General features: G+C 36.8%; 1 protein-coding gene across 4 annotated transcripts; it reads left to right on the top strand.

The window, feature by feature from the left end:
- The first annotated feature begins 25,877 nt into the window (after nt 1-25,877).
- On the top strand, nt 25,878-54,111 carry LOC131158019 (autophagy-related protein 11). 4 transcript variants are annotated; one of them, XM_058112567.1, is made up of 6 exons: nt 25,923-26,515; nt 26,612-27,838; nt 29,801-31,472; nt 45,184-45,401; nt 52,861-53,074; nt 53,470-54,111. In XM_058112567.1, the coding sequence occupies exons 2-6, from the start codon at nt 26,895-26,897 to the stop codon at nt 53,881-53,883; spliced, it is 3,462 nt and encodes a 1,153-aa protein (XP_057968550.1). In that variant the 5' UTR covers nt 25,923-26,515; nt 26,612-26,894; the 3' UTR covers nt 53,884-54,111. The 4 variants fall into 4 exon arrangements, with proteins under 4 accessions (XP_057968551.1, XP_057968548.1, XP_057968550.1 ...); XM_058112566.1 differs by having other exon boundaries at nt 25,949-26,515; nt 45,181-45,401; XM_058112568.1 differs by having other exon boundaries at nt 25,878-27,838.
- The last annotated feature ends 17,978 nt before the right edge of the window (nt 54,112-72,089 follow it).

Below are 72,089 nucleotides of genomic sequence, written 5' to 3'. Positions count from 1 at the left end.
ACTCTAAAAGAGGTTACAGAGATGAATAATCCATTTGATATTCACAAACTCATTTCTTATGCAAATGAAATCCCTATTATGAAACCTCCTAAAGAGGAATCTCCTGAAGAGAAAACTCCTCTTGAAGAGGAATCTCCTAAAGAGGAAACTCCTGAAAAAAAAAACTTCTGAAGAGACATCCCTTAAAAAGGGAGAGGTACCTAAAAATAATAATGAAATCCTAACTCATTACATAAGAGAAATGTGAAATAGAAATGAAGTTGTTGTCAACAACACATTTGTATATGTAGTAGCTACTGACATTACCAGAAGTAATGATAACAGTACCAGAAGTAATAACATTACCAGAAGTAATGATGATCCTGAACCTAAATCTATTAATGAATGTCGATATAGAAATGATTGGGCAAAATGGAATGAGGCTATCACATCAGAATTAAACTCTCTATCAAAAAGATAAGTTTTTGGACCTGTAGTTTAGACACCAGAAAATGTCCAACTCGTTAGATACAAATGGGTATTTGTGCGCAAGCGAAATGAAAATAATGAAATTACTCGATATAAAGTAAGGCTTGTAGCACAAGATTTCTCATAGAAACCTGAAATTGATTATGAGGAGACATATTCTCCCGTAATAGATGGAATCATTTTCAGATTCCTAATTGGGCTAGCAGTCATTGAACGACTAAGCATACGTCATATGTATGTAGTAACAGCATGAATCGTTGGATAGTGAAATTTATTTGAAAAATCCCTGAAGGATTTGATTTGCTTGAAGCAAAATCCAGAAATTTATTTTCCATTAAACTCCAACGTTCCTTATATGGATTAAAGCAATCTGGACGCATGTCGTACAATCGATTGAGTACCTTGAGAAAGAAGGATTCATAAAAGTTCCAATTTGTCCATGCATTTTTATCAGAATCCAGATTTGCTATAATTTATATTTAGGTTGATAATTTAAAATTAGTTGGGACTCTTGAGGAGCTCACTAAAATTGCTAATGGCGGAATTTGAGATGAAAGATTTAGGAAAGACAAAATATTGTATTGGCCTCTAGATTAAACATGTAAATGGCAGAATTCTTGTTCATCAATCTAAATATACCGAAAAGGTATTAAGGCAATTTTATATGGATAAAATTCATCCTTTGGGATCTCCAATGATGGCGTGATTATGTTAAAAAAGGAATTACTTGGTTCTGAAGTACCATATTTATGCCTCATGATGAGGGGGAGAAATTACTTAGTCCTAAAGTACCATATTTAAGTGTTGTCGGCTCTTTGATCTATCTAGACAATTGTACAAGACCCGACATTACATTTTCTGTAAATCTAATAGTAAAATATTACTCTACTCCTACTCGACGACATTGGAATGAAATTAAACACATTCAATGCTATTTGAGAATAAAGCAGAACGATTACAACAATATCCTCAAATCATTCTGAAATACTAGCTATCTATAAAACTAATAGAGAATGCGTGTTGTAGGGACCTGGAAAAATAGAATAATAAAAAATAATAAGGGAAAAAAGAAATTTGGTTTGGCACAAAACCAAACCGTCGTCGGTTTTGGCGAGTCTCAGGAAAACCGTCGACGATTTAGAGTACCTATAGTTTAGTGAGGTCAAACCATCGATGGTTTTAGAAAGCTCAAGAAAACCATTGACGGTTTTGATTTACCGAGGGTCGTAAAAGCTAAAAACATGGTAAAACGGTTTGGTTAAAGACCAAACAGTCGACGGTTTCCCAATCGTTGATGGTTTTACTTGAAGACAACGGTTTATAAATAGAACTTAAGTTCATTTTTTTTAGAAAAGTTTCATCTCTCCTCTCTCTCTCTCTCTCTCTCTCTCTCTCTCTCTCTCTTCAATTTATCTCCCGATTTAAGCCCGAATTGAAGGATAAGCGCTATTTCGGGACCCTAGGGACAAATCTTAGCAATTTAACCAAAGCATATTTGTTGTTTAAGCATCCTAGGCACCACTCTAAGAAAAAGGTAAGGGGAATAGATTATGTTGGTCATTTTTAGAAATTTAACTGCTTAAATTATAGTATTCGATTACAAGAATAGTATATATGATTTTGGGGGTATTCAGGCATATGGAAATGATAGATTTTGAAATTTATTATATGTATGTTTTGGGGAAAAACCTGGTATTTGAATTTGAGTAAACCCTAGGAAAGTTTATACCAATATTTTTAGTAGAATAAAATAGTTTTTCAGGCAGATTATTATTATATAATAAAATATTTACTCAAATTGTGTGGCATGAGTAAGGAAATTATAACAGATTTATTTCAAAATTTTGATATGATAGATTTATACAAAAATTATGAATATGATGAGAACATGATATGACAAGTTTATGCAGAGTTACAAAATGACGGCTTTAAGCCAAGTTATGATATGTTATGCCGGTTTTATACTGAGATAGTTATGATATGACGGTTTTATACTGATTATGATTTGACAAATATGATGTGACAATGAAAACATGATTTACACAGATTTATGAAATAATGAGTATGAAATAAGATGACGTTAACAGTTATATTATAAATTATACTATACGATATCAAAACCCTGATTGACTAATTATGTTCAGAGCACGGTACCGTAGCTAGCTAGTAAGATCCGATAGTGTAACCCCCTGTGTCTGGCCTGAGAAGTGTTGTAGAAATTAGGATGGGTTTAGACCAGGTTGGGTGTATAGATCAGTCAGTGCAACCACACTTCTTAGATAGAGCGTTAGTGTTGGATAGTCGATTGGCCAGTGAAGTGTTGCGAAGAGCAGGATACCCCCTATGTCCGGCCCGTGAAGTGTTGCCAAGAGTAGGATGGGTCTGGAGCAGGCTGGGTGGGCAATAGTACTTACAGATTTTTATGTTTGACTTAACATGGTAGGCTAGCCCTTGCTAAGTCCAACCTACAGGCCACACAACCCGGTCATGTGGGATTATTACATGACGAGATATATGAATGTCAGAGGGAAAGTTTTATGTATGTATAGATACATTAGACAATTTACGTACATAGAGAAATCTATTATAATAAAGTATGTTTATGTAGAAAAGCATATATGTTTCCAAATATATATGTATAAATGAGAACAGATTTACATGATTTGCCCATTAAAGTTAATTATTTAAGGGCTATAAGTTATGCTACACCAAAACGCATGTTGCCACACACTGACAATAATCTATTCTATCTTATTGAGAGGTGTCTCACTCCTATAATCTTTTAACATTTCAGGAAATCCAGGGAACCAAACTTAGAGAGCTCCAGGCAGGATTAGTTACTTGGGTTTGAAGATAGTATTGGTGAGACACTAGTATGTATATGTATATGGATATGGATATGTTTTGTATTACCTTGGGCTATAGTATTATTTGGTTTTGGGGAGACATGTGTATATATGATATGATGGTTCTGGAACTCTGGTATTGTATTCGGGGTTTATGTATATGTTTCCGCTGCATGTTTTATTTGAAATATGGACAGATGTACCTTATACCGATTGCGAGATACCAAGTTACTATAGTATGATATCAAAGACATGTGTTGAGAGGATAGCACTCTAGGACCCACCAGATTCAGGGTGCTATAGTGTTGTATCAGAGCCTAGGTTGTTAAGTTTTGTAGACTTCAATAGATGACAATACTAGAGTATAGGAATGGATCTTGATGAGGGTAGGAAATGGGTAGATTAGGATTTTAGTAAGTCATTGTTGGAGGTTAAGATTGAAATTTAAGGTTTATCTCGTAGCTTGGAGATAGGAATTCCATGGCGGTTTCTATGATTTTCCTGAGACGATGGTTTTAGGAAAATCATGGTAAACTATCCTCGGTTCTTGTTTATGAGTGGTAAGACTGAACCTTAAATTATAAATAAGGACGTTAAGTTGATTGGTTGTATGAGGATATCTTATGGTTTCTTAGTAAGATAAATGTACTAATTGTATTAAGACAGTAGGATTCTAAGATCATTTAGTTCTATTTTCAGGATGGACCCTAGGAGTAGTAAGGTGAATGCTGGTGGTGGTAACGATGCAGGGCCTTCCGGCGTGGGCGACAATGATTTTGATACGGTGTTGCATAGTATCACCCAGTAAGTCATGGCAGAGATAGCGAGAAACTCAGGGGAATAGGGCTACCCACTGGCTCATTAGGGTTGTACCATCGAGTAGTTTACTCGAATGAATCCCCCATCATTCTCAGAAGGAGTCGACCCATTCGTGATAGAGAACTGGGTCTAGGAGATTGAGGAGATATTAGCAGTCCTCCCTTGCACTGAGGGGCGGAAAGTTTTGTTTACTACTTTTAAGATGACGTGGGAAGCTAAACGCTAGTGAAGATTAATGAGACTACTGGAGGAGCAGAGGTCAATACCTGTAGTCCCGACTTGGAGTCGTTTTAAGGAAATTTTTTTTTACCGATACTTTCCCAATACTGCTAGGAATGCTAAAGCGAAGGAATTTCTAAATTTGGCTCAAGGGCAGTTGACAGTTCAGCAGTATGCAGGTAGATTTGTTGAGCTATCTCATTTTTCCTCATATATGATGCCAGATGAAGAGAAAAAGGCTAGAAGATTTGAAAGAGGTCTGAGGCAAGGCATTTATAAGTAGGTAGTGGCTTTCCAAGTTCAGACCTTCTCGGAGTTAGTGGAAAGGCCACGATGATAAAGATGAGCTTATAGAGGGGTATAGGAGTACAGAGTCAAAGAAAGAGGCTCACGCCTCCTGATTTTCAAGAACATACTAGCCAGGGCCCTTGGAGGAGAGACAGAGATAGTGGGGGCTAGATACAGGAGATAGGGAATTGAGGATATTAGGGTGATCAATTTTATCCAACTTGCCCTAGATGCAATAGGAGGCATGTGGGGGAATGCTGGGTTAGGGCAATTATTTGCTATCAGTGCGGTTGGCCCGCCCACATGGCACGAGATTGTCGTGTACCGCTGAGTAATTCTCTCACTTCTAGACAATTTTAGGGAAACAACCAGGCACCCCAAGACAGCCAGTAGAGGAACACTGCTTAGGCACAGGTCTACTCTCTCACACCAGGGGATGCAAAGAATGTAGGAGATGTGGTGACAGGTATCAACCTATACCTGTGGGTTCCAAGGATACATCAGAATACAGTACGGAAGCCTAAGCAACAAGAAACATAAAATCATATAATATCATAAGCCTAACACCATTCATTTCAGTACCAAAGTTACTACATCCATTGTGTTTATATATATACATCCCAAAAAGAATTCTAGAGCCACTTCTCACCAAAACCATCTGGCCCTAACAAAATACTTACCCTTCAAAAAGGGCAGGTCAGCTGAATCTATCCCAGCGGAGCTTCTTCTATCAGGGGCTCCTGAAAATTTCATGTAATTCGGGGTGAGACATCTCTCAGTAAGGGAAATAAACTAATACTAATGTGTGGCAACATGAGTACTTTTGTGTTATACATAGAATCATATACGTAAACATATTCAGTAACTGTATTAATCATTTTTGAGAAAAACGTATTTAATCATAGCATAGCTAAACATACTGGATTTCTACAGGCATAATTCATCTCATATCATAATAATAATACAAAAACAATCCTGGTAGGTTAGCTGGCTATTGTCATGTATTACCCCCACATGACTAGGTTGTGTAGCTCGAAGGCGGGACCTAATAATGGTTGGTCGACCACTATCAAGTCAAAAGTACAGTCTGTAAGTCTGATGGGTTTGTCAGACCTGGTCTGTACATCAAGGGCGCTCACACTTCTTAAAACCACATCAACTATCCGTCCTCACGCTACTCTGTATAGTAGTGTTAACACAATATCATGATGATCATGAACACACAGCAGCGGTACCGTGCAAGCGTTAGCCTAAAACAAGCCAACTAAGTTCTAATAAAATATAGCATATAATCAAACTGTGATACATGGATATTTCATACTATTAATTGTCAAATCAATATCATCACATCAATTTGAATATTTGTATACATCATGAAAATCATCGTCTCATACGCTGGAAAAACATATCCAAAGCTCGGTCCGTACGCCGGCAAAACATAACCATAGCACAGCCCGTACGCTGGCAAATCATATCCATAACTTGGCCCGCACGCTGACAAAACATATATATATATATATATATATATATAATTCTCAGCCTGTACGCCAGTTTATCATTACAAAAATCCATATCATTATCGTATTCTCAGAAAACATTATTTTATCGTAAATTTTACTTATGCCACACAAAATGGGTTTTTTTTTTCATATATTCAAAATATCTCATCAGTTTCAGCAGTATTTTCCAACATAATGCATATTTATATACATACATTTCTCTAAAATCACATGCTACAAAATTATACTTATACTTTCATAAAACTCCTAACTTAGTTTATTCCCTTACCTGATTCCTGAAAATCCCCTAAGAAAAACAGTCTTGCACCTGCAGGGTTCCCCGATCAACACCCTGAAAATGATATTCCTCAGAACTAAATTTCAGTATTCTACGTGTACTACACTTTCTATAGCTGTCAAGAAGTCAAATATTGAGTAGAAATTCTTACCCAGAATCTGGGATGGATTCCAAACTAAACCCACCAACGATCCACTCCGGCATATATGCAGAGAACTTCCCTAGGAGTGTCGTGGTGGCTTCAGATCATTGAACCGGCAAAAGATCAGCCCAAAACCTTAGAGAGAAGTTAGGGAAAACAAAATGAGGAGAGAGAAAGACACTCCTGCAGGTTTTCGGCCATAAAATGAGGGTTAAACCTATTTATATACTGGCTTTCGTCGATGAGCCACGTCACCTCGTCGACGAGGTCATGAAGATAACTCATCAACAAACTTTCTCCTCGTCGACGAAATTCAGAATTACCCAAAACCCTCTCTCAGTATTTTCTCATCGATGAAGAGCACCCTCGTCAACGAGCCCAATACGTCGCGTCATCGACAATTGCAAAGCGTTCATCGACAAAGACCTGTTGTACCCCCTTTTTATTTCCTTTTCTCACTCTTTTATTATTATTTAATTACCATTATTTTTTGGGTCATTACAACACCGGTATTATTTGTTAAAAAGAATGACGAGTCGATGAGAATGTGTACTAACTATCATGAGATAAATAAAGTGACAATTAAGAATAAATACCTGCTTCCTTGCATTGATGATTTATTTGACCATTTTCTGGGAACACAAGTCTATTCTAAGATTGATCTCCAATCAGGGTATCATTAGGTGAAAATTAGATCAGAGGATGTTTCAAAGACTGCTTTTTAAACTAGGTATGGCCACTATGAGTTCTTTGTTATGCCTTTCGGATTTACTAAGGCTCCTGCAGCCTTTATGGATCTAATGAATAGAGTATTCCATAAATATCTGGATCATTTTGTGGTGGTGTTCATAGATGATATTCTGGTTTATTCGAGGAGTCCCGAGGAGAATGAAAATTATTTGAGGCTGGTACTTCAGTTTCTAAGGGAAAAGAAGTTATATACTAAATTTAAAAAATGCGAATTACGACTAAAGAAAGTTGCATTCCTTGGACACATGATATCCAGGGACGAAGTTTCTATAGACCCAAGTAAATTAGAGGCGGTAGTAGAATGGTCAAAACCAAAAAAATGTTTAGGAGATCAGAAGTTTTTTGGGTCTGGCAAGGTACTACCGACAATTTGTGGAAGGATTTTCTAAACTATTGGGTCCTCTGACACGGTTGATGAGGAAGAATATGACGTTTGAATGGACAGATGAATGTAAACAAAGTTTTTAGGAATTAAAGCGACGTCTCATCACCGCCCCAGTTCTGATCATTCCATCAGGAGAGGGTGGATTTGTATATATAGTAATGCGTCCCAGAAAGGGCTTAGCTGTGTTTTGATGCAACAGGGAAAAGTGGTAGCTTATGCTTCTCGAAAACTTAAGGAATACGATAAAAATTATCCTACGTATGATTTGGAGTTGGCTGTAGTGGTGTATGTATTGAAAATTTGGAGACACTATTTGTACGGTGGAAAATGTGAGATCTTTATAGACCATAAGAGTTTAAAGTATTTCTTCACACAATAGGAGTTAAATATGAGGCAGAGGAGTTGAATGGAATTGATTAAGGACTACAATTGTACCATCAGTTACCACTATGGAAAGCTAATATGGTAGCCGATGCCTTGAGCCGAAAGTCAAGAAGTGCCTCAGTATCGGCAGTAGTAGCCCCACACCAAATTAGGATGGATTTAGAAACTCTTGGTGTGGAACTAGTGGAAGGAAATCACCAAGTGTTTATTGCTAATCTGGTACTTCAGCCAACTTTATTGGAAAGAATTAAGATTGCTCAAATGAAAGGTGTAGAGTTGGTAAAGATTAGGGATAAAGTGTAAAGTGGACAGGGAACAAATTTTAAAATCTCATATAATGTAGCTTTGAGGTTTCGTACCAGGTTATTTGTACCTGAGGACGTTGAGATTAAAAAAACTATTCTAGAAGAGGCACACCATTCCCTCTATACAGTACATCCAAGAAGTACTAAAACGTATAGGGATCTGCAGGAATCCTTTTAGTGGAGTAATATGAAAAGAGAAATTGCCTGGTATATAGAGCAGTGCTTGACATGTTAGCAAGTAAAGGCGGAGCATCAGAGACCGGCAAGATCATTGCAATAACTTCATATTCCTAAATGGAAGGGAGAGCATATCTCCATGGACTTCGTCATAAGGTTGCCACCATCATTTCATGGGCAAAACTCCATCTGGGTAGTAGTTGACCGGCTGACAAAGTCTACCCACTTCCTTCCAATTAGGGTTAACTACTCCATGTACAAGTTGGTAGAATTGTATATCCAAAAAATAGTTAAACTTCATGGTGTGCCAATGTTCAACATGTCAGATCGAGACCCACAGTTCACATCTCAGTTCTGGAAGAGCTTACAGAGAGCCTTGGGATCCCAGTTGACTTTTAGTATGACATTTCATCCCTAGACGGATGGAAAATCAGAGAGGACCATTCAGATATTAGAAAATATGTTACGGGCTTGTGTGCTGGACTTTGGGGGCTATTGGATCCAGTATCTGCCATTGGCGGAGTTTGCTTATAATAATAGCTACCAGGATAGTATAAGGATGGCATCGTATGAAACATTATATGGTCGGAGGTGTCGAACTCCACTATATTGGGATGAAGTGGGTGAAAGGTAGATTTTGGGACCATAGATTGTACAGCATACTTATGAGAAAATCAGGCTCACCCAGGAAAGAATTAAAATAGCTCAGAGTCGACAAAAAAGCTATGTAGATACCCAACGTTCGAGATACTGGAAAGAGTTGGTCCAAATGCCTACAGGTTAGCGTTACCCCTAGCACTATCTAGGATCCATGATGTATTCCATGTGTCTATGTTGAAAAAGTACATCCTGGATCCTTCACATGTGATAAGTTACGAATCTTTGGAGCTCAGAGATACTCTGTCTTATGATGAAGTTCCGGTTCAAATCTTATACCATAAAAAAACAGGAATTATGCACCAAAAAGATCCCGCGGGTAAAAGTATTATGGTGTAATCACGCAGTCGAAGAAGCCTCATAGGAACTAGAGGAGGAAATGTGCCAAAAGTACCCATACTTGTTCAATAGGGCCCAGCACTAGATAGATAATGTAATAGTTTAGGTAAGAATTTAATGGTATGTAAGTATGTTTTGAGTAGGTTAATTAGTTGAATGTATTTACTTGTAAATTTATATGTAATGGTTTTATGCTTAAGTGGGTTTCGAGAGAGTTTTTATGTGATTAATTGTAATCTCCCAGAAACATGTGATGTAACTACGGTATTCCTCCACCATAAGTGAGGGTAATTAATAAATTTTGGATGGGACTACTATGTGGGTGACCATCAGCTCTTCCTAGAGTCAGGTAAATAATTCAGTGACTTCTAGATGATGATATAAGTATGTGTTAACAAATTTCAAAGACAAAATTTTTATAAGGAGGGGAGGATGTAGGGACCCAAAAAAATAGAATAATAAAAAATAATAAGGGAATAAGGAAATTTGGTTTGGCACACGTCGATGGTTTGAGGGAGTCTCAGGAAAACCATCGGTGATTTTGAGTGCATATGGTTTAGTGAGGCCAAATTGTCGATGATTTTAGCAAGATCAGGAAAACCATCGACAATTTCGATTTACTGAGGGTTGTAAAAGATAAAAAGGCAGTAAAATGGTTTGGTTACCATCTACAGTTTTGCCCGGACATAGCAGCCTATAAATAGAACCTTTTTTAGAAAAATTTCATCTCTCCTCTCTCTCTCTCTCTCTCTCTCTCTTCAATTTTTCTCCCGATTTAAGCCCGAATCAAAGGATAAACGCTATTTTGGGACCCCAGCAACAAATCTTAATAGTTTAACCGGAGTAGATCTACTGTTTAGGCATCCTAGGCACCACTCCAAGAAAAAGGTAAGGAGAATAAATTATGTTAGTCATTTTCAAAAATTTAACCGCTCAAATAACAGTATTCGATTACAAGAATAGTATATATGATTTTCTGAGTATTCAGGCATATGGAAATGATAGATTTTGAAATTTATTATATGTATGTTTTCAGGGAAAACCTGGTATTTGAATTTGGGTAAACCCTAGGAAAATTTATACCAATTTTCTCAGCAAAATAAAATAATTTTTCAGGAAGATTATTATTATATAATGAAATATTTACTCAAATTGTGTGGCATGATTAAGGAAATTATGATAGATTTATATTAGAATTTTGATATGATAGATTTATACAGAAATTATGGATATGATGAGAACATGACATGACGAATTTATATAGAGTTATGAAATGACGGCTTTAAGTCGAGTTATGATATGTTATGCCGGTTTTATACTGAGGCAGTTATGATATGATGGTTTATACCGATTATGACTTGACAGATATGATGTGACAATGAAAAAATGATTTACACAGATTTATGAAATAATGAGTATGAAATGAGATGACATTAACAATTATATTATAAATTATACTATATGATATCAGAACCCTGATAGACTAATTATGTTCAGAGTACGGTACCGTAGCTTACTAGCAAGATCCGACATTGTAACCCTTTTTGTCCGACCCGAGAAGTGAAATAATGAGTATGAAATGAGATGACGTTAACAGTTATATTATAAATTGTACTATATGATATCACAACCCTGATAGACTAATTATGTTCAGAGCACGGTACCGTAGCTAGCTAGCAAGATCCGACAGTGTAACCCTTTGTGTCCGACCCGAGAAGTGTTGTAGAAAGCATAATGTGTTCAGACCAGGTTGGGTGTATAGATCAATCAGTGCAACCACACTTCTCAGATAGAGTGTTTGTGTTAGATAGTCGATTGACCCGTGAAGTGTTTCGGAGAGCAGGATACCCCCCTATATCCAGCCCGTGAAGTGTTGTGGAGAGCAGAATGGGTCTGGACCAGGCTGGGTGGGCAATTGTACTTACAAATTTTTATGTTTGATTTAGTGTGGTAGGCCAGCCATTGCTAAGTCCAGCCCACAAGCCGCACAACCCAGTCATTTGGGGTTATTAGATAACGAGATATATGAATGTCCTAGGGAAAGTTTTATGTATGTATAGATATATTAGACGATTTACGTACAAAGAGAAATCTATTATGATAAAGTATGTTTATGTAGAAAATCATGTATGTTTCCAAATATATATATGTAAATATGAGAACATATTTACTTGATTTACTAGTTAAAGTTAACTATTTAAAGGTTATAAGTTATGCTACACCAAAATTCATGTTGCCACACATTGACAATAATCTATTTCGTCTTACTGAGAGGTGTCTCACTCCTATAATATTTTTAACATTTCAAGAAATCCAGGGATTCGAGCCTGGAGAGCTCCAGGCAAGATTAGTTAGTTGGGTTTGAAGATAGTATTGGTGAGACACTAGTATGTATAAGTATATGGAAATGTTTTGTATTACCTTGGGTTGTAGTATTATTTGGTTTTGAGGAGACATGTGTATATATGATATGATGGTTCTAGAACTCTGGTATTGTATTCGGGATTTATGTATATGTTTCCGCTGCATGTTTTATTTGAGATATGAACAGATGTACACAATACCCATTGCAGATACCGGGTTACAACAGTATGGTATCAGAGACATGTGTTGTAACGCCCCGAACCCGCCAAGTGGGGCCAGAGGTGTTATATGTTCCATTCACCTATATTTTTTACATACATATCATCTAAACAGCGGAATTAATAATACATTTTCCATTAAAAACTAGAGTAATATACTATACAACCAAAAAGGGCATATATATTCCCTCATATTACATAACCAAAACTATAAAACATAACCAAAATACATCTAAGTTTCTACAGCAACTCATGCTAAGCTATATTATCAACCCTGCTCTTGAGCTTCCTTAGTTCGACCACTAGAAGGTCCTGAAAAAGATGAGTTATATATTGGAAGAGTTATATATTGGGGCGAGACACTTCTCAGTAAGGATGGAATAAATTAACGTCAGTGTGTGGCCAATGAGTTTAGTGTATACAAAATATAACCATTTGTTAATGAACAACAATTGTAAAATCATTTATAGACCATACTCACACATACATCATTATTATAAGCGAGAGTTCCCAAGGATTGGGGAGATTGCATGCCCATACATGCAACGCCCCTTTGCTCTGATACCCTATGTAACCTTGCCTATTTAGTTTGGGCATGACTACAATTGATACCTATCATGACACTCACCTTACTCAGCAAGCTCTCGGGCAGAGAGTTTATCTCGCCCTAACCATATGTAATACCACAGTATAAAATACATTTAATACTTCACTATAAATAACTTTCACATGCATACTATAACTCATACCTATATAAATACTATAAACAGTAAGCTGTTAATACTTTTGCAACCATAAGTTGTGTACTGTAAATACTTTGCAACTATACTCTGGTTTCATATGCTCTATTTTCATATACTCCATTCAACTACTGTTAAATCTACAAATATGAATATAAGAACTCACTCCCAAATGGATAAACGATACGCTTCCCCCCATGACGGGTTGTGTGGCCCGTAGGTTGGACTTAGCCCTGGCCGGCTTGCCACCATGCTAAGTAACCTATACTGTATGTCTGCCAGTACGAATGGTCTTCCCATGCTGGTCTAGACTCCAGGGGGAACTCTACACTTCACTGACCCAATCGACTATTTAGTACCAACACTCTCCTCGACATATGTGGTTGCACTAACTCTTCATTACTATAACTACGGTACCAAGCGATCTATGGTCCATCGGAGTTCTTAAACCATACTTTGCAATTTGATAAAACTACTATGGTCTATATGCTACCATAATTATTTACTATACATGCATTCTTTTCAACAATTCCAAAAATTAATATATATATATATATATATATATATATATATATATATATATATATATCAACACACTTCCAATATTTCCATCAAATGGTACAAATCATATTTTCACGATAATACCACAAATATACTCAGATTCAATTATGCAGTAAAATATAATTAAACCTCATGCCACACAATTTATTAAATAATTATAATTATATAAACTATTAGAAAATAGGAAATTTTATACCCAATAATTGTTTTACCAAAAATACCGGTTTAATTATCTCCACAATTTATTTAACTTGAAATATATATATATATATATATATATATATTTAAAGAAAAAACAAAGATAACCAACCCTACTCACTTTAATCCTTTGCCAAAACATGTTTAACAATTCAAACTAATAATTTCAACCGGTCAAATCATTCAGAAAATCTACTACAATAATCAAATACTTTAATTCAATCGGTTCAACTTTATAATAACAATTATTATAGAATCCCTAAGCTTACAAACACCCATTTAATTAACTCATAATAATAATAATAATAATAATAATAATAATAATAATAATAATAATAATAATAATCCAAATCCAATTTCCATGTACCAAAATATTCAGAAAAGTATGTGTATAATTCCTGTAATTTCATATTACAATTTAATCGATTAAATTATAAAAACTTTTGACATAATTTATTCTCTTACCTCACCCCAAGAGTGGTGCATACGATACTCCTACAACAAATCCACTCCGGTTAAAATGTCGGTGGCGGAGATAGGAATCCAGTGGTATGTTATGTTCTCCAATCGATGCACATATCGCCGAAAAATTGAGGAGAGAGAAAGTGAGTTGAGGAGAGAGAGAGAGAGAGAGAGAGAGAGAGAGAGGCTAAAGAGGGTGAACTCATTGGGATTGAGATTGAATCTCAATCTCAATTCTTATCCTTATATATATAATATATTATAATATTATAATATTATATTATATTAATTAAATAATTATTATTATTTAATTTAATTAATTAATTAAATTTTTTTTAGATCACTACATTCTCCCCTCCTTAAAAGAATTTCGTTCTCAAAATTTACTAATCAATCCTTTTACATAACTCTAAAATTACCTAATCATCCTCATACCACAAATTCCAGTATACTCCACAACTATAAATAAATACATTAATTTAGAACCAAAAATAACCATTATTTGCCTCATAACATAAATATATTACCTACTCCTGAGCCACGAGCAATATCCGCGTTAGTTGGGATTATAATATACACACGCGTCGGGCTGCCTCGGGGTGCCTAATTGTTCCCCCAGTACTGACCAGAAGCAAGTGTGTTGATCGGCGGTGTGCGACAGTATCGTGTGATGTGATCTAGCCTACCGCACCGATAACAGATCGCACTCCCAACCCAAAAGTCACCTCGATGCCTTCTGTTACATCTATGGCATAGAGGGTGCGACGAATTATCCTGATAGCCTTGATCCATTATCTCCTACCTCTGGCCCATGTTGTCCCTACCTATCTTCCATGAACCTTGACTGGCTTTGGCGGGGAAACTTGAAGGCATGGGCCTCTTCTTCTTCTCTGACAGCTCTACACGTCTCTGCAGGCTCAACTCTGCAACAGTGACTTTATCCACTAGTTTCGAGAAGTTCTGTACCTGCAAGACTGCCACCTGCTCATAGATCCTCTATTTCAGACCCCTTTCAAACTTCCTCGCCTTTTGGTATTCATCTGGGACCATGAACGGGGCGAAGCGTGACAACTCCACGAACCTAGCAGCATACTGTTGAACGGCGAGGTGCCTTTGAGTCCAGTTAAAAAATTCCTCCACCTTCGCATCCCTGGTGGTGGAGGGGAAGTACTGGTTGTAGAAGACCTCCTTGAAATGACTCCATGTCATAATTGTCGGAACCGCACGCTACTTTTCCAGCAGCTTCACCGCTAGCCACCACCGCTCGGCCTCACCTGTCAACTTAAAGGTGGTGTAAAGACCCTTCTGCTCCTCAGTACAACTCAGCACTGTCAGTATCTTCTCCATCTCCTACACCCAATTTTCAGCCATAATTGGGTCGACGCCACCTGCAAAAGCAGAGGGTTTCAGGCAGATGAATTGCTCGATCGAATTGCCCTAGTTTACAGGTGTGCAATTCTATCCCTCGAGGTCCTGCCTAATCTCTTCCTTGACCTGCTGAGCTAAACCTCGCAGTAATCTGGAGGTTTCAATCTCATCTCTACTAAAAGCCCCTAAATCACTTTTCCCTCCAGCGTCCACGTCCTTACCTCTAGGATCTATCCTAAAGATAGAATGGAGGCCAGTTTAGAATTTCCATATCTTAACATAATTGATACAATTATAAAGCAAAGAAATCAGTGTAACATTTAAATCCTCAATTTAAACATCAAACACCCAACTTGACCTCAACCATCAAATCACAACACCTAAATTACCAAATTTATCTTTCAAAGGCTTATCCCTATAAATCAACCAACCTAACCTTGGAGTTTGAATTTCAATTTCCAATATCTCCACTTGGAAACATCACCGTCGATGGATTTACCATGGTTTTTTGAACCTGTCGACTGATTCAAAAAAACACAGAAGTCCGTGAAGGGATTTTTGCCTCCAGGCTACAAAACAAAACTCAAAATTCCTATTAATATCCTAATCTACCCATTCCCATCCTCATCCTAGCTTGAACCTAAACTCTAATTTTAACCGCCCTAGAGTCTGCAGAACCTAACAACCTAAAGCTCTGATACCATTTGTAACACCCCGAACCGGCCAGGTGGGTCGGGGTGTTATATGTTCCATTCACTTGTCTCTGATACCATAAATATCATCAAAGCAACGGAATTAATAATACATTCTCCATTATACCAGAGTACTATACTATACAACCAAAAAGAGCATATCTATTCCACTATATTACATAACCAGAACTATAAAACATAACCAAAATACATCTGAGTTTCTACAGCAACTCACACTAAGCTATATTATCAACCCTGCTCTGGAGCTTCCTAAGATCGACCACCAGAAGGTCCTGAAAAAGATGAATTGTGTATTTGGGTGAGACACTTCTCAGTAAGGATGGAATAAATTAACATCAGTGTGTGGCCAATAAGTTTAGTGTATACAAAATATAACCATTTGTTAATCAACAATAATTATAAAACCATTTATAAACCATACTCACACATACATTATTATTACAAGCGAGAGTTTCTGAGGATTGGGGAGATTACATGCCCATACATGTATTGCCCCTTTGCTCTAATACCTTATGTAACCTTGCCTATTTAGTTTGGGTGTGTCTACAACTGATACTGTAACGACCTGCTTATCTAATCATATAATAAAACATATTTAATAATAAGGTCAACCCGAACCTGTGGGTAACGGGGACACATCTGACAGATACTTATCAGGGCACTTGCCTTACTCAGTAAGCCCTCGGGCGGAGAGTTTACCTCGCCCCAACCACATGTAATACCACAGTATAAAATATATTTAATACTTTACTATAAATAATTTTCACATACATATTATAACTCGCACCTATATAAATACTATAAACAGTAATGTAACGATCTAGAAAATTTTAACTATTAAAATAATAAGGAAGATAATAAATGGAATAGGGAAAAAATAAAAGAAAGGGGGAAAATAAATTTAAAAGAATTAAGCAGGGACTCGTCAACAACGTTGATTTTCTCGTCGATGAGCTATCTTCTAGGTTTCGTTGACGAGCTTATACGTCTCGTCGATGAGGAATTACCGAGAGGGGGTAATTCAGACCTATTGGTTCATCGATGAGCTCTTCACCTTCATCGACGAACAGTCTTCTTCGGTTCGTCGATGACGCCACGTGTCTCGTCGACAAGGCCACGTGGCCAACCACCTATAAATATGCAAAAATAAAATTTTAAGTAAGGAATTTGTTCCTCTTCTGTTTCTCTCTCTAAAAAACGGCCCTCCCACCTTCTCTCTAAGATTTTGGCTTTGTTTCTCCCTGGTTCGACAATCAGAAGCTACCACGTTGATCCTGAGGAGATTCTCTACTACTTAGGCAGAGCAGAATTTTGATTTGGAGTACTTAGGAATCACTCCAAAACCAGGGTAAGTAGGGTATTTTTAAGTTCCATTAATAATATGGAGTGTAAAGGGCCTAGGGAATAATAAAATAACATTTTATTGAAGTTTGGGTTGATAAACTCAGGTTTTTGAATTAGAGTTTGGGTGAGTGCAGTAGGTGACGTGTCGAGGTTTCCGCAGGCGTAATCTAGGAAAACCAGGTAAGGGGAATTAATTATAGTAGGGTTTTTATTAGAGTTTAAACTGGTTATTCTGGGAATATAATATATATATTTAGGTATGATTTATTGAACCGTTGAACATTTGGGAAAACATTGACCGTTGACACACACACACACACACACACACACACACACACACACATATATATAGGAAAGAAATTGTGTAGCAAGAATACAACTTTTACAATTTAATTAGTTGTTGTGAGTACAGGATGATGATTTATATTGTTGGATTGTGAACAATGGTTAGTTGTGGATTCTGGCATGTTGTGAATACTAACTAGTAATGAATATTGATTTATGGTGAATATTGTTACTTGAGATTGCCGCGTGATGAAAAACGTGATATATGTGTATGGATTTTGTGGGGTTATTCGTGTGTATCACAATATAATGTTGGAAGGCCTGAGGAGTTCGTTATATTGCCTAGATATAATCACGATATACATTTGTAGGCCTGAGGAGTTCATATATCATCATTATATATTGGGGTAGAGCATTGGTAGACCTTAGGAGGTTGTTCTACTAATATATTACGGGTAGGTCATGGGGATTTGTACTGGTGTTTAGTGTTTGTCCTGTGTAGATCAGACCTGTGTGGACCATGAGTAATATGAAGATATTAGTCATGTGTGGACCATGTGTTGATGTTTGTCCTGTTTGGACCAATCCTGTGTGGCCCATGTGTTGATGTTTGTCCCATGTGGACCATATGTTGATTTTTGTCTTATGTGGACCATGTGTTGATGTTTGTCCTATGTGGACCAGTCCTGTGTGGACCATGTGTTGATGTTTGTTTTGTGTGGACCAGTCCTATATGGATCATGTGTTGATGTTTATCCTGTGTCTATCAGTCCCGTGTGGACAGTATTGTTTATGTGGAATGCGATCTAATAAGATGAATGATATAATAATTTAATCATATGTATATATATATGGCAAGGTAAAACTTTCTACCAAAAGCTTGCTGAGAAAGGCGAGTGCTCTGGTATTTTCAGTATGATGCCAGAGCAGAGGAAAGCTACTTGTATGGGCGAGTAACCTTCCCTATTCTTGGAGACTTGTCTATATACATAGCTCGAGGGCTTACTGAGTAAGGTGAGTGCCCTGATACTGGTATTAGAGCAGAGGGAAGCTACATGTATGGGCGGGTAATCTTCCCTATTCTCAGGTATTATCATTAAAAAAACAATTATGAATGTGAGTATGAAATCAGACGTCAATACTTATGCATATTATATGTGATCTTGGAATCAGAGATCAATGTTTATATTAATGTAGTGTTTTCTTAGCAACAGTTAGTGGTGAATGATAAAAGAATATATATTTTGTAATATTTAAACACTCTGCCACACACTGCTATGATTTATTCTTCCTTACTGAGATGTGTCTCACCCTAGTGGATGATCATATTTTTAGGTCCATCAGGAGATTAGGCTTAGGGCTCTGGGGCTCTGGAAGGATAGCAGTTTTGGTAATTTTGGGAGAGTTTGTGTAAACAACTTATGAATAGTTTATGTTAAAATACTGGTATGTAATATAAACAAATGGTGGTAGTTGTTTATGGGGTATATATATAAATAGATAAACTCTGGTATTTAAATTGAGGTTATATGTTTTAATTCCGCTACATGAGTCTAATGTATGGTAACAGAAATAGGTGTTTGGTTCACGTGACCTCCGGGCCCCACTTGGCAGGTTCAGGGTGTTACAGGTAAGCTGTTAATACTTTTACAACCATAAGTTGTATACTATAAATACTTTACAACTATATTTTGTTTTCAAATGCTTTGTTTTCATATACTCTATTCAACTCTCTTTAAATCTACAAATATGAATATAAGAACTCACTTCCGAATGGATAAATGACATGCTTCCCCCTACAACGGGTTGTGTGGCCTGTAGGCTCGACTTAGCCCTGGTCGGCCTGCCACTAGGCTAAGTCAACTATAATGTATGTCTGCTAGTACGAATAACCTTCCCATGTTGGTCTAGACTCCAAGGGGAACTCTACACTTCACTAGCCCAATCGACTATTCAATACCAACACTCTCCTCGAGACGTGTGGTTGCACTAACTCTTCATTACTGTAGCTACGGTACCGAGTGATCTATGATCCATCGGAATTCTTAAACCATACTTTACAATTTGATAAAACTACCCATGGTATATATGCTACCATAATTATTTATTATACATGCATTCTTTTCAACCATTCTAGAAATTAATATATATATATATCAACACATTTTCAGTTTTTCCATCAAATGGTCTAAATCAAATTTCCACGATAATACCAAAAAAATACTTAGAGATTCAATTATACAATAAAATATAATTAAACCTCTTGCCACACAATTTATTCAATAATTATAATTATATAAACTACTAGAAAATAGGAAATTTTATACCCAATATCTGTTTTACCAAAAATACCAGTTTAATTATCTCTACCATTTATTTAACTCGAAATATATATTTAAGGGAAAAACGGAGATAACCAACCCTAATCACTTTAATCCTTTACCAAAACATGTTTAACAATTCAAACTAATAATTTCAACCAGCCAAATCATTCAGAAAATCTACTACAATAATCCAAAAATAAAATACTTTAATTTAATCGGTTCAACTTTAAAATAACAATTATTATAAAATCCTTAAGCTCACAAACACCCATTTAATTAACTCATAATAATAATAATCCAAAATCCAATTTCCATATACCAAAATATTCAGAAAAACATGTATATAATTCCTGTAATTTCATATTACAATTTAATCGGTTAAATTATAAAAATTCATGACATAATTTATTCCCCTTACCTCACTCCAGGAGTGGTGCCTACAACGCTCCTATGACAAATCCACTCCGGTTAAAATGTCGGTGGCGGAGATAAGAATTCAATGGTATTTTTCGTTCTCCAATTGGCGCACGTATTGCCGAAAATTGAGGAGAGAGGAAGTGAGTTGAGGGGAGAGAGAGAGAGAGAGAGAGAGAGAGAGAGAGAGAGAGAGAGAGAGAGAGACGGCTCGAGAGAGTGAACTCGCTGAGATTGAGATTGAATCTCAATCTCAATTCTTATCCTTATATATATATATATATAATATTATACTATTATATTAATATATTAATATATTAAATTAAATTAATTAATTAATAATTATTGTTAGCTTTGGTGAATTTCCACGAGGGGGGTGAATTGGGTATTTAAAAAATTCTTCCTAGGTTCAATTAATCTGACAACAGTAATACTCAACCTAGGGTCTGTCGATATACACATAAACCCAAATGCGCAGATAAATGTAAGATACAAAAACTAAGTCATATGCAACATTCACATTATAACATACACGTGCAGGAATATAAATTATAGAAATATAAATAGTGCACACACGATATGTTATCGGGGTTCGGCCAATTATGCCTACGTCCCTGCCTCTAGCTTGCAAGCCCGAGGATTCCACTAATGCTCACTTAATGGGTGGAGCAGCACTGGTTACAACCAGGTCAATTCATGGGGCTGACCTCAACCTACAACTACACCTTACCAAGATGGTGCACCTAACTCTCCTAACCGGATTTTAGCTAATCTGGGACTATTCAACAAGGCTAGTCTCCCTCTTCATACCCACGCCTAGAATACAACGAATATAAAACTTTTTATACAAATAAATGCTTCTTAACTAAGCAGACATGTACCAGTAATAATCAGAACACACAAAGTATGTAAGTATAATAAGCTCAATGGTGTTTATGTAATAACTTGCTTAATAAATTGACTTTTTTTTTATACTATGATAATCTACATACTTTGATACCATACTGGGATAAACCCAACCATGAACCTAAGCAGCGAGAAGCATAAATCACATAGACATAACCATATGAAAATATATACACAATACAAAAATCCAATACCACACAATACCAATACCAGAGTACTAACATGATTCCCAAAATATATACATATCACTGTTCCCCAAAATACCCTTTACTAGTTAGGGTATACAAAATCATTCCCAAAAAGGTACTCACTTTTTGACAGGGCACTACAGAAACCCCTCTATCTGCGAGCTTGGTCTCCTCGCCTACCTGGATCACCTGAAAAATAATTTAACACTAGGATGAGCCAACGCTCAGTAAGACGAAATATGCTATTACTAGTGTGTGGCAAATGAGCTACTATATCATGAAAATCTATTTTCAAATAAGCATGTATAACTGAATATATACTAAAGTATAAGTAATAAAATCCACCACCCTTGTCCTTATTACTTAACATGACAGTATTGGAGTTTATTATTCAAAATACTTCTAATATAAGTAAATATGTTCCCTGTTTCTGCAAATCTATACATACGTAATAGTAACTGAAAATGTTCCCTGTGGCTATCTGTGTGTCATGACTTACCCCCTCATGACAAGGTTGTGCGGCCCGTAGGTGGGATTTACCGTAGCTGGCCAACCATGAATAAATCACTCTACTCCATTAGTCGATTTGCCTACCTCAACCCATATCTGGATGGGGAGCCTAACCTCTTCAAGGACCTAGGTGATCGACCTTACCACGTATTATCTAAATAGGTGGTTGTACTTATAAAGTAACATAATATCTGTAACAACGGTACCGTGCTTGGTAGCTGCAAGTCCAACAGGGTCTGATATCATATAATATATTTCTATATATATATATATATATATATATCTATCTGATTTACCATGATTCTGAAATACTGAATTAACCATAATGCTGCATAACTGCACTGTAATTCATATGTCGCAATACTGAGAACTATATAATCATAACACTAAAACTGCATAATCATAATACTGAAACTGCATAATCATAATACTGATATTCGTGTAATCATGGTACTGAGAATCATAAAATCATGGTACTGAAATATCGTAAAATTAGAATATTGAAATATCGTAAAACATATATTCGTACTATATTCATATTCAAAAGCCACACGATACTGTAATACATAATTTTCATCATTAAATAAACTGTATAATATTTTAAAAACACCTAGCATAGCTTATTTCCCTTACCTAACTATTAGAAAACTCCTATAGAATACTAGCCTTACACCCGCAGGGCCTCTTACAAAACACCCTGAAAACAGGATTCGCCAGAACTAAATATCAGTATTTCATCGCCTACACCATTTCTTATAACTACCATAAGGTCAAAATAGGCTAAAAGGCCTTACCCTAAATTTGGGATGAAATCCAATTTCGATTCCCCAACGATCCGCTCCAGCAGACTTGCAGAGCACTTCGCCAGGAGCGTCGTGATAGCTTCAGATCTTCGATCCGGAGACCAACAAGGCCAGAAATGAAGATAGAAGGGAGAGAGTGGCATAAGGAGAGAGAGAGAGAGAGAGAGAGGAGCCAGAAATTCTGATAAAAATTCAAACTTTTCCTACTTATAGGATCAGATTCGTCTACGAGACACGTCACCTCGTCGACGAGTCTTTCAGTAAATTTGTCAACGAAGCCCTGTATTCGTCGATGAAATTCAGAGCAGCCTGATCTGTCTCTTGGTATTTTCTCGTCGACGAAACCCTATGTTCGTCGACGAATTTCCTTCTAAGCTCGTCAATGAACCCCTGTATTCGTTGACGAGTCCTGACAATTTCCTAAAATTAAAATTATCCCCAAAATGCAGCGTTCGTCGATGAGGTCTACGACCTCCTTCTGTTTCTATTTCTATTTCTCTCCCTCTTATTATTTAAATAATTTTATTCTTCGAGTCACTACAGTTTATGTGCAATCAACACTCAGGATAATGTATAATCACAAATATGCATAAGAGTGTTCACACAAGCTAATCTTTGAAAGCAAAGTATACCAAATCTCAATATCACATTAGTATTTCAAAGATGCTAGCAATAATATTCAAACAAACTCAAAAGTATTTTCTCAAATATAACAAGCATAAGAGTTGTTTGAAATCAAGCTTGTAAAATATTTTGCACACAAAAAATATAAGCCTAATGAATCTTGCAATCCAAATGTAAAGACCTACTAAGCTGTAGGAATTTTTCCCAACCCAAGATTTATTGATAAAATCAAAGGGAAAAATTCTTTGCTCAAACAAGCACAAAGCAAGTGAGGGTTTCTAGAAATTTAGAATGATGAATAAAACACTCACAATGTAATATTTCTCAAAGGAATGAAGGTATTTGAGTGTTATGAACTTAGTAAAAGAGAATAGGATTAGGAAATTTTTAGAGGATTTCTCATTAATCAATTTGCTAATTTATTTCTAATCCTTGCAAATGAAGTTGTATATATAGGCATTGGCAAAATTATAGCCGTTGGGGACATATAGGGCATTCTTAAATTTGTTTTAAAATGATTTAGCAAAAATAACCCTGTTTAACTGACTTAACCGTGGTAAAAATATAAAACAACCTAAGAGTTTTGGGTGGCTGAACCACGATTCGGTCACCCGAACAGAGACAATGAAAAAAGTCAGTTTTTGAAGTTCGGTCGCCTGAGCATGGGTTTGGTTTGGCGAACCAAGGCGATTCCCACACTATCTGAGATTCGGGTGCCCAGTCCTGAGTTCGGTCTATCGAAACCATGTGTTCGGTAGCCCGAGGTAATTTTGAAAGTGAAATTCGGGCTGCCGAGTTGGTGGGAAAAGTTAAAAACAAGGTTCGATCGCCTATATGACCAATAAGGTCAACAATTATTATTGAATTAATTTAATTAATTAAATTTTTTTTTGGGGATCACTGCATGTGTAGACAGGATAGCACTCCGAGCCCCATCGTGTTCAGGGCGCTACACGTGTGGCTCGAATCAATGATTTCTTATATCCAAGTAAATTGTAGTTTTCAATCAATTAATGATATTCCAACAGTTTTATATGATGACAATGCTGCATGTATAGTTCAACTGAGAGGAGGATACATAAAGGGTGATAAAACAAAACATATCTCTCCAAAATTCTTCTATACACATGAACTCTAGAAGAATGGTGACATAAATGTTCAGCAAATCCAATCAAGTGATAATCTAGTATATTTGTTCACCAAAACTTTGCCTACTACAACATTCAAGAAATTGGTTCATCTTATCGGAATGAGACATCTTAAAAATCCTAACAAAAGGAGTTAATATATGTGTGACATCCAAGGGGGAGTGTTATGAAATATAAGTGAATGTCCCCTATGTCCCTATGAACCTGCCCCATATATATACACTAATTCATATCCCTTTGAACCTGCCCTATATGTCTGTACTAATTCATATTTCTATGAACCTATCCTATATGTCTACACTAATTCATATCCCTATGAACCTACTCCTTTATCTTCCACCCCTTACACTATAAAAGGGCACCCTCCCTTTCTCATTTGGGATATACATTTGATGCTTCCATGTAAGTAAACATATAGTAACAATAAGAGAAGTGGAGAGATAAAGTGAAGAGAAGTGATATTTTGTATAAGGTCGGTTTCATATCATATTGTAATTCTATCCAAAATAGTGAAACTTTTATCCAATCCGCTAGTGAAGTAGGAACATCTAAATCACGTAAAATTTCTATCTCATCTTCATTTATTTTTCAGCTCATCTCTATTTATTTTATTGTTAATTCTCGCATCATTTCATAACAATTTTTAGTTTAAAATTTTAGAAATTATTTAGACCTTCCATCATCTTCTTATTACCCCTTTTATATATATATATATATATATATATATATATATAATACTTTTTAAATATAAAAAATTTAATAAATTTAGAGGGACAGAGACTACTTGCTTGCTAAATAACTAGCATCGATTATTCTTACAGTTGCTGCTAATAACTACTAGCATTAATTATCCTTCTGAAACTCGAAATCATCAAAATCTAAATTTATTTATTTTTTTATGTTGAAATAATGAAAATATATTTTTTCGTACAAGTCAAATTTAGTTTTATTTCGATAAATAATTTTCAGAAGCACCGACAAAGTTATTTGCATACAGGGCCAAATTTGGTTAAAAATTAATTCATGTAAATTAGTCACGATGTTTGCGTTATGCCCGGATTGTCCCTTTCCAAGCGTGCAAAAAATGCAAAAAGAAAGATGACAAACAGTCATGTTGCTTCCAAAATTCATGCCTCAAAAAATAATATTTTAAATTTCATATGGCACTGTGAAACTGTTAATTTTTCTATTCTTCAGGCTTTTTTCAGAGCTTCTTGTGCAGAGGAGAGGAAGAAAGAGCTGTTTTCTGCTTTCTTCCCGCAGAAGGTTCTCGGTGACCGTAAGTGAAGCAGAAGAGAAAAAAATAAACAATTGGGGACGAAGAACAAGCAACGTAGAGTACAATAATAAAATGGAAGGGTTTCGTGGAACACTTCCTCTTAGCAAATTCTAGTAGATCTCTCCCTCTTTACGTAATCGCGCCTGATTTTCTTGGCCTGCAGTTCAAGACTTTCTCTTCAAATCTTTTCTCAGAATCTCCTCGGTTTTGATTTGGCAGTTTTCGGGAGATTTCGCTCTTCTTTAGAAAAATTGTTTTCGGGGTTTCTGTTGGTGGGGTTTTCGTTACTCGAGTCATTTTTTCCCGCAAGGGTTAGGGCTGATCGGCTAAGAATTGTTACTTGTTTGACGAAATAATTTGGGGCGTATGTCGGGAGTTGTGCCCCTTGTGTAGAGTTTGATGGGGTGGAAGTGATAGGGTTATTCTTATTTTTGTTTTATTTCTTTCGGTTGTTCTGTTCGTAATCGGGCTGTTTTTGAAGATTGCACTGGTGCGTCGTTGATAACTAGGATTTTTTCGAGTCCTTTGGTTTAGAATTGGTTTTCTTTTGAAGAAATTTTTAGTGGGTCTGTTCGGAATTGTGCAGTTTTTGCAGATTTCGATGGTGGGTGGGAGATGATCGGGGTTTTGCCAAGGGATAAGGTCTGCAGTCTGGAAAAAAACAATTTTAAAATCCAAGTGAGTGTGTTTCTGGCGTTTGATTTGCGCGTCTCTGCGGGCGTCTCAACTGTGGCAGCGAGCTTCATCTGACGGTTCTAAAGATTTGGGTTCAAAATTCTGTTCTCTACGCAGTGTCGGCTTGGTGATTTGATATTGTAATTTGTGTGTGTGTGTGTGTGTGGTGGAAGTCTCTTGCTTTGGGGGATAAGATGAGTTCTAGTGTTACTGGAGATTTGGTTCATGGAAGCAAGCTTCTGGTTCATTCTGCCGAGAATGGACACTCGTTTGAGATCGATTGCGATGAATCCACGCCTGTTGAAGCAGTCCAACGATTCATAGAATCGGTCTCATGTATTCACCCCAATGACCAGCTTCTTCTATGCATGGATATGAAGCTTGACTCGCAGAGTACCCTTTCAGAGTATAAACTCCCATCAAATGATCGAGAAGTGTTTTTGTTTAACAAAGTGAGGCTGCAAACTAATTCACCACCTCCTGCGCCAGAAGATGTTGACATTGTTGAAATAGCGGATCCTCCATTGCCTTCCTCCTCTCACAATCCTCATCCTTTAGATGATGCGACAGACCCTGCTCTAAAAGCTTTGCCCTCTTATGAGCGGCAATTCAGGTACCATTACCATCGTGGGCATGCTATTTACAGTCGAACCCAAGCAAAGTTTGAGAATTGTCAGAGGCTCTTGAGGGAGGCAAAGGTGCAAGAGAGGGCAGCGGAGGTTGGAAGAGCCAACTTGGAACAGTACTATAAGATTGTGAACCAAAACTATATGGATTTCATGAGGCGTTATTTTCAACAGCACCGGTACCATGCTGACTTGCTGGCCAACTTTGGGAGGGATATGGAGAGATTGAAATCTTGCAAGCTTCACCCCTCTTTACAGACTGCTACCCGCAAGTGCTTACTGGATTTTGTGAAGGAAGAGAACTTGCGGAAGTGGTTGGAGAGTTGTAGCAGTTCCCACAAACAGTTTGACAGTAAGATTTCACAATTTAAGCAGATGTTTAGTGATGTGAAGCGCAAAGTTGAAGATCTGTTGTCTAGCAAAGCTTCTTTGCCTGTTAGGAATATAGAATTGATGATCAAGGAACACATGCGGCATATTGATGAACAAAAGAGTATAATGCAGTCTTTAAGGTTGTTTTTTTTTTTTTTTTTTTTTTTCCCTAGTTCCTGTTTTTTTTTTTTTTTGGGTCACTAAGTGTTGTTATCTTTCTAATTTCTTTTCTCCATTTGGTTTTTGTTATCAGTTGATTGTTTTGAAGCTTAGTTGTAACGCTGCATTAGAGTCATGCCATCATGAAGAATTCTCAAATTTTCTGTAATTGATGCACAAAATACCGATCATCTATTAATTTAATTTTGTCTTAAGGCTGCACAATGGTATCCAGCATTTTTCAATTTAAGATTAATTGAATCTCCTATTTGTGAATTAACTTATATATGTCAGTTTGCTACACAATTTTATTTTTGTTGATCTGCTATCACTAGTTTATTTCTATTACTTATATTGTTGTTATGCCTAAGGCCTTGGCCTTGAGTCTGAAATCTGTATGAAGTTCCAATGCTTTTCAAGGATATATTAGGTTATTTCATTTGATGGGCTTGTAATATTTCTGCCCTCTGATTTATGTCCTGGGTGTTGACTTTTTCAGATACTTCACCATGGATAAGCCTTTAATTTAAGCAGATGTGGGTAAGAGGGGGTTCGTCTATATGAGTGCTGTAACGAGCTTTTCAGGGCCATAGACCTGATCCATTTAGTTGTTATGTGCTGGTGTTGGGAATTATTTCTTGAAAGTAGGCATCTTTACAGTATGTTGAGCAGGGAGTAGATATCCTTCAGAATTGTTTCAGGACAGCATCATTGAATGCATCTTGTTCATGCTTGAATCCTTTTAAGCAGCAATATCTTATGAAACAATAACCTAACTAGTATACACAAACTTGTCTCTAAACTGCATTTAATATAGGCAGAATGCATGCAAATAAAAGCATAAAAGGCCACCTCCACACCCCTGTTCCTTACCCAAAAAAAAAAAAAAAAAAAAAAGGTCAGACACCCACACCCCCCCCCCCCCACACGCACACAACTGTAAAGAATGCCAACTATGACCAAAATTCAAAGTATTCAGATATGAACAAAATGCATTTAATGATGCTGTACTGAAACACTTCTGAAGTATGTTTACTCTCAGCTCAACTTATTGAAGGATGTAACGAGCGCATAACAACTACATGGATCAAGTTTACGGCCTTCACACCCCCCCACCACAAAAAAAACACACACGCACTAAACTCGAAAAAATGCCAATTATGACCCTTATCCAGAAGCTTTGAAGTTCAGAATTTAAAAATCTTGTTATTTAGAGTGGGTTGTTAACCTTTTAATATTATAGGAAGAGAAATCTTTAGATCATCACTTGATTTGGTTTCACATCCCTTTTTCAACTTTACAAGATGATGTTTAAATGTGATCCCTTTCTCTTCATGGGAAAAAATTGCCTCACATTTCTGAAGTCTCACCCCTCACATTAGTGTTAAGGGCAGAGAGAAATTTTGTGTTTATAAAAGAAGAGAGTTGTAATAGCAGTAATAACAGTGAGTTCTATCTTTCTTTTTTATTGAGTACCTTAGCTTTTAAGATGGCAACATCTTATCATATATTTTTATGTTTGGCTTTGTTCTGGTATTTTGATCTCATTTCCATTATGTTCGTTGTATTGCTTGACCATATATTTCATTTTGGTAACATTCTGTGCCTGTGCGTGTTCGTGTAGATCTCATTCATGAGATACTGGAATTTGGTCTTTCTGCTTGAAGTTAAACCAACTCTGAAAATATAGTATTTTTGTTTTGTCTTTTAAAAGAGGCCGTGGAACATGCAAAGGTTTATGATTATATTTTGGCACGTACTGTTTCTTTTCATCATTTTCGGCCAATTTGGGTACAAATTGACAAAATCAGTGATATCATTTGTGTCATATTTAGTAACTTCTATGTTTCAGAATCATATTTTACGCTATTTCAATATTTTTCCCTGATATGATTAATCTCTGTTTAATGGAGAATGTGATGAAAATTTGTGCATTAATGCAGCAAAGATGTGAGTACAGTGAAGAAGCTCGTGGATGATTGTTTGACCTCCCAGTTGTCCTCCTCACTCCGTCCTCATGATGCGGTCTCTGCCTTGGGTCCTATGTATGATGTCCATGACAAGAATCACCTCCCTAAGATGCAGGCATTCGATCGTTCAATTTCCAAGCTGCTAGATTTTTGCAAGGATAAAAAGAATGAAATGAACATGTTTCTGCACCATTACATGCAAAACATAGCATACATGTCTTATGTGATCAAAGATGCTAAGTTACAGTTTCATGTGTTCAAGGAGGCAATTCGGCGTCAGGATGATCTGTTTGTAAACTTGAAGTTGACCCGTGGGATTGGTCCTGCATACAGAGCCTGCCTTGCAGAAGTAGTGAGACGGAAGGCTACTATGAAGCTTTACATGGGCATGGCTGGACAGCTGGCTGAAAAGCTTGCAACAAAGCGGGAGTTAGAAGTGAGGAGACGGGAGGAGTTTTTGAAGACACACGGTGAATACATACCTCGGGATATATTAGCATCCATGGGATTGTATGATACTCCTAACCAATGTGATGTCAATATAGTGCCTTTTGATGCCAATTTACTTGATATTGACATTCCAGATCTTGACCGTTTTGCTCCCGAGTACCTGGCAGGTTTGCCTTCTAAGAGTGAGAGACATGGAACTTCAGGATCATTTTCCATGTCTAATGACAGTTCTCATTCGGCTGAAGTTGAAGAAAATCCTGTGGACACTCAGAAATATGACTCTGAGGAGCCTCTTGACTGCTGTGAATTGGTAGAGATTGCTGGAACAAGTAAAGTTGAAGTTGAGAATGCAAAACTGAAAGCTGAACTTGCTTCAGCAATTGCGCTGATTTGTTCCTTTGGTGCTGATGTTGAATATGAGTCCATAGATGATAGTAGATTAGATGCCTTAATGAAAAATGCTGGAGAGAAGACAGCTGAAGCCTTGCGTCTTAAAGATGAGTATGAAAAACATCTCCAATCTCTGCTTAGTGCAAAGCAACTGCAGTGTGTGTCTTATGAGAAACGCATTCAAGAACTGGAACAGAGACTGTCTGATCAGTATTTGCAAGGGCAGAAGCTTTCTGGCAATGAAGGTGAAACTTTAGGTTTGAAGGTTGATGACTGCAAATCTGAAATATCAGGTGATGGAGAAGCTCGCATGCCTTATATATCTACTACTGAACCCATGGATGAAGTTTCTTATGCCTCTTGTTCTTTAGATGGAAAGCTAGCTCTTTTCCCGAAACAATTGGGTAAAGCCCGAGAAGGGGTGGATGAGAGCATGTTGGATTCATCTGGAGTGTTAAATCCACAGTTTGATTCATTAGTGCCAGAACAACAACATGGAGAACTGAAAGTTGTTAACAGTGAAAAGATTGATGAGATGGTGGGACAGGTAGGCATGATAGCCACTAACAGTTTCACAGCTGAAAGCATGTCTGAGCCTCTCAACAACTTACCTTGTGACAAGGCAGTTGAACCTGATTCTGATGACAAAATTAGTGCTGATCATGTGTTGGAATTGCAAACTGTCCTTGAAGAAAAGTCAAACCAATTGAGTGAAGCTGAAACTAATCTTAAAGCTGCTATGGAGGAGGTTGCCATGCTTGGGAGGGAATTAGAAATCAGGAGGAAGCTCCTACATGAATCTCAGGTATCGGCTGATGAAACACAATATTAATCTCTTGTTTTTTACTTGAAATAATTGCAATGAGGATTAATTTATAGTGCTCCGCCGAGCTCTTAATTTTATTATTATCATAGTTATTGTTATCACTGTCTTTGTTATTGTTGTAATTGTTTTCGGGGAATTCACTAATTGTTGCTACAGTTTTCTGGAAATCAAATTAAAATATTAAATCCGTTTAATCTGTTTGATACAGAAGTTTGGTTCTGTTTGTATCTTACCATAATTATTATATTGGTTTTATTTGTCTCACTGCTTTATATGATTGCTCTTCTGTGTGCGTATGTTACTGATTTTTGGATATTTTTCCACCAAGCGATGATGACTTTCAAGATTATGTCATGCTCGCCCTTGCTTTGAAGCCAAAAGAAGTTATAGTTGATACTTGCTATGTTGAAATGTCTTTTTCTTTAGAGCTGAAGTTAGTTGCAAGAAAGATGGCTTATCCCCCTTTATGGTTTGTACTTTGTCATTCTTCCCAATTCTATATCAAAGTAGAGCTCAAAACCACTTGGCATACAGTTCAGAAACCTCAATTGTGTCACATCAGTTCCACAGAGAACTAGTGCATCATTATTAGTCAGTATGAGACGCAGTGCCTTCACTTCAAAGCCAGCTAGAGTATCTGTAATTGAAAATGATCATTGCCAGAAAATCTCCTTGCTTATGACCCTCAAGTTTTTCCGATAGCCACAGGGCAGCCATTCAGTGGTATAGAAATGACATAATCAAGATGCAAGTGTAATCCATATCTTCCATTTACTGCAAAGGTCAATCACGCTTGTGTATTCATAGGGTTATCATAGCTCCTACCAGCATTTAGGCTGTAGACAGGTGGGGGGGAGGGGGGGAATGTGGCCAAGCACAGTTTCTTAAAAAACCAAATATGTAAATTCCCTAAAATTGCTGAAAATAAATTGTAAAAGACAATCATAGGTTACTAGTCTTGAGATCTAACACAAACCAATAGAAAGCCCTAAATACTCTTTTCCTGAACAAAATTAATTGAAATTAAAAAAAAATGAAATAATATAAAAGAAATTAAAGTGAGCTACTAGAATTAAATTCGAATAGAAATAACTTAAGTTTCCTAGACTTCTTAAAAAACGTTTTAGATGAATCATGCAAATGGTGTTGGTTTGGCACCGTATGGGTTTTGTGTTTCACATCTATCTTCTTAATGAAAAAATTTGTGCTCAAATTTGGTCTGGTAGGCCAGCTGGAAGAATCTTTGCTTGATGCTTGGGTTTGGATTAAGCAAAAACAAGTGGTGATCGATAAGGATGTGATTTGGCTGTTGGGACTTGGGACTTGATAAGATATTTCTGCTTCTTGTGCAAAACTATTGTCAATAATAAGGGACATCATGTAGATACTGCCACACCTTTTGCTTATTAAAGTCTCAAACTTCCAACTTGTTCACATTGAAAATCATAGAAAATGCCAACCCATACATAGAAATGGAGGAGTTTTTGGCAATTCATTTTGTTGGTTTTGGTAGGAAAAGGGAAGGTAAAAAGTTATGGAGTTGTGCCTTCTTTGCAGTATTTTGGGCCCGAGGATGGAACAAAATGCGAGTATTTTCTCAGGAAAGAAGCTGTCATTTAGGAGAAGATTTTCTATTTGGCTTCTCTTTGGTGTGTGGGCAATGGGAAATTCAAGAGGGTGTGTTTTTTGGATATTCGATGTGATTGGCATTCCTTGTTGACTTGTTAGGGTATGCTGATTACACTGGGTTGTTTTTCGTGCTTTTTGGTTTTCCCTTTTTATTTTTTCTGGTGTAACACAGACGATGGAAAGGAGATGTCTTATTCTCCTGTTTGTACATTCTTAATTTATCAATGAAATTTTTTTGCTATCAAAAAGAAAAAAAAAATGGTACCAAGCAAGTGTAAGAATTTCTCACCCTGGTTGGATGAGTAGGTATGGAGTCTACAGACTTGAATTGGCTAAGAACCCTGATAGTGGGCTATCCAAGGGTATATATTAACCCTATTAGAAGTTAGATATAGGGAAGAACTATAATCTTCTTGAATATGTGTAGCATCATTGGATCCTACAAAAGTAATTATTACCCTGTTGGCAGAAAAAGTTACACTGGTAGGCTGTGGTTGCATCCTAGCATAATGAGTTTATTCACTGGGTACTCCCTTCCTCGAGGGCAAGTGAGTTATCAAGATGCTCAACAAGACGATCTCTCTTTTGCCCCTCAGGTTTCTTCATAGTACTAGTAAAGGTGCAATGAGGCAACCCTTGGGAAGATTCTTACCCTTGATAACCTGCAGAAAAGAATGCTGCCTTGTTAATTGGTGCTTCTTCTGCTTGGATAACACTGAATATATTGATCACATTCCTCTTGCACTGTGCCTGGACCAGGAACTTTTGAAACTTGGATATTTCTCTGATTAGACAGCGGCAGGTTACATGGCTTACGCCAGAACAATGGAAGGTGAGTGATGTGCCTGGAAAGGTATCTGCTCTAGCAAGGAAAGGAGGAAAACCTTGTTCCATATTCCATGGCTATTTTTGGGTTTGTGTGGAGGGAAAGAAGTAAGAGAGCTTTCATAGGATCCCCTACGCCCTTACATGTTAAAGACTGTTGGATTGCAACTGTAACTAGCTGGCATAGTGGGTTGTTTTTTTACTGAACTTGTAATTCTTGATTTCTTTGACACCCTGCAGTGTGGGTAATTTCCTGTGTGTTTGTACCTGTGAGGCACCCCCTAATGAAATTTCTTTACTGGTAGGGAAAAAAAATAGTGAAGGTGCAACGAGGGTAGCTGGTAGCAACATTTTCCTTCACATAGTAAAAGTATGATGAGGACAGCAGGACTGAACATCTGTGCCACCACATCCATGCCATATGTATGGATCACCTAGAAATTTTTAGAAGCAAGATAGATGTCCTTTTAACGTGCATTATGCCGTTATTTGTGAGGTGAGAAGGGTCTAGTCTAGTTGTTGCCTGTTGCTCCCATTCCTTATTTTGAGGGAAAATGAAGGAAACAATGTTATTCATGTACTTGAATGGCCACACTTGCCTTTGGTGGATGGCATAGAGGGAAAAAAGTTAAGAGTTTCTAGCATATTAGGTGAAACTTTTGATTTATCATGCTCCAACGCGACCACCATGTACCTTCATCATCCAACTGTTCACCAATGCAGTGATATTACATTTGTAGGATACAATTATCTTGCACTTTTTCTTGTAGATCCTGGTTCATCTTTGAACATGATTTTTAATAGGACTATTTTTAATCTTGGATTGGTTTTTTGAGCTTGTACCTATCATTCAAATAAAGGTGATAAAATTCTTACACTTGCTTGAGTTCCATTTCTTATGTATGTGGTTGAGTTCTCTATGATTTTGCTATGCGAGTTAAGTCAAGGGTCTGTGTAATTACTTTGGGGAAGTTGTAGCATTTTCTACATGATGTCTTCTATTATCCATAGTTCAATTCCATGATAGTTGTGCACAATAAGCAGCAATACCTCATCAAGTCCCAAAAAATTGAATGACCTGCTCATTTACAGCACTGAATTCTTTAGTCTAGACCTAGTTTTGAGTGAAAGATTCTATGAACTGGCCTCCTAGCCAAATTTGAGGACAACTTCTTTCCAAGCAGGGAAGATTGATGCGGATGCAAAAATCATGCACTGGCATACCAACTTGTTGAAATTTAAAGAAGTTTAAACAATCTTAAGTTAATAATTTAATTTTTGAAGGCCATTTGATTTACTTGCACTGCTTTTTTTTTTTCTAGCAAATTTGTTTAGGAAAGAATTTATAGGTTTTACTATTTGGTTTTCTCTTGGGTCTCTAGGTATGCATCCTATTAATTTCAAGCATGTTTATTTGGAAATTAATGAATTTGGTTTTTTTGAAATTGTGTTTGGCCGTATTGATCCTGCACCAGATCTTCCTCATGAAATTTACCACAAGTGCCTTTCAAAATTGTGAGAAGATTCTGTGGTTATCCTATTCAGACTTGAGGCCCTCTTTTTACATGCATTCTAGTAACCTCTTTTACGACCATTTTGTATCAGTATGTCAACTCTAATCCTTCCAGAGTAGGCCTTTTTAGCCATCAATTTGGAATTCAAACCCTTTTTAGAACATCATATTTGCTTTAATTTCTTGCTCGTTTTGTTTCTAGCTCTGCATTTATCTCAGCTTTGTGAGCTAATTAGTTCTTCTAGTGGGCAAATTGACACTTTTTGCTTAAAAACTTTTTATTTTACTTTCTTTTTTCCTTTGCTCCCCCCCGCCCCCCCCAACCCAAAACACACACACACACAAGTCATTCTTGATAAGCCATTTGAAGAAAGTGGGTAGAAGATTATAATGAGGATGAATGATACAAAAGCTATTTATTTTTAATTTTTATTAATTTTCGCAAGAGATGCGTTAATTAACAATTCCATATGAATGCTATTTTTTTTAAGAATATTTATTTTGATAGTATTAGTAATTTAATATTTCTTTCTATATTTTTCAACTTCAACCTTCTTTTCTTTCTAGTTTCCATCGTGTTCAAGTTGTTAGTATGTTATTTATTTAATCATAATTTTTTTTTGATTATATACTATAATTTTAAAGTTTAGGTTATAGTTGTACATACAACTTTTTGGTCTAAAACTCTAAATTTATTAGATTTTATTACTTTCACTAATAAAAGAACAGAACTTGTTTAATTTATTGTATTATTTGTATGTGTTATGTGCTTAATAGATTAATAGAGTGTATAATGTATTTTTTAAAATTAATTTATCAAACATATATTTTTTAAATTAATTTGTCAAAGATATGATTAATGAAACAGCAAAAAAAAAAAAATTTTTTTTTGTCAATATCAGTTTAAAAAAAATGTAAATTTTACTGTCATTATGAAACAATGTTAGTATGTTGAACTAAAGGATCCAAAATGCATTAAAACTCTTTTTAATAAGGGTTGGAGTTTAGAACATGCAAATAGACCAATATACATAAGATTGCATGTGCTTGCACAAAATTCACGGCCATTACGCTCACTTCCTATTATGCAACATCGGCCACTCCTCCTTCCCACTACGTCCATTTCCATTATTCTATGCTACCTACTGGCACTCTGTAAAAGCTTCATTATACCTCTTTAGCTCGTCCCTTACAGTGTGAGATTTTTTTTCCTAAAAGCATGTTATTGTTTCTCCATCAATTTAGAAAACGTGGCTTCTTTTAATGAATTATTTTGAAGTGAAAAGAGCTCCTTCCCCTTTGCAAACTCCAGAGTACAATGGGAATGTTGCCAAAAAGAAGTTTGGGTTGTTGGTGTTGTTCATGTGTGGAGGATATGCATGAATTTTCCTTGAAAATATTTGCATATTTTTCAATAATTTTTTGCCTGAGTACAGTAGTCGAAGGCGCACCGAGGCGCAAAGGGTGCCTGGAGTGTAGGCATGAGGCGCGAGGCGAAGGCGCACGCCTCATGGAGGTGAGGAGCACATTTAGGAAAATTGTCTGTAAAATATCCTACATAATGGATTCTTGATTGTAAACACATTAGGATGAATATTTGAATTTTAAAATATCAAAATGTTCAATATTAGGGCATAAAAATAAATACTATAGCACAAATTTTCAATATATGTGATGTTCATGCCATAAGTTCCACAAAATAGAAGCAGCAGGGAAGTTAAAAAAAAAACGAAAAAAGAAGGCAAACGCAGCTGCAGTGCTAGCACCAACTGATGCAGGAAATTCCAGATTGCAGAAGCAGAAATGCTGAGAAAAAAAAAAAAAATGCTTCCAGGGGAAAAAAAAAAACAGCTTATTTTCCAAATAAAATTGCAAAATAAAAAGGAATAAAAGAAGAACATTAATGAGGTGGCACAGAGCAGCTGTGCAGTTCAGAAGAAGAAGAAAACTGAGCAGCAGCAGAGCAGAAATTTCTGGAAAAGAAACTGAAATTTCAAAAAAAAAAAAAAGACAACAAAAGAAAAAAAAATAAAAAAGGGGGTTCACAGCTTTGACTGAGAGCAGCATAGCAGGCCAGAGGAAGATGAAGAAAATAAGAAAGAAGTCTCAGAGCAGTATGTCAGGAAAAGAAGTGGCAGCAATTCCATAAAAACGGCAAAAGAGAAAGGAAAAAGAAAGAAAACAAATGGTTGGGATTAAAAGAGAAGGAAAAAAAAAGTATAATCTGAACAATTGTGAGGTGCGCCTCGCCTCATTTGCCTCAGTGCACCTTGCACCAGAGGCAAGCCTTTAATTACTATGAGGGAGACCTAGACTTTCAATCTTACAAATAAAATATATATATATTTTAAGATAATTTTATTCCATTATTATTTAAAAAAAAAAAAAAAAATTTCAGATTCACATTCAAGTGGAATTGTATTTTGGGTTGTCATCTAGTGAAGTCCTAGTTCTAATTGGTCACTAAGTTACTTAGTCCTCTTAGGGTGAAATATTCACTTATTTTTTTTATTTTTTATTTTTTTTCTTTTATACTTATATATTTTTTTAGTTTTTGGTCCTATTAGGATTCCTAAATCAATTGGGACTTCTAATTAATGTGTTAGGATTTCCAAATCAATTGAGATTTTCTATTTAATGTCATGTTTACTAAAAAGATGAAACATGGGAAAGCTATGGAACCATATAACATCCAAATTAAAGTTTGGAAATGCTTAGGTGATAACAGAATTATATGGTTAACTAATTTATTTAATACAATTGTAAAAACTAAGAAAATGCCAGATGAATGGAGGAAAAACATTTTAATACCTATATACAAAAATAAAGGAGATATTCAAAATTGTAATAACTATCGTGGAATTAAACTTATGACTCATATGATGAAAGTTTGGGAAAGGGTAGTTGAACAAAGATTAAGGTTAGAAACGAAGGTCTTAGAAAATCAATTTGGTTTTATGCCTGGGAGATCACCACAAAAGCTACTTATTTTTTAAGAAGATTAATGGAAAAGTTTAGGGAAAAGAAGAGGGACTTGCCTATGATATTTATTGACCTTGAGAAAGCATATGATAGGATAACTAGGGAAGTTCTTTGGTGGGTTTTAGAAAAAAAAGGGTGTATGTAGTAGATATACCGATGTCATTAAGGATATGTACGATGGAGTAATGACTAGTGTAAGGATTATAGATGGAGAAACTATAGAATTTCCAATCACTATAGGTGTACATCAAGGATCTGCTTTAAGTCCTTATCTTTTTACTTTAGTGATGGACCAATTGACTAAGAGTATTCAAAAGGAGGTTCCATAGTGTATGTTGTTTGTAGATGATATTGCATTAATTAACGAAATTAGGGATGGAGTAGAGGTTGAGTTAGAGAATTATGGAGAGAAGTTTTGGAATCTAGAGGCTTTAGGATAAATAGAAATAAGACAGAATATATGAAATACAATTTTAGTAATGATAGGAAGAATATTGGAGACAAAGTTAAACTTGATGATGAAGAAATAAATAGCACTTGTAGATTTCGATACCTTGGATCTATTATGCAAGCTGAAGGAGAAATTGAAGATGATGTAATGCATAGAGTTAAAGCAGGTTGGGTAAAATAGAGTAGTGCTTCAAGTGTGCTCTGTGATCGTAGAATACCCTTAAAATTGAAAGGGAAGTTTTACAGGATAGCTATAAGACCAACTATGCTATATGGATCAGAATGTTGGGCGACGAAGAAACATAATATCCAAAAAGTAAAAGTTGCCAAGATGAGAATGCTTAGATGGATGAGTGGTATAACATTGAAAGATAAATTAAGGAATGAACATATTCGTGGTAAGTTAAGTGTAACTCCTATAGAATATAAGATAAGGGAGGGACGACTCAGATGGTATGGACACTTGCAATGTAGGCCACATAGTGCACCTGTGAGGAAGAGTGACTTAGTTACTGTGGGGGGGTAGTAGAAGGGGTAGGGGTAGACCTAAAATAATTTGGGAGGAGATAGTGAGTAAGGATTTAATATCCTTGAATCTATCAATAGAAATGGTCCATGATCGCATAAATTGGCGGAAAATGATTCATATAGCCGACCCCACCTAGTGGGACTAAGGCTTGGTTTTGTTGTTGTTGTTGTTGTTTCTCAAATCAATTGGGATTTTTAATTAATGTGTTATGATTCCCAAATAAATTAGGATTCTATTTAATGTTGGGATTTTTATTTAATGTGTTAGGATTCCCAAATCAATTAGGATTGAGTCCATTAAGGACTTGGATTGGGATATACATTCCTAATAGGAGTAGGGTTCCTAACATATATGTATCCCTATGGGGTTTTTTCATTCAAGCAATAACATAATTCATAGCCTTTGGTTAATTTGGAGGTAGATCCCCTCAAAGTGATCAACCCTATTTTCTCTTTCTATTTTCCTTTCTTTCAGTTTCCCCAATATCTCTATGATAAAACCATAGGGTCTTATCATTTGGTATCAGAGCGGGCGTTCTTGTGGATGCTGTTAACCCATCGACAAAAGCAAGATCTTGGAATTCTTGATCTTTGCTCATATGCAATGACCTTAGAAATTTCAGCAATAGAAAATTCAGCAATCCTAGATGGAAGCTAGGTTAAAGGCTGAACTTGGCAATATATTTAAGCTTCAATTTAATGAGATACGGGCATCACTTTCTACTCATTACATTTTCCCATAAAGAGAGTGATGCTGCTTCTATGTTAGCTAATTGTAGGGAGCAACTGTACATGCACGAAGGAGGTTACCAAGGAGAGCGTGATCTTGGTCCTTATATGAAGGTGGAATTTCCTTTGTGGAACAAGGATGATCCCATTGTTTGGGTTTCTAGGGCTAAAAATTACTTTTCACTTTCACCGTACTTGTGAAACATCTAACATTGAGATTGCTGCTATTTGCCTAGATGGCGATGCTATTCAATGGTATTGGTTTTAAGCTCATTATGAAATGCCTTCATGGGCAGAATTTGTTTCTAGATTACTTGTCCGATTTGAGGGATATGAGAATATTGATGAGGAGCTTGCCAAAATATGCCAAACTAGCATTGTCTTGGAGTATCATACTCGATTTGAGCGGCTATCAAACAAGACTAAATATTGGAATGAATGCCAACTTATGGGTACTTTTATTGAAGGTCTCCTACCTTACATTCGGCGTAAGGTCAAAGTGCGTTGGCTACGGACTATGACCGCTACAATTTCCTTTGCACGGTTAGAAGAAGAAAATTTGGGAGAAGAACAATGTCACTTCAGCAAGATCCTTAGCAACTAGAATGTTAGCTGCAGTATCAGGCCATCTGCTCTTGCAATCCTCTTGGCATATGATTGACTTAGGAGGAACCTTAAAGAGCAAACGACGAAGGGTTTGTGCTGGCATTGTGATGAGAAGTGGCATAGAGTGTACCATTGCAAAAAGGGACAATTTGCTGGCATTGTGATGAGAAGTGGCATAGAGTGTACCATTGCAAAAAGGGACAATTTTTGATGATTGCATTAGTGGAGGAGCTAGAAGAGGTTGAGGGTGATTCCCTCATTCAGATTAGGAAGGTAAGGAATCTGATGATAATGATGAATATATCACTTTTTTAGTTCATGCTTTAGTTGGGTATGTTAATCCTCAAACCATGAAAATTAGCGGCTTCCTAAAATGGCAACCTGTTACTATCTTAATCGATACAGATGGAAGGACCTTGACATGTCAGAGCAAGTGTTTGAAGGTTAAGCTTAATTATGCAAAATCATGGCTTGTATGTTGATTTCTTTTAGCTGCCATTAGAAGACTATGAAGTGGTTTTGGGTATTAAATGGTCTAGGAATTTAGGTGATACAGTTTGGAATTTTTCTCAATTGGTTATGAAGTTCACATGAATGGCAAAAGAGTGAGAGAGTGACTCTTAAAGGCAAACATTGTGGTAATATCACTACAATTTCTAGTCATTGTATGGAGAAGCTCCTTAAAAAGGAGTGGCATGGCTGCCTGGTACAATTTTGAGCACTAGAGGAGTTGCAACATCTATTTGACAAGGATGAAGGGCTAGAATCTCTTATTTTTAGAATTTTTTGACCTATTTGTAGAGGACAAGGATTGCCACGTTAGCAAACACATGATCACCGCATTCCTCTATTGTTAGGTAGTGCCCCCACTAACACATCCTTATCACTATCCTTATTTTTAGAATGTAGAAATAGAAAAAACAATGGTGAAAGAAATGTTAGATGGTGACATAATTCAACCAAGTGTTAGTCCATATTCTTCTCCTATCTTATTGGTGAAGAAGGATGAGTTTTGGTGGATGTATGTTGATTATCAAGCACTGAACAAGAACACTGTGAAGGATAAATATCATATCCTTATTGTAGATGAATTGTTAGATGTGTTGGGAGGTGTTTAGCAGTTCACCAAACTTGACTTGTGATCAAGCTATCACTAGATTTGGGTACCCTAGGATGACATTTTAGAAGACTGCGTTTAGAACTTACGATGGAGACCATATTTAATTGGCCAGCATTTGCAAATCCGAACTGATCACAAGAGCCTAAAGTATATTTTGGAGTAACGAATTTCTTCCATAAAACAATAGAAGTGGGTCACTAAGTTGGGCTTTGACCATGAGATTATTTACAAGAAAGGGACCAAGAATGTGGTGGTAGATGCACTCCCACAACTTCCTGAACAAGTTGAACTTTTAGCTATTTCTGACCTGCATGCAATACTCTTGAACAAATCATGAAGGAATGGTGGCAAAATTTGGAGGCTAGAAGTATTATCCAGAAGCTACAAGAAGAGCCAACTTCAATCCCTGCTTAATTTTGGGGCTCTTTAAACTTATTGTACAAAGGGAGGATTTTGTTAGTGCCTAATTCAGCTGACAAAAAAACCATACTGCAAGAATTACACGCATCACCGGTCCAGGTCGCTTTAGTTTTCTTAGAACCTGCAATTGCATTTCTCAAGAATTTTACTTGAAGGGAATGAAATGTGAAATCAAAAAGTTTGTGGCAGAATGTGATGGCTGTCAATGATAGAAAGTTGAAACCATGGTGAGTCCAAGCCTTCTACAACCTCTTTATATTCTAGAAGAAGATTGGATTGATATCGTGATGGATTTCGTTGAGGGACTACTGTCTTCTCATAGTAAATCGACTAGTTTTGTTGTTGTGGACTGTCTCACAAAATATGCTTATTTTTGTGCCATAACTCATCGTATATTACTATAAGTGTTGCTCATACTTTTGTTGAGAATATGTTAAGTTACATGGAATTCCTCAGTATATTGTCAGTGAACGTGACAAAGTCTTTACCAGCAACTTTTGGAAGAAGCTTTTTGGTTTACAAGGAAAATAATTGAATATGAGCATCGAATATCATCCACAATCATATGGGCAAACTGAAGTTGTTAATAGGTGCTCGGAGACTTATCTTCGTTGCTTTGTTAGTGACAAACCAAAAGATTGGGTGCAATGGCTCCCATGGGCCGAATGGTGGTACAATACCACTTATCATTACTCCATCAAGTTGACTCCATTTGAGGTTGTTTATGGTCGAGCTCCTCCTGTTCTTGCTAGGTATTCAACTAGATCATCCATAATTGATCAAGTTGACAAGGAGTTACATGATCGAGACAAAGTTCTTCAGCTCCTCAAGGAAAATCATGTTGCAGTTCAATCTCGTATGAAACAACAAGCTAATAAGCACCATGGTGAAAGGGAATTCTCAATGGACGATTGGGTATTTCTCATGTTACAGCTTTATAGACAGGTATCTGTGATTTTTCCTCCTCCAATGAAGTTATATCCTTGGTTCTATAGGCCTTATAAGATCCTAGAAGGCTGGAACATATAGGCCTTGTTGTTTATCATCTTGACTTACCAATAGGTTCTAAGGTACATCCACTTTTTCGTGTCTCTTGCCTCCAAAAGAAGTTAGGGAATGAAATTACTTGCAGTGCCACCTGCCTAATGTTGCACCTATTGGTGAGGTTCAAGTGCAGCCACAAGCAATTTTGGATCGTTGAGTGGCCAAATGTAGAAGTTGAGACATCACAGAAGTTTTAGGTCATTGGTCTCACTTACCATTTGAAGATGCAATTTGGGAAACTTATGAATCCTTGGAGGAGAGATTCCCAGAGTTTATTGCTACCTAGCCTTGAGGACAAGGAATGTTAGAGTTCCTAAATCAATTTGAGATTTCTAATTGATGTGTTAGGATTCCCAAATCAATTGGGATTTCTAATTGATGTGTTCGGATTCCCAAATCAATTGGCATTTTCTATATAATGTTATGATTCCCAAATCAATTGGGATTTCTATTTAATGCGTTATGATTTCCAAATCAATTGGGATTCTATTTAATTCTTGGATTCTATTTAGTGTTGGTACTTTTATTTAACGTATTAGGATTCCTAGGTCAATTAGGATTGAGTCCATTAAGGACTTGGATTAGGATATTTTACATTCCTAATAGGAGTAGGTTCCCTACCCTATATATATGTATCCCTACGGGGCTTTTTCATTCTAGCAATAACATAATTCACAGCCTTTGGCTAATTTGGTGGTAGATACCCTTGTGATCAACCCTATTTTCTCTTTCTATTTTCCTTTCAATAAATTTCCATAATATCTCGATGATAAAGCCCTAGGGTCTTATCAGGTCCATTGGAGGGCCATTGAGACTGGGCTATTGATTTCTTCTTCATAGTTATGGCTGGCGTCTAATTTCTTCTGGTTGCACAAGAAATTTCATTTTCAGTTTGAACAGTTATGACAACATAACAACATTTAACTGGTTGTGGTTGTAGGTGTGTCAGTGATCATATTAACAATGGGTGAACTTGAATGGGCCGCAGCACTTGTTGTAGAGTTGGGCACTGCTTCTGAGGCAGAAGTGTTGCATCATTTCCACTTTGCAACCTGACACTAGTTGCCTGAGTAGGTTGGTGGGGCCAAAGCACCTGTAAACATGTGGTTCTATTGGCTGGGGGACACAGTGCTGGAGCTGGTCAACATTCTGTCTCATCTCCTTCAGGATAGGGATGGTTTGGTTGCTAGAAAATAGGGAACCATTCCAGTTTGATGGATGTCATGACCATGAGTTAAGGCTATGTTTCTTATATTGGATTTCTTGAGGTAGAGTAAATATTTTTACTATCCCAAGTGAATGTCTCACTGATGGTACCTAATTAACTTTGACAAGTCCAACACGTTGATGCAGTTAGCTTTTCAGGCCGGCTAGTGCTGTTGTCCCAGGTGTCCAGAGGTTTCCTGTTGGCCCAAGTGAATGTCTCATTGATAGTGCCAAATTTACTTTGATAAGTCCAACACAGTTATCTTTTAAGGCCTGCAAGTGCTGTTGGCCCAAGTGTCAAGAGCTTTCCTGTTGGCCCTGAGCCTCCAGCTGAGCTCAACTGATTTCCAAGGACTTCTATATAAATCCTGAGGCCCATTGTACAAGCCATCAAGCGATGAACTCAATCCGTACTTGACAACTGCTATTTGTGCTTGCTTCCTCAAATGATACTGCTCTCTTCCCTGGTCTCTTGTTTGTGAGACCATCTCACTTAAAATGCAATTTTATTACAATTGATCAATCCAGTGGCTATAATTGTAGGATTGAAGTGTGCTTGCAACAGATAATAGCATTTTCTAATTATCTTATCACAATATCAAAACTTGTGTTTCTAATGTTCTTTGTATTTAAAGCAGATGAATTGTGCTCACTTAGAGAACTGTCTGCATGAAGCAAGAGAGGAGGCCCAAACCCATCTTTGTGCAGCTGATAGGAGGGCGTCAGAATATAGTGCACTGCGAGCCTCTGCTGTGAAAATGCGTGGCCTTTTTGAAAGACTGCGGAGCTGTGTTACTTCGGCTGGGGTGGCTGTGCTTGCTGATTCTCTGCGTGCTATGGCTCAATCTTTAGCTAAGTAAGTTGTTGAAATACATAGTCATCTTAAGTTCTTAATGTCTTTGCTCCGTGGTATATCTATCTGTTGATAAATTACCCCATGTGCCCTTCCTTTTTCATGCTGCTATAAGTTGTGTAACGTGTAAAGAAGTTTTTATTGATTTTTTCCCCCTCTTCTTCTGAGAGTATTGATGCTTATTTGATGGTTGTATGCAAAAATAAATATTAGCTTGTTCAATTTTCTTTTTCAAAAATTCATAGTAATAATTATTTATAAAATAATTATCTTAAAAAATGTAAAATTAGTTAAGTCCATAATCTTATTCTCACATGGAAAAATCAATTTATCTGTTTAATGATTTTCATTTTTGTTCAGGTTTTTGTTTGGCTAATCAGTTCTTTTAATTTGTTACTAGTGGAACTCTACCTATATTTGTTGGTAGTGATTTTTAGATTTCCCTCTCTTCCCAGAGAGAGTGGGGCTCTTGCACTCTGTCTAATTCACTCCAAAGTTTCTATGGTCAGTCTGATTCAAGAAATACCAAGTAGTTGTAATGCTGAGATATTGTTTGACTTGAACTCTTTTGAAGTAAAATTATTGTAACCTGGGTTCGTGGATTTCTAATCTTTTAGGGTTTTCTGACCTAGTAAACTGGATATCTGATCATGCTGATACTGCCTTGAATTGGTATCTTTCTTCACTATTAAGGAGAGTTGTTTGAAAATTATAAACAAGCAATTTAGACAATAAATGTTGTCAATAAGTAAATAATTGAGGGATTGGATTTCTTCATTTTCTTCTTCTTCTTCTTCTTCTCTCACCCGCACCCCCCCCCCCCCCCACCCCGCCCTCCGCCCTTTTTCTACTTGGAAAACATAAGAGAGAAGTTGGCATCCCCATCAATTTTGTGTGTGTTTCCTCACATGTAGGCTACACACAAGGTTGTAGGTTTGGAGACTCAAACCTAAGCCCTTCTGACAGTGTTTGGCTGCTTATTACCCTGCTGCAAGCTACAGTGGTTGAGGGGTTGGATTCTGGCTTCTGATGCAACCAACTTAAGGATTTTATATGGTGAGAATTGAGAAGTAATGATGAATGCCTGCTCTTTGAGGATTTAACCTTTTTGCACTTGAAAAATGCGTGTGAGTGATCAGATGATTTGATTTTTTTTTGGCACATTGTTCTTCTCAATGTAGGCAGATGCATTGATGAGTAACATCTACTGGGTTGAAGTACAAGACCAATTAGAGGTGCCATATCTCCCACAGGACTTTAATTATTGTAGCCAAACTTGAAGAAGAATTTCTCTAAGGGATGAAACCTCCTGTCCAAGCCATCACATCACTTGCCACATAATATCCACCGAAACCCTCATACTCTAGGTCTTGCTTGTGTTCTTTTTGTTGTCCTTGGCATTTTGGGTTTCCATAGAGCTTTTAAAGCCAATGGAATTAAAGACAATGGAAAATCTTCAGTGTTGATTTGGTTGGTAATACTGGTAAAAAGAAGCCAAATTTGCTTATTTGATTTTGGGGAACAAAACTCCATTCATTGTTTTGAAGAGGGAGATTACAAATGGTTAGTGCAGCAATCACATTTATTGTGGTCAGCGACCTGGGTGAGAATTCGAATGGCATCAGGCTAGTTTGTACTTTTGGGGCTGCTGGAGAGCAAAATGGGGATATTCTTTCTGTAGAGAAGTTTGATTATTCAAGTGAATGTTTTCCTGTTTGAGTACCAGACAATGTGGATGCATTTGGATAGTGTCATACCAGCTTTTGCAGAACTCAGGTTACATTTGGTTCATGGAATACCTATGCCTAGGGATTGGATGAATATTTTAGAAGGATGTAATAATTTCGAAAGAAATCACTCATGCAAAATTTTATGTTATTCCATCCAACATGGAATAGGAAAGGAATAGGCATTCCCGTAGTGAAATTTGGGAGCAGCTATTCCTTTTCTATTCCTCGTCATGGATTCTTAGAAATTTTTACATTGTTATTTTCTTTATGATAATAAATTCTTTTTGTTTTATTTTTATGTGGGCTATAAAATTATTTTACCATATGCATTCTATTCCTAAGAATAGACATTCTGTGAACCAAACGTAACATTAGTATTCGGTGATTTGAAGAAGGGCTCTATTATGGAAATGCCATTACAATTTTGCTAAGTAGGCAAGGGGACAGGGGTTGCCAGATGGCAATGTTTAGAGTGTCATGAAGTTTGGAAGGATAGAGCTTTGCAATGGGATTCATTAAGCTTGACTTTGAAAAAGCATGACTAGATTTGTTTGAGGTTCCTTGATAGGGTGGAGATGGAAGGGTTTGGATAGGTGGAGAAAGTGGCTTAGGGGATGCCTTTTCTCAATTACTTTTGCAATTATGGTCAAAGACCAGCCTAAATTCGGGTTTAGTGCTTGTAGAGCTGTTCATTAAGGTGACCCGTTATCTCCTGTTCTTTTTATCATTGTTGTGATGTTTTGAGTAGAATGCTTGGTTGTCGGGAAGAGAGGCGCAGTGGAGGCCTTAGGGAGGGTTTTCAAGATGTTTCTTATTTACAGTTTGTTCATGATATGGTTTCGTTTCTATTTGATTGCGCAGGTTATTTTTATAATGTGCTTACTTTGTTGCAACTGTTCCATAAAGTCTCAAGGCTTAAAATTAATCTGTGCTAGAGTGGGCTTGTGCGTGTTAACTCGGTCTAGGGACCGGTATCCTAGTTTGCTGATAGGGTAGGGGTGTGTTGTGCATGGTTGGCCTATTTCTCATTAGATGTTTTGTTACAAGGAATCCTAAAACCATTTCTTATTGGCATATAGTTGTAGAAAAGGTGGCTAGGAGATTGAATGCTTTAAGGGTTTATTCTCTTCTCTTGTTTTGTTTTTCCCATGCTTTGTTTAGGGGGAGGGGGGGGGGGGGTGTAAATTGCTGCATTACTTTTATTCAAGCTTCTATATCTTCTGTCTCATATTGCTTAGAAGTTAGAGAAGCTAATAAGATATTTCTTGTGATTTGGGGCGGAGGAGACTGCAAGGGATCATTTGGTTATTGGGATAGTGTCATGGATGTGATGCCAAGGTTGGTGCTAATGCCACCCATGCGAAAGTTGATTTCTTAATTTATTTCTCTTGAAGTTTGAGGGCTTTGGTTATAGGAAGAAATATTGGGTGGCACTCAATTAGTCTGGTGTATTTGGTTGGAATGGATGCTACAATATTTCCTGGAAGATACATGTCTTGTGACTTGGTTTGGAGCTGGAGCAGGGTTCTCTTTTTCTCGTTTCCTTATGGTGCTTGGTGTCACGCTCCCACATCAGGCATGTACTAGGGAGATGATGAGGAATGTCAAGAGGTCATGCATAAGCAACAGTAAGGTATTTGGAAATGTTCGTGTTTACCAAATGTGTAGGCATAATTTAGGATATTTGGATTTCATTTCACAATTTTCAGAATTTAGAGATTTTCTGTTATGTTTTTTTGAATTAGGAATTGGTGACTTTTTCCCAAATTATGTATCCTTATTTGTTGATTTTTTATTATTTTATAGACTATTTCCTTGTGGGATTTGATTCTATTTCCTAGAGATTGTTCCTTCTCTTATTATTAGGAGAAAGCCTACATAAAGGTTTGATGTTTAATTGTGAGAGACAGATCTGACTATTGAGCATTAAGCCCTAATTAAGTCTTGTTTTTTATTTTCTTACTCTTTATTTCGTGCATTTATTTTCTGTTACCTTCTTTTAATACTCTCACTTCATCATTTTATTGCTGTTTTCTGCTTTCAGTCAGTCCCATATCAATTTGGTATCGTTGAAACCATCATCAAACTACCATACACCACTGCTAGCCCAGCCATTGGACAACCATCAGTACAGTCTTACCAGCCGTAGTCTACTATCCCATCAATCATGGGCATGACCACGGTACCATTGTTGTTGAAGCCTTGCCTGCAATAGTCACATCACTGCAAGCTTCCTGCTGCACATCTCAAACATCCCAAAGACAAACCCATTGCTGTTCCATCCTCAGTTTGTGAGTGCGATTGAATGTGAAAACTTCTCAAATCCCTAATCCACAACCTCAGTTTGATCCTCAATGTTGTTGTCACCCCACCATCACTCTTGCATCGCTACTGTCATCAACCATACCTAATCCTCGCCAACAACCATGGTGATCAGGGACCAATTTGAGCCCATTCAGCAAGATGTGTTTGAATTGAAGATCTGGAGAGATCCATGCCCTTGTGGAACAGAGAAATATGGATAATACAATACGACAAGGAAATCATAGATATGAAGTAATGACCCAACTAAATATGTAGATAAAAGAGGCTGTAGTTACAATCAAACGCAAACTACTCCGACACTTATTGAGCTAAGCAATCAACCTAATATTTTTAAAGCTCAGAATATGGTTGACCAAAAAGAGTTCATTGTTGAAAAGAGGTATATGGAGGTGCTTATTGAGCTCGTGTCAAAACCAGAGCTATAAGCAGTACTATTAGCAGCAGGATCTGAGGGTGTAAAGAATGTTCCAAAATTGACATATAAGCTCAAAGAATTGACAAAGGAACTTGATGAGGTGAAAACTGTAGAGTTTAAGCCGTCCATGAAGTGAAAGACCATTCAGTTCCAAGGCTGAAGAGAGTGAGATTGTATATCAATATATTTAGAACTATCATTCCCGATGAGTTTGTTTTCAGTGACTTTGTCCACTTGCATTCATACTTATATTTGAAACTTGAGGATTATATGATTCATTTCCAAGTCAAGAGGTCACATATGAACACAATGAAGGCATTTGGAGATGTTGGTGTTTACCATTTGTGTACCTATCATTTAGGATGTTTGGATTTAGTTATGTAATTTTTAACATTTGGAGATTTGCTATTATGTTTCATTAATTAAGGATTTGCTATATTCCCTAAAATATTTTCCTTATTTAGAGATTTAATACCATTCCCTAAAGATTATGGCATTTGATATTATTGCCTAGAATTATTTCCTAGATATTGTTCACTTGTTTAGTATTAGGAGAAAGCTTATATAGAGGCTTGTTTTGCAATCAAGAGAGTAAGATCTGCATATTGAGAATTAAGCCCTTAACTGGGTCTTGCTTTGATTTTCCCTTTCGCTTTATTTTTGTTTTATATTTTCTGTTACCTTTTTTGATTTTCTTGTAATTTTGTTTCATTTTCTAGCTGATTCTATGCTGCCAATCGGTCCTGCATCAATTAATAATGGGAAACATCAAGAGATACGAGCAAGATTAATGCATTTGGTCTCTGTGTTACCATATGTGTAGGCATAATTTAGGACACTATGGATTTAATTTTGTTATTTTTCAGCATTGAAGAATTTGCGATTATGTTTCATTAATTAGGGATTTGCTATTATTTCCCAAATTATGTTCCTTATCAAGGATTTGCTATTATTTTCTAGAGGTTGTTTCCTTATGGAATTTGATATTATTTCCTAGAGATTTTTTGCTTATTTTTTTATTAGGAGAAAACCTACATAAAGGCTTGATGTGCAATTGCAAGAGGCAGATCTGAATATTGAGATATAAGCCCTAAAGTAGGTCTTGATTTGATTTTCCCTTTCTCACTTTCTCCTTATTCTTCCCAATTATTTTCTCTTAACTTCATTTTGTTTTCGTAATTTTTTTTTTAAATCATTTTCTAGCTGATTCTCTGCTTCCAATTAGTCATGCATCTGGAGATGTAGGCCATATGAGGATGGAGTAGGCTTCAACCTTGTGATGCGCCTCTTATGGGGCAAAACCATGAGATCTAATGGGCCAAAGCGGGCAATTCCTCACTAATATTGGGCCAAGACCTGCATTTGCTATCAATGCCACACTGGGATAATGCCATGTGGGTGGATCCTATGCTGAAATGTGGGTTCTACATAGAGGAATGGGCCACTTAGACAAGGGTGTCATCATATGAGGGAGCCTGTCATGATCCGTATTGGTGTGCATACTGGGAGATCTTGTCCCTGTATGTATGGAATAGGCTTTAACCTGCTTAGGCACCTTTTCAGGCAAAAATTTAAGGCCTAATGAGCCAAAGCGGACAATACCTCACAAGCTAAGACCATCACGTTCAGCTTTTGTGTGTGTGTGTGTGTGTTCATTTATTTACTTATTTATTTTTTCTAGGGGCAGTTAGTTGATATACAAAGAGATTGGAGGGCCTTGCAAAAAGGAAGTGTTTTTCCTCTTTTTTTTTTTTTCTCAGGAGAATGTCTTGTCCTCTAAGTACTGTATTACCTTCTTGTTCTTGGTAATATTTCTTTTATTCTTGTAGCCAAATAGAACCCAAAAGACCCTAGCTCCCATTGCTATTTATTTATTTATTTTTTCTAGGGGCAGTTGTTGATATACAAAGAGATTGGAGGGCCTTGTAAATAGGAAGTGTTTTTCCTTTTTTTTTTCTCTAGGAGAATGTCCTGTCCTAAGTACTGTATTTCCTTCTTGTTCTTGGTAATATTTCTTTTATTCTTGTAGCCAAACAGAACCCAAAAGACCCTAGCTCCCATTGCTCGTCTCTGATTTTCCAAGGTGTTGACCCACTTGCATGGGATCTGAGGCATGCAATTGTCTAGCTAGGCAAAGTGATATCTTGTCACTTGTCAATTTCTTCAACCTACCATTTACTTGTCCCGCTGCAGGGTACTGGCTGAGCATTATTTTTATTTTTTAAAATTTATTATTATTATTATTATAAAAGAAGTGGAAGTGGCTGGCAGCTAACTGTTACAAAACCATAAATAATACCGTCCTGGTTCTGGCATTCATTACTAGTATTATGACTAAAAGTTTGGGAGCTGTTGTGCTTGCTGCTTTTGAAGCTTGATATTAATAATAGTGTAATAATGGAAAATGAATTCATAGTCCCTTGCTTTCACTCCTTTGTTTTCCCCCCTCTGCAAAAATTAGACTTTTCTTTTTCCTAGTGGGTGGAGGGGGTGGTTTCTCATATCTCGTATAAAGTATTTTGACAAATATACGGTATAATAATCAAAATGGTGAATGTGACATCCAACATAATTGATGCCTTATTTTCCAATATTTAATTATCCAGTGAAGCAGGAGCGTAACTTTACCCTTCCAGGATTTTATGCTGTCTTTTGGAAAGATCCTTCTTATTTCATTTTATTTTGTTATTTGAGGTGTGTATGCATGTGTCCCATGTCTTGTGGATTTCATGATAAACATATATTTTAGAATATACGTGAAGTATGGCAGTCAAAAGCATAAACTCTTGAGCCAATATAACCAGGAGCTTAACTAGTGTTGTCAAAGATGGAAAACACTTGCAAGGAAAGTTTAAGGCGATAAAAGAAAAAGTTTTGTATATATATTGATATTCTGATGCATGGTATTTTGCTCATGTCATACAGTCTTTTGTCATATTAATGATCAAAAAGATGATATATGATTTCATTGCTTCCTTTTGTAATGTCTCAGTTCCTCCAGTGACAATGAAGACGATGGTATGGCTGAGTTCCGAACATGCATCCAGGTCCTTGCAGATAAAGTTGGTTTCTTGTCAAAGCATCGCACAGAGCTGCTTGACAGGTTTTCAAAGGCTGAAGCTGCAAATAAGCTGCTTATGAAGGAGTTGGAAGAGAAAAAAGAGATGGTCAAAACTTTATACACAAAGCACCAACTTGAGAAGCAGGTAATTTCTTGAAATGTTGACGGCCCTTTTACTGTGCTTACATGGAGTCTGGTGGTGGACTAAAGGTTGGCTGGAACACCTTTAAATTAGCTTGAGTGCACAAGTATCTATTTCAAGGGGAGAATTGCTTGTTTTTCAGCAGATGAACTGTGGATTCTGAGGACTTTCTTTTTCAGCCAGTTTTTAGTTTGCTTGCAACTGCACATTCATGCATATGCAAACTCATCTACCGAGTAAAATTAAACAAAACACAGAAAAACAACCTCCCTGTTAAAAATAATAGTCACCTATGTCAAGCTTATATTTCTTAAGGAGTCTAAGCTCTTGTTTGACAGCTGATTCTATGGTTGACTATTCCCAAGCTGTATACTAACAATTAAATGATCTTGGAACAGGCAAGCAAGGAAAAGATATCTTTTCGTCGATTTGAAGTCCATGAAATTGCTGCATTTGTCCTTAATCGAGCTGGATATTATGAGGCAATCAACCGTAACTGCTCAAACTATTACCTCTCCACAGAATCTGTGGCCTTGTTTACAGACCATCTCCCAGATCGGCCTAACCATATTATTGGGCAGATAGTGCACATTGAACGGCAAAGCGTGAAGCCGCCACCAAATGCAATTCGGCTTGAGCATAATCGGGGAGATCGATTAGATCCCTTAACCTCTGATGCTGTTACCAATCGATTGAGCATGAACACAGGACCTACTTCTAACCCATATGGTCTGCCTATTGGCTGTGAATACTTTGTAGTGACAGTTGCCATGTTACCTGATACCTCCATTCACTCACCACCTCCTTCCTGATCCTGATTCAGGCTAATGGACATGATGGAAGAAACTAAGTGTACATTTGTAATATAACCTTCTTGGTGGGAGTTGAATGTTGATTTCTTTTATGTACAGCTAATGATCAGTACAGTTAACCTGCCCTCTCCTCCCCTTCCCTCCCCTCCCATCTGCTCTGTATATTGCTATCCTAATATGTAAAAACTGTGAATATTTATCCAGCATCACCTCCTATTGATATCGTAACCTTGTTTGTTGGGGGTCCTTGAGCGCAAATCAGCAGGTGCTTCAGCAGGTTGGAAGAACAAAGGGGTAGAGCTTATTCTTTCCTGTTTTCCAGAGAGGTGACCTTACCTGCTAATTAATACTTGGATTTGTTTTGTTTTGAACAAGAGAGCTCCTGTTACACTTGGTCTATATTCAGTTGCAAAAGCTGGTTGATAATTCTGTTCAGCTCTGATTGCTAAATGGTGGCTGCAGCCGAGGGTTGGTGACACTGAACTTTGCATCCCAGGGTTATTCTTAGGTGTTCATGGGGATCCGCCGATTCGGTTGCCAGTAGTATATCATCCTCTCACCTTTTTGCAAAACTAAAACAATGTAGATATTTTTCAGAGTTATGTTTACTTTTCAAATACAAATTTCCTATATTCATAACGTCACAAAGATCAAATATTTTCCTATATTTTTCAGATATTTTGAATTTATGTAAATATGAAAGAAACTATATACATAACCGACATAAAGTAAAATCAAATATCCAAACTCAATGCTCCTATATGCAAAGCGGGCATTTCATTATTTGGAGAAGTATTTTAAGTGTACTTTATAATCATAGAGCACTCTTAAAATTAAAATAAAAGTTTTATAAGACGGCTATAAGAATAGCTGTGCTATATGGATCAGAATGTTGGACAATGAAGAAACAGAATATCCAAAAAGTAAAGGTTGTCGAGATCAAAATGTTTAAATGGATGAGTGGTATAACACTGAAAGATAAATTAAGAAATGATGAACATATTAACGGTAAGTTAGGTGTAGTTCTTATTGAAGATAAGATAAGGAAGGAACGAGGAAGGAACGACTTAGATGGTATGGACACTTACAACGTATATCACATAGTGCCTCAGTGAGGAAGAGTGAGTTAGTAATTGTAGGTGGGTTTAAAATAACTTGAAAGGAGATATTGACTAAGGATTTTAATAGCCCTGAATTTATCAAAAGAAATAGTTCATGATCGCATAAATTAGCGGAAAAAGGATTCATATAACCGATTCCACCTAATGGGACTTAAAGCTTAGTTTTTTTTGTTGTTGTTGTTGTCATATAAATATCATGGCGTTTTAAATATACATTACTCCTACCTCATTATCTAGTAGTTATCACATCAATGTGCAAATTAATTTTTTTAATAAAGGCAAAACAATCAAATTCCTTTTTGTTCAACAAATTGTGTTTTTTCATAGTCAAATGGGCTTTACACTTCTGCTATAATTATAAAAATATAATTTAGTCATCAAGTTTTATAATTCAACTCTAAAATTCTATAATGCAAAAAGAGAGAAAAAGTCAACACTAACATTTGCACAACAAAAGTTTTTGAATGGCTTTGCACACCGTTAAAAAGAAATTGAATTAATGAGAAAGGATTAAAAAAGAAGAAGATTAATAATAAATTTATTCATAGGCATATGCATGAACAATCCAAAGTATAAAGTAGCACTAGGAGATTATAATTTTTTGTTGTATTGTGGCTAAATTATACTCCCAAATGAAATTCCAACATTCTGCTTATTGTGACTAATCACATTGTGGCTATATGTGCGCGTGTAAGTGGATATATACCTATATGTCTGTATGAATACACACACATGTAGGGTGTATAAAGGAGACATCAATAATGAATTTATTCATAGGTATTTGTATGAAAAATAAATCTAATAGTAGTCTTTTAAACATTTTTATTGACACATTCCTAATTGTGAACTAAAAGAAAATATAAAAAAAACATTATCATACTACAAAATTTTGTTTTTTTTGATTGATTATATCACCCCTAATCAAACACCCACAACTTTGTGTACATAACTTGGACCAAAATTCTAATATGGTACTTATAGTGACTCATTGCATTAAATGTGTATAGAGGCTTGTGCACACACACCCTATATATGTGATACGTATTTGTGCATGTCATGCACCTATGGATTGTACATGTATATGCAGTCGTAGACATTCTATTTTTTTCGGGACCTAATTTAACAAAATTGTACAAATATAGCGGAGAATACAAAGAAAGAAAATACAAAACAAAAGGTTTGGAATACAGTAGAAATACACAACAATATCGAGAAATACAGTGATACAAAAAGAAATAAAAATACATAGAGAATATGCAGGAATATTTAGCTATCCTACTGGCACCTGCACACACGCGCAAAGAGGAAGAGGTTAGGGAAAAATCAGCAATAAAAGAGAGGAGATTTCTTTCTTAAAATTAATTGAAATACAATAAAATTGAATGATTTACAATAAAGAAGGATGATTTGTTCCCTATTTTGGTTGATCTGCTTGAAACCCACATGGAAAGAAATCAGTACCTAGGATGGAAATTTTTTGTAAAAAGGCAAGCACACACATGGAAAGGTAGGTAATAAGGAAAGAGGAAATTGGAATGGGTTGATCTACAACCTAAATGGTTTGATTTGGTTTTTAATGCTGGCCAATGCCCTAACCCTGTAAATAGAGTTGAAAAACCCCAAAAATAGAGATATAAAAAAAATTAGTGAATTGATTTCCAAAAAAAAAATAACAATTAATTAAAATTTTAATTAATTAACTAATTAATTAATCGGATTCAAAAGAAAAAGAAAAAAAATTAATTAAAATTTATTTTTATATTTTTTAATAAAATATATTATTATTAATATTAATTAAATATATATTTATTATTATTATTATTATTATTATTATTATTATTATTATTACATTCTGAAACTGGAAGCTTCAGGATTACTTTTTTTTCTTCTTCTCCTTCTTCTTCTTCTTCTTCTTCTTCTTCTTTACTTTTCTTTTCTTTTCTTTTTGTTGCAATGCAGCTCCCTTTGCAATCTCTCTCTCTCTCTCCTCACGTTCTCTCTCCCTCTCTCCTCGATTTAGTAACAGATTTTCGCCCGATCGAAAATCTGAAGATACCACTGGACTCCATTCGCCGCTGCCGTCATTTCTACCGAAGTGGATTGGTGGTAGGAGCGGCGTAAGTATATTCCCTGAGGTAAGCCATTTCCCCTTTTTCTTTAATTTCTTACAAAATATAAGCCCAATTGACGAACGGACACCACCACGAGAATCTAGGGATGATTCTCTACAAGTCTAGTGAGACGAAATTCTCGTGGGGGTGTCGGGCCAAAACCCCAAATTTGGGGTGCGGCGATTATTAAGGAGCTTATTTTTAATTAATTAGTATTAATTTAGAAATGCTAAAATATTAAGCATCTAGGACTGAAGTAGGATTTCTGGAATTTAGGGCCTGGGTGAGCACCGCGGGTCTAATTTTGGGACCCGCAGGAAAAACTTGGAAAATTAAGTGGGGATGTTAAATAATAGTTTAAATATTAATTTGAGGTATATGGAGCCTAACGAAGGCTAGATGAGTATTATTTTGGAGAAATAAATTAATTAATCTGGGAAAAATGTAAATTGCAGGAATTAAATTTCGGGCGCCAAGGGCGTGAAATTTTGGGTCCTAAGGAATTTCTCAGTAGTCAGGTAAGAAAATAAACTAAAGCAGTAATTTTCCATACAAATTATTATTGATTATGAGTAAATTTATTTTCAGAAAAGCATATGTTATATTGTGTATTACAAATGAAATGTACGATTAGGAAAATACTGCTATGATGATTAAAATGTATATGTATGTATGAGATGCAAGTAATTCACGATTTTAGAATATGAAGTATGACTTTTCACAGCATATGTGTGGCATGAATATTATTTTGTGTGAAATATATTATGATGTGAAAGATTTTACGAACAAAGCATGATTTTAGGTATTATGAAAATATGAGTTATGTTGTGATGGTTGGCGATTATGTGATAAATGATATATTTTCAATATATATATACCTGAAACAATTTTGGCGCGAGGCCATATATTTATGTTATCGGCACGAGACCGTATTTATGTTATTAATACGAGGCCATGTATTTATGTTATCGGCACGAGGCCGTATTTATGTTATTGGCGCGAGGCCATGTATTTATGTTATCGGCACGAGGCCGTATTTATGTTATCGACACGAGGCCGTATTTATGTTATTGGTGCGAGGCCATGTATTTATGTTTTCGGTACGAGGCCGTAATTACTATATTTCGACACGAGGCCATAATGATGTTATATATATGATAATGTATTATATGTTTTCACAATCAGGATGTTATTTTAGTTCAGACCAGGAGTTCGGTACCATAGCTATGGGTTAATTTTGGCACGAGGCCTTATTAGTGCTATCGTCCCACGAGGGGATGGGAGATGGATAGTTGATGTGGCTTTTAGTAGAGTGTGGACGTCCACCTGGCAGTCCGGACCAAGGTGTGGCAGGCTCATCGTACTTACAGACATATTTGATTCGGCAGTGGTCAGCTAGCCATTGTTGGGTCCCGCCTTCGGGCTGCACAACCTGTCATGGGGGGTAATACATGACACCAGCTAGCTATTCATCCTGTGTTTGTTTTCAGTACTACAGTTATAACAAATGATTTTATGTATGATATGAATGATTAACAGATGTGAAAATATATGTTTACCCAGTACGATATGATGATGTTTATAGAATTATGAAATATACTATATACGTATAAATGCATTAAATATTCATGTTGCCACACAGTTGTATTTAGTTTATTTTCCCTTACTGAGAAGTGTCTCACCCCCGAACATTAACTGATTTTCAGGAAATCCAGTGAGACCGGCGGGCTAGAGCCGCTGTTAAGTGATTGGAGCTTCCCTACTAGAAGGGTAAGCATTGAACTAGGATCGAGAGTTTTTGTTATTTAATCCTAGTGTTATTTTGACTTTTGGAGGTTGTATATCATAACAGTATTTTGATGTTATAGAAAGCTCTGGTATTATGTTTTATGATTGGATGTTTGAGATTTTATGTTTATTGTTGCTAAGTTTTTCGCTGTGTTTGACAAGTGTCCCCGCTACCCACTGGTTCGGGTTGACCATTTTTATTTATTATGTGGCATTTTATGTTAAGAAATTGAGGAACGTTACATAGAGACTTCCACAAGAAGGGTAAACACACAATAGAAGGGAGAACAATTGAGAGGCCATACACACAGACATTCGGCGTCTCTCGAAGAGATACACATATATTGGGAGAGTATAATGAGGAACATTAGGGAATTCTGATTTTGAGAGAAACAGGCTAAGTCCTTCCGGAGCAAACCAAGGGTTTAGATTGTTGAAGAACTGAAGAAAGAAGGACCTATTGACAGAATTCAAGAAGGTCTGAAAAGATTTTCGGGGCAATAGTCCAAGGAGTAGAGAAGAAGAGACTAAAAAGGAGCAACCCAAGGACTAACACTGGATAAGAAGGCCGGAGGGGTGGAAGACCTGAGGTTAGTTTTCATTTCATGCTTGTAGGTTATTTTGCTTTTATTTTCAAAGTTACAGTAATGCACAAGTGTAGAGACCCGAAAAATAAAAAGGAAAATTCAAAAGAAATAAAAGCAGGGTTCGTCGACGAACACCCTGGTTTCGTTGATGAACACCCATAAATGGTTTGTAGACGAGCTTCAGTGTCTCGTCGAAGAAGTGATACTGAGAGGGGTAATTCAGACCCTTTTGGTTCATTGACGAGCTCATCACCTTTATCGACGAACTCTCTTCTTCGGTTTGTCGACGAGTCGACGTGTCTCATCGATGAAGCCACGTGGCCATCCATCTATATAAGTGTAAAAATCACATTTTCAGTGAGGAAAATACTTCTCTCTTTATTATTTTCTCTCTCTACCTATGGTTTCTCTCACTTCTCTTTAAAATTTTGGCCCCAGTTCGATAATCAGAAGTTACCACGATGATGCTGGGAAGATTTTCTACAACTTAGTCGGAGCAGAATTTTGGTTTGAAAAGTTTAGGCACTATCCAAAAATTAGGGTAAGTAGGTTATTTTAGGGTTTATACTGATGGGAATATACTAATGTTTGAGTTGATTAAACTAGGGTGTTGTAATTTTAGGGTTTGTATTTCCAAACACCAAAAGCATGGGTTGAAGATCCCAGCGGGTGTTTTCTAAAAAACTCAGGTAATATTGATAAATAAATAGTAGTTTAGAATTTTATGCATAAAGAAATATGTGAGCTTTGGGAAAAGCCGAATATAGTTATTATCTGAGTTTGGATTGATTGAAGTTGGGAATATATATATTATTTTAGGATTTCGTGTTTGATACACTGTAGGCATGAGGATAGAGTTGGAGTCAGACCTTCTAGTTAGTGAGATAAGGGAAATATGCTATGCTTGAAACGACCTGCCTATTTTGCCAATTTTTTTCCCCATAATATCCAATATAACAATCCTGACAAATCATAATCAACTTGGACCCATGGGTACCAAGGATATGCCTGGAATATAACACAGATACCTAAGCAACAAGAAACTTAAAATCATATACATAACAAATTATCCAACCAACCCAATACCAGAGTTCTACTACAACTGTCATATACATACACGTATCCCAAAATACCCAAAAGTGGCCTAGGGTCACCACCCAAAAATTTGTCAGACCCTAGCAAAATGACTTACCCTTTAGATAGTGTAGAATAGATGAATCCTAACGCTACGGAACTCTATCTGTTCTTCTATCTGGGGCTCTTGAAATGTTTATATAGCTGGGGTGAGACACCTTTCAGTAAGGGAAATAAACAAGTATTAGTGTGTGGTAACATGAGTATTTTCGTGTTATACATATAATAGTACAAAAATCATACTTGATAAAACTATCTGGATTACATCTAGGAAAAACACATCTTATCGTAACATGGTATAACATACTAAATTTTCATACATATAAATCATCTTATAAAACTGTACATGGAAAATATTCTAGATGGATAACTGGCTAGTGTCATGTCTTACCCCCACATGACTGGGTTGTGCAACCCAAAAGCAGGACCTAGGAATAACTAGCCGACCATGCTAAATCAACATAGGTCTGTAAGTACGATGGGTCTGCTCCTCCTGGTCTGGACACCAGAGGGACGCCTACACTACAATAAACCACATTGACTGCCGATGTCCAACTACCCCTTACGTCAAATGGTAGCACTAATATAAACATGATCGTGATCATAGAGTTATGGTACCATGCTTCGTGAAAGCCTAAACCAAGCGAACTAGGTTTTGATAACATATAATATATTTCCAAATAATGATACATTACTATTTCATAATAATTATCTGTCATGTTAATATCTTCATAAAACTTTGCATAACATATCATATAAAATTCAAGGCCCTTACACCGATATAGCATATCATAAAACTTTCGGCCCTTACGCCGATATTTCATATAAAACCTCAGCCCTTACGTCGACATATCATAAAAAATCCTTGGCCCTTACGTCGACATATCATATAAATTCTTTAGTTTGAAAAATCCCTGTGTCATTTAATATTTTTCTGAAAGCAGCAATAACATACTTATTTTGTAAACATAATATTTTATCATCATAATTTTCATGGTAAATATTACTCATGCCACACAAAAGAGGTAAAAATCAGAATATAAAATCTGTTCTAAAATCATATTTTTGATATTATATATGAAATCTATATTTCTAATCAACAACATTATTTTCAACATAATTCTACAATATACATATTTATCTGATATTAAATGCTGTAAAATAGTAAATACATTTTCATGAAATCCTGACTTAGTTTATCCCCTTACTTGACTTCTGGAAAGCCCCTAAAATGACTAGTCCTACACCCGCAAGGCTCCCCGTTCAACACCCTGAAAGCAACATTGCCTTAAAAAAAACTTTAGTATTTCTTCAAGTGCTACCTATTCTATAGTTGTAGGAAAGCCAAGTACTCAACATAAAGCCTTACCCTAAACTTGGGATGGAGTACAAATTAGTCCCACCAACGATCTACTCCAACATACTTGAAAGGAACTTTCCCAGGAGTAGCGTGGCGACTTCGGATTGTCTATCGGGCGAAGAACGGACCCAAAATCCTAGAGAGAAGGAAGAGGGGACAAACAAGAGAGAGAGAGAGAGAGAGAGAGAGAGAGAGAGAGAGAGAGAGAGAGAGAGAATTTGATTAGGTTGAAAAATCTGCGCTAAATCCGAGTTTAGGGCTATTTATACACCTGCCTTCGTCGATGAGCCACGTCACTTCATCAACGAGGACATAGAGGGTGTTTTTCGACAAATTTCTACACCTCGTCGACAAAATTCAGAACTTAAAATAGCCTTTCAGTAACTTCTTGTCAACGAGACACGTGTCCCCGTTGACGATCCCATCAAGTGTGTTCGTCGACGAACATGCTGCGCTGGTCGATGTGACCCTTGTTGAATACCAAATACAATTTCTTTCTCTCTCCTTTCCCTTATTATTAAATTACTATAATTCTTCGAGCCTTTACATTCTCCCTTCCTTAAAAAAATTTTGTCCTCAAAATTTACTATCCATATGATTCACAACCCCCTAAAGACAAACAATTTACTTATTTTATTACGTACCCTCACTTGTGGTGAAGGAATATTGTGGTCACATTCAGAGTTCTAGGAGATTACATATATAAATAAAATTCTCCCAAAAATAAAAATACTAACTAACTAAACTACTACATATATTGACTAACCTGCAAAAGAAACATTTCATAACCATTTACACTTTTCTAATTATAACTGAACCCCGCTGAATAAATGTGGATATTTCTGCCTTATCTATTCCTCGAGTTCCTAAGAAGCTTCTTCTATTGCATGATTTCTCTATAGGACTTTCACTAGAGGAATCTTCTTATTATGTATCTCCTATTCTTTTCTGTCCAAAATCTGTACTGGTACCTCCTCATAAACTAGTGAATCACTAAACTCTAATTCACCATAATTGATTACGTGAGAAGGGTCCAGGGTGTATTTCATCAACATGGAGACATGGAATACGTCGTGTATCCTGGACAACACAGGTGGTAAAGCTAACCTATAGGCAACTGGCCCCACTTGCCAATGAACTTAGGGCTAAGTTTACCTTTCCTTCCAAATCTTATGACCCCTTTTAACGAAGTTATTTTCAAAATACATGATCACCGATATCAAATTCCAATTTCCTATGGTGGGTATCGACGTAACTCTTTTGTCGACTCTGAGTTACATTGATTCTATCTCTGATGAGCTGAACCTTATCATACGCTTGCTATACTAACTCTGGTCCCACAATTCTTCGTTCTCACATCTTATCTCAGTATAAAGGAGAACGACATCTTCTACCATAAAGTGCCTCAAATGGTGCCATGCCAATGCTGGCCTAATAACTGTTATTATATGCAAACTCTATCAGCAGCATATATTGGGTCCAACTACCCCCAAAATCTAGCACGCACGCCCGTAACATATCTTCTAATGTTTGAATCATCCTCTCAGTCTGGCCATCTGTCTGAGGATGGAACACCATGTTGAAAGATAATTGAGACCCTGAAGCCTCCTGAAAGCTTCTCCAAAACTATGACATGAATCGTGGGTCTCGGTCTGATACAATAGACATTGGCACTCCATGTGATTGTACAATCTCCTGAATACATAATTCCGCTAGTTTGTCTATGGAGTAGTTGACTTTAATAGGAATGAAATGAGCGGTCTTCGTCAATCTATCGATAACTACCCAAATAGCATTTTGACCATAAGGTGCTGACGGTAGACCAGTTATGAAATCCATGGACACATGATCCCACTTCCACTCTGGGATGTAAAGAAGTTGTAACTGGCCCGCTGGCCTTTGGTGTTCAACTTTTATCTGCTGGCACGTTAGACAATGTTGTACGAAATGGACAATTTCCCTCTTCATGCCGCTCCTCCAGTAAGACTCTCATAGATCTCTATACATTTTAGTACTATCTAGACGAACCATATGCAAGGACCTGTGAGCCTCTTCTAAGATCGCCCTTATGATGTCTATATCTGCAGGCACACATAACCTGGAATGGAACCTCAAGGCCTCGTCATTAGAAATACTGAATTCATCTCCCTGTCCATCCTGCACCTTAGCTATCAGCTCTGCTAATTATGTGTCACCTCTCTGAGTTGCCTTAATCCTTTCCTGTAGAGTAGGTTGCACTACTAGGCTGGTAATAAATGTCTGAGGATCACTTTCTACCAACTCTACTCCGAGTCTCTCCAGATCCATCATAATTGGATACTGAATCTCCATAGTTGCCAACGTTGGTCCCACAGACTTCCTACTCAGTGCATCAGCTACTACGTTTGCTTTCCCTGGGTGGTAACTTATAGTACAATAAAAATCTTTAATAAGCTCTAACCACCTTCTCTGCCTTATGTTTAGTTCCTTCTAAGTGAAAAAGTACTTTAAACTCTTATGATCGGAGAAAATTTCGCATCACTCGCCATACAGGTAATGCCTCCAAATCTTCAATGCATGTACTACTGCAGTCAATTCAAGATCATAAGTAGGATAGTTCCTTCCATACTCTTTCAATTTCCTGGAAGCATACGCTACCACTCTTCCATACTACATCAATACACAACCAAGTCCCTTCAAGGACGCATCACTGTCACTCCCTGATGGGATGATCAATACTGATGTTGTGACAAGTCTTTGCTTCAATTCCTAGAAGTTCTGCTCACAACTGTCATCCCATTCAAATATGATATTCTTCCTAGTCAGTCGCGTCAGAGGCCTTAATAATGCGAAGAATCCTTCAACAAAACGACGGTAATAACTAGCCAGCCCCAAGAAACTCCTAATCACCTAGACGTTCCTCGGTCTAGCCCAATTCACTACCGCATCAATTTTACTAGGATCCATAGAAATTCCATCCCCTGAGATGACATGCCCCAAAAACGCAACCTTCTTGAACCAGAATTCACATTTGCTAAATTTGGCATGCAACTTATTTTCCCTGAGCGATGTAAGACCTGCCTCAAATACGTCTCATGCTCCTCATAGCTCCTCAAATAGACCAATACATCATCAATAAAAATAGCAACAAACTAGTCTAAATATTGGTGGAAAATTCTATTCATCAAATCCATGAATATTGCAGGAGCATTTGTCAGACCAAAAGGCATAACAAGAAACTCATAATGCCGATACCTAGTTTGAAAGGCTGTCTTCGATACATCTTCTACCCTTACCTTTATTTGATGATAACCTGATTTGAGATCAATCTTAGAATACACTCATGTATCTTGGAGCTGGTCAAATAAATCATCTATACGAGGTAGAGGATACTTGTTTTTGATTGTCACCTTATTTATTTCCCTATAATCTATACACATCTTTATGGATCCGTATTTCTTCTTTATAAATAACATTGGAGCTCCCCACAGAGATACACTAGGCCGTATAAAATCCTTATCAAGAAAATCTTGCAACTGATTCTTTAACTCTGCCAACTCTATTGGCATCATTCGATAAGGTGCGTTAGAAATCAATGTTGTACCTGGAAGCAGATCAATAGGAAAATCTACCTCACGATCAGGTGGCAAGCCTAATAACTCATCTGGAAAAACATCTGTAAACTCCTTTACTATTGGCATACTAGTGAGCTTCAATTCATTCCTTGACACTTCCTCACAAAGGCTACGAGTCCTTGACAACCACTCAGAAGCAGTCTCCTCACCAGAATAGTTGAAACTAACTGAGGTAAGGATTGCACTTGCGACCGTATAAACCTAAATTTTGGTCTTCTCGGAGGTCTGAAAATCACTTCTTTTGAATGACAATCTATACTGGAAAAGTTAGCATCTAGCCCATCCATGTTGAATATTACATCAAACCCGTACATGTACAACACTATCAAATCAGCATGCAAAATTTTCCCCTGGATATCAACTGGACAGCCTCGGAGCACCCTACTACACCTTACTACTAACCCAGTCGGTGTAGTTACTAACAGTTCAGTGTCTAACAATTGTGTTTTTGCCTCACATAATCTAGTGCACTCCATAGACATGAACTAGTGTGTGGTTCCTGAATCAAATAATACAATAACTTTAAATGAAAGCATGCTAACCATACCTGTCACCACATCGTCGGTTGTCTCAGCATCCCCAGGTGTCAAAGCATAGACCCTCGCTGGAGCTACATTCCTTTGCTGGCCTTCACGGGGTGCCTGATAGCCTCCCCAATACGGTCTGGGAGCAGGAGCGGTATCAAGTGGTGTAGGACAATCTCGCACCATATGCCCTTGCCTATTGCAGTGATAGCAGATAGATCTCCCCATTCGACACTCTCCCAAGTGTCTCTTCCCATAAGTCTGTCATACATGAAAATTCTGCACCACCTGAACCTCACGACCTCTAGTCTCCTACCTCTGTCCTCTGCCATAGTTTCCTTTCCTCCACTGACCCTACCTAGCTCCCTGCTGGAAACTTGAAGGCGTAGATCTCTTTTTCTATCCCTGCTCCTCTGCATCCATACGCTCACTAGCCTTGGCCAAGGCTGCTTTGTCAACTAACTCAGCAAAGTTCTGTATCTTCAGCACTACCACCTTCTTGTATATGCCTCACCTTAATCCTCTTTCAAACTATCTTGACTTCTTTACGTCATCAGGAACAATATAAGGAGTGAAGTGAGATAGCTCTATAAATTGCGCCGCATATTGTTAGACCAACTATTGTCCTTGTTTCAGATTTAGGAATTTTCCACTTTAGCTTCCCTGACAGTGGCTGGAAAATATCTATAGAAGAATAGTTCTTTAAATTGATCCCATGTCATAACTATCGGCGTCATCCTCTGCTGCTCCAGAAGTCTCACAGCAGTTCTCCACCTCTTAGCCTCCCCTATCAGTTTATAGGTGACGAAGAGGACCCTTTACTCCTCTGTACACTACAATATTGTCAAAACTTTCTCGATCTCCTGCATTCAATTCTCGGCAATTGCAGGATCAACTCCTTCTGAAAATGCTAGAGGATTCATCTTGGTAAATTTTTCTATCATGCACCCATGGCCTGCAAAAGGGCCTCCCTTCTCTCTGGAGCTCCTAGCGATCTTAGCTATAACTTGCTGAGTTACGCTAGATAGTACTACATCAAAATTAGCCCCACCTACACTCGAAAGCCCTACACCGTCACTATCGCTTGCATAGGTGCTACCTCCTCTAGGGTCCATCTTGAAAAGACAATAAACATGAGTTAGGGACTTTATCCTTATAACATACACATCTAACCAAAATCCCTTATCTTGACATCCTCATCTTATTTTAAGATTTAGTCCCACACTTTAGAAACACAATGCGGCAATAGTTTACTATGAATTTCCTAAAATCATCACCCCAAAAAAGACACAGAAACCACCACTAAAGTCCTGTCCCTAACCTATAGAACAAAACCTTAAATCCTTTCCCTATACTCTAGTATGGTTTCCGCTGCACTCTAAAGTCTACAGAACCAAGCAACCTAGGATCTGATACCAAACTGTAACGACCTGCCTTGTTTGCTAATTTTTTTCCCATAATATCCAATATAAAAACCCTGACAAATCATAATCAACTTGGAGCCATGGGTACCAGGGATATACTTGGAATACAACACAGATACCTAAGCAGCAAGAAATGTAAAATGATATACATAAAAAATTATCCAACCAACTCAATACCAGGGTTCTACTACAACTATCATATACATACACGTATCCCAAAATACCCAAAAAGTGGCCTAGGGTCACCACCCAAAAATATATCAAACCCTACCAAAATGAATTACCCTTCAGACAGGGTAGAACAGCTAAATCCTAACGCTGTGGAGCTCTATCCACTCTTCTATCTAGGGCTCCTGAAATGTTTGTATAGCTGGGGGTGAGACACCTCTCAGTAAGGGAAATAAACTAATATTAGTGTGTGGCAATATAAGTATTTTCGTGTTATACATATAATAGTACAAAAATCATACTTGATAGACTATTTGTATCACATCTGGGAAAAATACATTTTATCGTAACGTGGTATAACATACTGAATTTCCATACATATAAATCATCTTATAAAACTGTATATAGAAAACATCCTGGATGGATAGCTGGTTGGTGTCATATCTTACTGCCACATAACTGGGTTGTGCAGCTCGAAGGCGGGACCTAGCAATGGCTGGCCACCTACGCTAGATCAACATAAGTCTGTAAGTATGATGGGTCTGCCCCTCCTGGTTCGGAACTAGAGGGACACCTGCACTACAATAAACCATATCGAATGCCGATCTCCCACTGCCCCTTATGGCAAACAGTCGCACTAACATAAACATGATCGTGATTATATAGCTACGGTATTGTGCTTCTTGAAAGCCTAAACCAAGCCAACATGGTTTTGATAACATATAATATATTTCCAAATAATGATATATGGCTATTTCATAATAATATCTGTCATGTTAATATCTTCATAAAAATTTACATAGCATATTATATAAAATTCATAGCCCTTACGCCGACATTTTGTATCTTGTAAATCATGGCCCTCACTCTGGTATAGCATTTCATAAACCTTCGGCCCTTACGCCGGTATTTCATATAAAACCTGGGCCCTTATGCCGACATATCATATAAAATCCTCAGCCCTTACGCTGACATATCATATAAATTCCTTAGTTTCATTTAATATTTTCTTGAAAGTAGTAATAACATACTTATTTTGTAAACATAATATTTTATCATCATAATTTCCATGGTAAATATTACTTATGCAACACAAAAAAGGTAATAATTAGAACATAAAATCTGTTCTAAAATCATATTTCTGATATTGTATATGAAATCCATATTTCTGATCAACAACATTATTTTCAACATAATTCTACAATATACATATTTATATGAAATTAAATGTTGTAAAATAGTAAATACATTTTCATGAAATTCTGACTTAGTTTATCCCCTTACCTGACTTCTAGAAAGCCCCTAAAATGACTAGTCCTGCACCTGTAGGGTTCCTCGTTCAACACCTTGAAAACGACATCGCCCTAAACAAAACTTTAGTATTTCTTCGAGTGCTACCTATTCTACAACTATAGGAAAGCCAAATACTCAACATAAATCCTTACCCTAAACTTGGGATGGAGTCCAAGTTAGCCCCACCAACGATCTACTCTAGCAGACTTGAAGAGAACTTTTCCAGGAGTAGCATGGTGGCTTCAGATCATTGATCCGGTGAAGAACGAACCCAAAATCTTAAATAGAAGGTAGAGGGGACGAATAGGAGAGAGAGAGAGAGAGAGAGAGAGAGAATTTGATTGGGTTGAAAAATCTACGCTAAATATGAGTTTAGGGCTATTTATATACCTGCCCTCGTCGACGAGCCACATCACTTCATTGATGAGGACATGGAGGGAGTTCGTCGACAAATGCCTACTCCTCATCAACGAAATTTAGGATTGAAAATAGCCTCTCTGTAACTTCTCATCGACGAGACACGTGTCCCTGCCGATGATCCCATCAAGCATGTTCATCGAAAAACGTGCTACGCTCATCGACGAGACCCCTATTGAATACCAAATACAATTTCCTTTCTCCCTCCTTTCCCTTATTATTAAATTACTATAATTCTTCAGGCCTCTACAATGCTAGTAATTTTAGGAATTTTACCAGTAAAACATATGTATTTTGGAATATGAAATTATGTGTTTTTTGGGAAAACTCTACAGATTATATGTTACTTCTATTATCAGAAAATGCAGATTATAGTTCATGGGTTTTACTATTTATTTAGTTGTGGCATGAGTTAATATCAGATCAGTATAGAATTTATACAACTTTTAGAATATCATATTTACAATATACACACAAAAAAATATTTTATAGAATTTATAGAATACCATGATACATAGATTTCAGAACTATAACATTTAGATATTTCAGCTATTCAAATATTTCAGTTAATCAGATACTTTAGTTATTCAGATACTACAGTTAATTCATATAAGTTATTACAATGTTACAGTTATTTTAGTTGGACATAATTATGGTAAAATAGTAATATATATATACATAGAATAGTATTATATAGTATCAGACCTTGATGGATCAGATCAGTTCTCTCAGCATGGTACCGTAGCTATTTCATATCAGAGTGCAACCACATATCTCAGATAGTGTGTGGATTTATCAGCAATCGATCATGCCTTGGGGGGTATTGCAGACTCCCCGCTAGTTTGGGTTGAGGTCGCCAATCTGGCTAGGAAGATTTCAATTGACTTATCTTGGTCGGCTAATCGGTGTTAAGTCCCGCCTCCAAGCCACACAACGCTGTCATGAGGGGTTAAATCATGACATACAACCATCTAGGGAAGTTTTCACAATTATGTATATATATATATATAGATTTTTAGAAAAATAGAAGATATATTTATAATTACTAGAAGCATAATTAAATAGAAATTCAAGAAATAGTTGTACTTTAAGCCACATAGGTGTGAGTTATACTATATATTATTTTACATGTCATCTTAGTTTCAGTTGTTTAACAGTATATTATTCATATAAACTCAATTGCCACACACTCGTAATAACATATTTCGTCTTACCGAGAGTTGTCTCATCCCAATAATTTAACATTTTTTAGGTGATCCAGTTAGACGAGTAGTTCAGGCTTGGAGATAGAGTGGATATTTATACTGCCCTATCATGAGGGAAAGTATTTTGGGGAGTGTGTTTATTAGTAGCATCTAGTAGCATCTAGGAAGTTTGCTGGAGGACTTTTGGAAAGATGTATATGTATATATGGTTTGGGAAAAAACTAGATTCTGGTATTGTAAATATGGTTTTAAGATTTATGTTTTCCACTGCATAGGTATGTTATAGTAGTTTTTATCAGGGGTATTAGAGTAATATGATTTTATAGTATAGTACAAAAAAATGGCATGAATTTTCAGGTTGTTACAATTTGGTATCAGAGCCTAGGTTGCTAGGTTCTGTAGACTCTAGAGTACAATAGAAAACAATACCAGAATATTGGAATGAGAATTTAGAGATAGAATAGAATTTCATTGAGTTAATGTTAGGGAATTAAGAAGAGAATTTAGGGTTCTGTTGTGTAGTCTGGAAGTGGGAATTTCAGGGTGGTTTTTGTGCTTTTCTTGGGGTGATGATTTTAGGAAAACCATAGTAAACTATCATCGGTTTCTATTTCCATATGGTAGGACTAGGCCTTAAATTAGTAACAGGTGGTATGAGGATATTTTAGTTATATTTATGTAAGGATAACATTATGAGGTTCGGATTCTCAGAATAATTTGTTAATATTACAGGATGGACCCTAGGGGTAGTAGTGCTCACACTAGCGGTGATGATGATGTAGGGCCATCTAGCATGGGCGGTGGGGATTCAGATGCTGTTTTGTGCAGTGTAGATCAGTAGGTTATGGCTGAGATTGCAATGAGCTCCAGGGAGTAGGAAGGTCCATCTGTAACCCAGGGGTGTATGATAGAGAAGTTTATAAGGATGAACCCTCTAGCGTTTTCAGGAGGAGCTGATCCTGCAGTTGTTGAGAACTAGATGCAAGAGATCAAAAAAGTATTGACGGTACTTCACTACATCGATGAGCAGAGGGTCCTCTATGCCACATATAAGTTGACGAGTTAGGCCGAGAGATGATGGATGGCTACGAAATTATTGGAGGAGTAGAGACCTGTACCAGTGGAAATGACCTGGAGCTGGTTCAGGGAGATAATTTTCGATAGATATTTTCCTGCTACCATCAGAGAGGCTAAGGTAGTAGAATTTCTGAATTTGACCCAGGGAAATCTCACGGTTCAGCAGTATATGATGAAGTTCGTTGAGCTGTCATGCTTTGCCCCTTACTTCATTCCAGATAAGATTAAAAATTCAAGGATGTTTGTAAGGGGCTTTAGGTGAGAAATACATAAACAGGTGGCAGTTCTAAAGATGCATGCCTTCTCCGAACTAGTTGACGGGTCACAGTGGCAAATGAGAGCGAGTAGAGAGATGTGGGAGCACTAAGCTAGAGAAAGAGGCC

Source organism: Malania oleifera, chromosome 6, assembly GCF_029873635.1.
Source record: "Malania oleifera isolate guangnan ecotype guangnan chromosome 6, ASM2987363v1, whole genome shotgun sequence".
NCBI classification, from domain to species: Eukaryota; Viridiplantae; Streptophyta; class Magnoliopsida; order Santalales; family Ximeniaceae; genus Malania; species Malania oleifera.
Note: the sequence above shows the minus strand (reverse complement) of the source record. Positions and strands in the feature narration are given on the sequence as shown.

Coding starts and splice junctions, on each gene's coding strand:
- LOC131158019 (XM_058112565.1), top strand. CDS start 26,895: ATGAGTTCTAGTGTTACTGGAGATTTGGTTCATGGAAGCAAGCTTCTG. Junction 27,839..29,800: donor AGTATAATGCAGTCTTTAAG/GTTGTTTTTTTT, acceptor GCATTAATGCAG/CAAAGATGTGAGTACAGTGA. Junction 53,075..53,469: donor AGCACCAACTTGAGAAGCAG/GTAATTTCTTGA, acceptor ATCTTGGAACAG/GCAAGCAAGGAAAAGATATC.